Consider the following 72,089-nt stretch of genomic DNA (forward strand, 5'->3'; position numbering starts at 1 on the left):
TATTTTATCAAACTATTAAAACTTTCATCTATTTACCCATCATAAATGTTGAATATTTAATATTTCAGTTAACTTGAAAAAATTCCACCTATTTTTAATATTTACTCTTAGTTAATTTTTCTATTTTTAGATTTGTCGGTTTAATTTTAATTTTATGAATTTCTAATGAAAAATAGAAAAAATATTTTATATTAATTTATTTAATTAGATAAGAAATAATTTCAATCATTATTTTAATAAATCCTATTTAAATAAACAATTAATGTTTAATACAATTAAAATAAGCCGTGCATTCTAGTAGCATATAGATTAGATTGGCTGTATGAGAAATTGGGTATGATGACGATCCATGCGAGTGCTCATCAATCTAATCCAATCACACAAATGGGCTGTTTATTATTCCCTAGTTCCCTCTCAAAATTCCAAATGGGCTTTCCCCGACCGACCGACCATCGTTCATCTCACACCGTTTAGCCTCTCTCATTCTACAAGTCGCGGCACCTCCACCTCACCATTCGACCTCCCTCTTTCAGATTCACAAAGGTATTTCTTGATTTTTGTGGTTGTTGATTGCTATTTGCATTCTTTGTGATTGATTACCACTTAATTGTTGTGGGTAATCTTTTATAAAAAAGTTTTCAAAACTTTCATAGATTAAAATAAATAAAACTTCTCATTAATTTTTGTGATTAATGTGCTTGGGAAAAAAGAAAGAAGAAGAGAAGAATGGTTCATAGATTTTCAACTAGATTATTGAATGTTTGCATAGGTTCCCTATTTAAGGCCCATAAATTGGAGAAAGCTGAATCAGTTATTATCAATGGTATAAGATTGGGAGTGCTCCCTGATGTTGTAACTTACAATATATCGATTGATGCATACTGTTGTTTTGGAATTGATGCTGGTTATGCCATTCTCCATCAAATGAGAGAAGCTGATGTTACCCTAGATATTATTTCATATAATTCTTTGATAGCTAGTACCACTAGGAATCACCAAATAGATCGGTCTTTTGATTTATTTGATGAAATGATTCAAAGAGGCATAGCCCCTGATGTTTGGAGTTACAATATTTTGATGCACGACCTTTTCAAGTTAGGAAAACCAGATTTGGCTAATAGGATTTTTAAGGATATTATAATTGCTGATTATTCACCTTCTATTGCTACTTTTAACATTATGATGAATGGTCTTTGCAAGAATGGGTATACAAATAATGCTTTTATGTTGTTTAGGAACTTACAGCATCATGGATTTGTGCCAGAGTTATTGACTTACAATATTCTTGTTAGTGGACTATGCAAGATCGGTAGATTAAGGTCAGCAAGGAGGGTTCTTAAAGAAATAGTGGAATCGAGCCATGTTCCAAATGCCATAACATATACTACTCTATTGAAATGTTTCTTTAGGAAGAAGAAGTCTGAAGAGAGAATTGAGCTATTGTTGGAAATGAAGAGTAAAAGGTATACATTTGATGGTTTTGCTTATTGCACAGTTATTGGTGCTCTAATTAAGATAGGTAAGGTGAAACAGGTGACCGAATTCATGGTGGACATGACTGAAATTGGTATCGAGCTTGATATAGTATCTTATAACACACTAATTAATTTTTACTGTAAAACTGGTGAGTCGGAAAAAGCCTATAAGTTGTTGGATGAGATAGAAAAGAAAGGGTTGGAGTGTGATAAGTATACACACACTATAATGATTGATGGATTGTGCAGGGCAGGTAACATTAAAGGGGCAGCACAACATTTGAAGTATATGAATATGATGGGCTTTGATTCAAATTTGGTTGCATATAATTGTTTGGTTGATGGGTTGTGTAAGGTTGTTCAAATTGATGATGCAATCAAAGTCTATAAATCAATGGAGGTAAGAGATTCTTTTACCTACTCCTTTTTGGTGTACAGCCTTTGCAGGGACAAGAGGTATCATTTTGTAGCCAAGCTCTTGCTATCTTGTTTACGAAGTGGCATGAAAATACTTAAGTCTGCTCAACGAGCTGTCTTGCTTTGTCTTCGCTATTCTGGATTTCCTGGAGAAGCAAAAAGGCTCGAGTCTAAGATTCGCATTGCTCGAATATTGAATCATTGATAATTTAGTCGTTATTTTCGATTTTAGTGTTAAAAGTTGGAAGATTATATATTTCAGTTGATTTACCATCGAGGATCATTCATTAAGGTCAATGGTTCTCATGGGGTAGTAATCCTGAAGGCCATGATAGAGACCAGCAACTCTGAATCAAGCTGCATCTACTTGTAATGTAATATATAGTATTGCATGTAGATAACTTGAAATTGTAAGTCATTTTTGATAACTTTCTTCAAATGAAGAAACTATAATGGCTCATGAAAATTGTAACACCCCTATACCATGTTCGACTCAAGGAGCCTGATATAGGAATATTACATTTGGTGCCAAAGTAATTCTTGACTAATCACTAATATATTAGAACATAAAAACGGAAACTTGGAACATACTTAATATTTTTTTCCTAAGTACATGCCATTCTATTCAAAATTTTAAAACATACCCTGTTGTTGCTTGAAGATGTGATGAGATGAAGGCTCGTAATCTCAAATATAACTCTTTAAAATTTCTATAACTAATCTGCTAATGGAAACAAACCGTACGCTGAGTATACACCCAGTGGTATTACTATAATTCAAAATACTTAAAGTAAAAACAATAAATATGCACAATTAATCTTACCAGTATTTTACTTTCAATAAATCATTCATGCATTTAAAACTTTAAATTTTCTTAGTAATATGTATCTTAAATAGCTTTTCTTTATTTTAATTTATATATACTCTTACTATATCAATATTCATTTCATGCATTTCATCAATAATCATTTCATAAAATCATTATTTCATATATTTCATTTCTATATCTCAATTCAATAACTTATTCTATTTCATATCTAAAACCTTACAATTTTAGTCTTTCAATAATTATTTAAACCAACATTTTTTCAATAAAAATAATTATAATTAATTCATATGATTATATTCAATTAACTCATACACTATTTCATTATTTCCTATTCATTCTATTTTTACTTCTTATTTCGATATCTCAATTTCAATTCATATTTCAATTCATAATTTCACTTTCTCATACTTTCAATAGTTCAATCGATCAAATCCATTCGATTTTCTCATTTCATTTATTCAACTGATTTCAATATCGACAATTCGATATTTTAACAAATTCATGAACCTTAAGTTCATGCTTCAAATCTCATGTCTCAATTCAATTCACAATTCAGCTCATAATTTCTTTCTCATGTTTTTTTAATAGTATGATCGATCAAATTTATTCAATTTTCTCATTTCAATTATTCACCCTATTAACAAACCCGGACCTTGGCGGATATAGGGATTCCAACCAAACACACCAGTACAGCACATTGTGCCTAAAACGGTACTTAGTACCTGATCAATATATCAGGAGCAGTATACGACACATAAAGTGCTTGAAACGACACACAAGGTGCCTGATACGACACATAAAGTGCCTGATTGGCAAAGCAGCTAAATTCCGTACTCTTCCAATCCTATGGCATGCCAACTATATCCGACTTAGTCTGACTAGTTAATAGGGTATTCAAATCATTTTTCTATTTCAAATTCGCTTTCAATTCAATCACAATTCAATTCAAATTCACTTTCCACTTTCTAATCAATATACAATTCAATACCAATACATATTTTAGATATTCGCATCTAATCATACTTCGATTCAATTCAAACCACATTTCAATTAATACACAATTCACATATTCACACATATTCATAATTCAATTCACTTTTATTCAATTCATTTTCCAATCAAATTCAAATCACTAGTTACTTTTCAATCAATATACATTTCCAATACTAACATATTTTCTTCATTCAATTCAATTTGATTCAATTAAAATCGCTTTTAGTTTCCTATCAATATACTTTCAAATATTCACATAATTCATAATTCAATTACTTAATTCAAATCACTTTTAATTTCTAATTTGTTCACATTCAATTTCAATAGCCATAAACATTTTTGAATCAATTTCATTCAAATCAATATTATCATTTCAATTGCTTGCCTAATTTTACTTACCATGCATTTTAATTAAAATATAACAATTCATAATAAATAGATTTGAATTATAGTAATACAAACCGTGATTCTCGTGTCTACTCCTCGTCCACTTTTTCTTTTCCTTTCTTCGTGGATACCTCAGGTGCGATATTAGCTACGAAAAAATTAAGATAATTTTCATAATCATTAATACAATATTAATTTATATCTACTATTCAATTTTTACCTTAAATTCAATTTGGTCTTAATTAAATTCACTCACTTTCCTATCTTAATTCATACTTTATTTCTACTCAAATTTCAACCAAACTTAGACATAACTATCTAAACTTCATCATAAATACCTAGGTTCAAAATTCTTGCAACTTAGTCCCTACTATGCAAAACTTATAGCTTACTTTACAATTTAATCCTTTAATCAATTCTAACTAGAATTTCTATTAATTAAACCCCTAATTCATCAATTTGTTCAACATGAACTATATTCAAAAACTAAGAATTTCCAAATTTCAACTTGATTTCAATAAAAATTTGTTCTAAAGCTTCTAAAACATCAAAATTAAGTAAAAATGACTTAATTGACTTACCAATTAAAGCTTCAAGCTTGAAATCTCAATTTTCCCTTTATCTTTCTTTCCTTTTTCTTTCCTTCCTATTTTCGTTTGCTCTCTGTTTCTTTTTGTTTTGTTTCTTTCTTTTTCATTTCCTTTATCTTATTTACCTATTTATAATTATACATTATAATATATTTTTAACAAATGTCTATTACTTAAATAAATATTTGTATTACAAATGTATACATATATATTATTACATTTGTATACTATCATCACCATATACTTGTCTTTCTTTAATTTATAATAATAATAATAATAATAATAATAATAATAATACCAATGTCATAATATAAATAATAATATAATACATAAATATCTTTTACTTATTATTTAAGAAAATATATAAATAAATTACAAATATATTAATATGTATTTTACACATGTACATTATCATCACCATACATTTGGCATAAATTTATTTATTTACTTATTTATTTTAAATTATATTATAATATAATAAAAATCTATTTACTTAAATAAAAAGTAATTAAATAAACATATTACAAATGTATAAATATTATTATTACATATGTACCATTTTATCACCCTACATTTATCACTATTTGATTTATTTCATAATATAATATCTTATTTATAATTAATATAAATACAATATTATAATATAATAATATACATTATAATTAAATAATATTTAATTAAAAATCTAAGATTTTATAAGTGTTTAATGGAATAGGCTTAATTTCCTATTTAGTCCCTCTTATTTTCTTTTAATCTATATTTAAATTTTTACACCTTATTCAATTTAGTCCTTTTCCTAAGTTCTCTTAATTAAGCTAAATTCACTTAATCAAAACATAATTAAATACACCCTAGACTCATAATTACTTCTAATAAATATTTACGAATTTGGATTACTAAGACGGAGGCCCGATAATGTACTTTTTTCGATGCCAGTGAATTTTGGGTCATTACAAAAATAGTGAGAAAGTTAACACTTATTTATAGTGTAAGTGCGAAATATAAAAATGTCCTTTAGTGAATGTGGGATTTATGACATCTATACTGTATAGAAATAGTGTAAACATAATTGTTAGCGATGGACAAAGGTTTAGATCACTGATGTATTCAGTACACCTATATCCAGTTCAAAGGTAATTTTGGGAACTTGTTAGTTTAGTTAGCTAGCCTTAGTTTAAATTCATTCATTAAATTGTCAATATGTCGCATTCATAATCATGGACCTAATTGTTAACTTTAGGGTTGTGCTTTAAATTTTCCATGTTATATTCTTATGGTGATTGGATATTTGAAATACTTACCTAAACAAGTATATTTATTATTGCGACGGCATCATCATACTTTCGGTGATGCACTATCTTTAAAATGACATGTTTTTGAAAGTGCATTAGATGAGCATCAAAAGTTTTATCGGCAATTCTAACAAGTCAATTGAGTAACTTATTAATTAGTGCATTTAACCTCTCAATACACGTTTCTTACATCCTAAGTGATTCTCAAGTTTAATTGTGGATACCACTAACCTGTGAGCTCGACAAGAAATGTTGCGACTCCAAAAATACCACATATGCAGATAAAAGAAGATGAAACAACAAGATGTCAATAGACGTCAGTATAACGAGAAATTGAAACTTGTGTGTTGTCAAGGTTGACTCAATAAGATTTTATTGGCAATTTTCTTTGCTTTTGTTTTTCCTTTTCTATCTTGGGTTGTATTACATGACAAATCCTTGAATGGAAATCTAATTACAATATGTTAAAAGGCAGTTACGAAAGCATTGATATTGACCAGTTACAATTGCACTTGACATTATTTAGGTTTAGGTTTTCATAGCTTGTCATATTTGGAATTGATAATCTTTTCAAACAAGACATTTGGGTAATGTATATTTTAGAAGTATGTTAGTTTATATTTGAAGATTATATTTGAAGATTGATCGTTTGGAGCAACGAATCATTATGGATTAAATCGAATCAAGTAAATTAGATCCCTAAAATAAGAAAAAAAATTGTCAAATTTAAAGACTTATCAGAGATATCTTTAAAATATCCTAAACTTTATTAGGATATTCCTAATGCTGTCACTTTGGTGGGGACTGTGATTGTGGTTGGTTCTTATGTTAGAAAGTCCAAAAAGTTTTATATTTTAGATTTGCATAGATATTATGTACCAAGAATTTAACACTTAATTTGTCCATTAGGAAGTGTTTATTGAAGTGAGCGAGTCAGCTAGTTTTACAAAGCAGAGAGAGTTCTAAATTTTTTATGCAAATGTGAGGTTTCTACGTTAGTATGTGACAAGACTTAACAATTATTTGTACGAGATTAAATATAATAAATTATTTTTTGAACAAGATCCCACAAATATGAAAAAAATTAAATTACGTAGATATTTATTTTTGCACCTCGTAATTACATCTACTGTTCACTGTTCACTGTTCACTGTTCACTGTTCACTTTGTTGTTGCGTTGAGTGTCTGTTTGAATCATGCACATCTCATAAAGGGCAGCTTTATCTCTAGTCGTTGGTGAGATATTGGACCAAAACAATATAAACTCCCAGCTTTAGATATGAACAACCTTTTTCATATTATTTTTTATCTTACCAAATAAAATGGACTGAACAAGTTGAACACTCACATTGATTTGATTTTCTTTCAAAGCAAGATTTTGATTTTTTAACATCACATTTAGTTTATGCTTTTATTATCTGCTTTTCAACAAGGCAAATATGTTTACCATAATTTCCATTTATGATGCAGGATCAAATAGAGGATTTTATAAATAAAGAGAATTATATTTATTAAATTATTTAATATAAATTTATGATAATTAAAAAATAATATTTTTTAAAATATCAGAACCTATTTAAAGATATTGGAAATAAAGTTAAAAATTTTTGTAATTTAATTACTAAAACCAAAATTACGTTAATAGTAAGAATTAGACTTAATCATAAATCAAGTCAATATAAGATTTTAGGTCTAGATATAACTCAAAAATGAGTCTAAAATTTTATCTAAATTCTACCCAAATAAAAATGTTAAACTTAAGCCTCATCCGTCCTATTAAAATTTTTGCATATAACATTTTATATAAAAATAAATTTAAAAATATAATAAATTAAATATATTAAAAATATTAAAATAAATATATACTAAAATAATTATATAATATCTAAATAATAAAATAATAAAAATATAATAACAAAATAACAGTAAAAGAGTTAAGTAGAATCGGGCCGAACAAAAAATTTTACCAGAAGTTCAACTAATTTAAATTATATATATACATTTTTATCCAAAACACTGACAGGTAGTACTATAAATTTTGCATTTCTTTTCCCTCTTTCGAGCGCGAGGACGATTAAAAAACATAAAAATTTAACTCTATGACTATTGGCTATAAAAATGAAAAACGGAAAATCTGGTCAATAGAAACTTCCTTCAGCTCGGCTGATCTGTTTCCCGCCATATTTAGTGTCTGGGAAATTAGGGTTTCTCTAGTTCCATGAACTATTGATCTGATTCAATCATCTTCTACGGTTTCAATTGATTTTTCTTAAATACATTCCCATTGCCTGAAGTCACCATTCTAATTGCAGCTGACTGATTGATTCGCTGTTTCTTGTTCTTCTAATGGAGGAACCTCGCGTCAAACGCCCCAAAATTTCAAGGTCATAATCTCTCACCACTTTTCTTTTATGCTTTTAAGTGTTTTTTTAGTTGCTGTATTCTTCAGGGGGCCGAAAATTAGGGTTTTTTGTTTTGAAAAGATTTTTTTTTATAGTGATATTCAGTGCCACAATTGGTTACTGAAAAAAGATCGGAAAAATGTGGGGGAGCGGAGGTTCGGGTTGAGAGAAAAATGAGGACTTGAATTTCGAATTTTGGTTTGTTGGTGATAAGAGGAGATACAGTTAAATATTTTGGATTTTTGCCTTTTTTCTGTCTGTCTGTTTCCCCAAAAAATGTGCGTGGGGGAGAAGGGAAATGCGAGAAAAAAGGGAATTCGGAATTCTTTTATTAATGAATTACTAATTATCATATTTTGAACAAGCTATAGGGATAAATTGATTTTTTACTTTTTTTTTTATCAGGGATGAAGATGACTATTTGCCAGGAAATATTACTGAGATTGAGCTGCATAATTTCATGACCTTCAATCACTTGGTATGCAAACCTGGACCTCGGTTAAACCTTGTCATAGGGCCAAATGGTTCTGGTAAGAGCTCTCTTGTATGTGCTATTGCACTTTGCCTTGGCGGTGAACCTCAGGTTGGTATTCTTTGCTTTATTCTATAGCTTATATTTTGTAGGGTGTTTAAAACTGAGGGTGTTTGACTCTGTACAGCTGCTTGGGAGGGCCACAAGCATTGGTGCATATGTGAAGCGTGGGGAAGATGCGGGATATATTAAGATTTCCTTGAGGGGCTACACTAAGGAAGAGCAGATCACCATTGTCCGTAAAATTGATACACGCAACAAGTCAGAGTGGTGTTACAATGGTTAGATGTTAAAATTATTGATATGGCTCACTCTCTATAAGAACAATTTTGGTCAATCATGGAATATATATATACATTTTATTGTCACGGTTGCATTCGATTGAAAGGGGCTATAAAGTTAACTTTATGAGCTACTTGTGCTTGAATTTCTCAAGTTTCCAGTATATTTTGTGATTTATTGTAATAGAATTTTGCATAGCAAAGAAGCTTCTCTTCACTTTTACTGAATTGACCTGTAACTGACCTGAGTGTTTTTAGTTAAATTCAGTGGTTAGTATTTTTTATCTTGTGTATAAGGCATTCTGATTTTTTTTTTCCTCCAGGACTTCCTATCATCTTGTTTATATATATATATTTTTTTGCTGTATTTTTCTTTGTGTATGGTCCCAGTTTCATATAGATTACTTGCTTGGATATCTCTTTCTCTCTCTATATAGAAGTTACCTGTTGGTGTTATAGGCTTGATTAAGTATTTTTCTTACCATAAAGAAGGAAATTGAGAAAAAAATGTGTGATATGGTTTTACTTACCAATGATTTGCTGATTTCAGGCAAATCTGTGGCCAAAAAAGAGGTATTGGAAGTAATTAAAAAATTCAATATCCAAGTCAACAATTTGACGCAAGTGAGTTTTGGATCTTACAGTTTGGAAATTACATGTATTATCTTTCTTAACTCAATTTCATGACTGAATTTGCATATTTGGTGTTTCTGAGTGACATAGCATTTTACAGTGATTTTGTGCTTGTTGTCTACTGAGTTTGTTTTATATGGTACTTGCTTGTCCTATTAGTTCCATATCCAATTTGCCTGTTACATAAATTTCATTTGAGAGACAAGTATAGATATAAATGAAAATTTCTTTTGGAGGTGGTCACTGTAACCATCTTTGTAGCTTCACTCCACTGTTGTCAAGGTGTTTGCCTAGGTTCTAAGGTTTACATAAAGCAAACTGCCTCACAGCTCTTCAGTAAGGTGCTTTTGATCAGGTGGCTGCCTTTTGTGACAAAAGGCACGTAAAAGCGTGCCTTGCGTTTCTTTAGTTATTTATTTTATTTTCTTTAGCTGATTTTTTATACGTAAATAAAAGGAAAACGTAAACTATATATACAAGAATAAGACATTTGGTAAGATGATTCATCAACAATTATTGATTGAAAGAAAGGGAAACTATTGAGTCACAATGGATTATGACTTAGTTAATTTAGGCAAATCTTGATTTTCGGAAGGCATTATGCAATCTAATGAAACAGTCTCTTAAATAGTTGTTAACAAGATTATATGTCGTATTCCACAGAATTTCCTTTCAAGCTGTATTTCTTTTCATACTTTCTGTTTGTTGCTTTTAGCAGTTGAATATTGGCAAGATGCAATACTGAACAAAAAAATCTGGAAATGGGCTGGTGACAGTTATGATTTCTGTTTTAACCATAAGGACTTTTCCGTGTTTACATTTTAAAATAATATCTTGAAATATAGTAAGGTGTCATTCTCAACAGGGTTGATTCATTGCTTCAATAGTTTGATAAAAAGCTTTACAGATAGATAACAGTAGCAGAATTCAGAGGAAAGGACTGTCTTACAATCTGTCTTTTGCAACATTTGTCAATGAATTCTAGGGTTTTGATATCTATATAGGAGGAAGAGTATGGTCTATATTGCTTCTTTGCTTGAGGTTGTTTTTTAAGGGAAAAACAAGTAGTTGCTGAACATAGAGCCAAATCGAAGACCCATGAGATGTAATAGTATTATCTCATGCTGATTCTACCTGCTAGAGTCTAAAAGAGTTCCATTCTTTTTCCAAAAATCAACATTTCTTTAAGTGGTTTGAACCTTGGACTTAATATTCAAGCTAGAGGGGTTCAGCTTTGCACTTTATACATTTGTTTATTATCAGGCTTTAATGAATAGCACCCTCTATATAACATTTGAAGCCTTCAGTCTTAAACACAAATACATATGTCCTTTTTTGCCCTCCCTTGTTTTGCTTTACCATATCGTATTTGTGGTGGATATTAATGGATGCCCAATATCTTTATTCAAATTCTAGCAATATATACTATCAATCTATATTGGTACTTCTAACCTGTTACTTGGCTGGATACAAGTTTATATTTCATGATTGGAACTTGGAAGTAGTTAGTATGTGTCCTGCCTGCAAGTACCTGTGTTTTCTTCTTTCCTTTCTCCTTGTCTTTGGTTTCTGATATCACTTTATGTCCTTTTTGGGGGTTGGGTGGTTCTTTTCTGGGATAGTTCTTACCACAAGACAGGGTTTGTGAGTTTGCCAAATTAACTCCCATTCAGCTCCTAGAAGAGACTGAAAAAGCAGTTGGTGATCCTCAACTTCCAGTGCAGCATTTTGCCCTTGTAGAAAAAAGCCGTGAACTAAAAAAATATAAAAAAGTGAGTTCGAACTTTATTTTTTTTGGTGTTATTGATTTATAATCGAATGTGTTTGAACTTCACCCTATTTGTTTTAGGCTGTAGATAAAATGGGAGATAGTTTGAAACAGCTGATAGCTCTTAATGCTGAGCAAGAAAAAGATGTTGAGCGTGTTCGCCAAAGAGATGAACTTCTAGAAAAGGTTTGCCTTTTGTTTTTTATTATCTTTGTTGCTCCGTAACATACTGAAGCATTTTTGTGGTAAATTTTAGGTTGATTGTATGAAAAAGAAATTGCCTTGGCTGAAGTACGATATGAAGAAAATTGAATACTTGGAAGCCCAAAAGAGGGAAAAAGAAGCAAAAAAGAAGTTGAATGAAGCTGCAAAGATGCTAAATGAATTCAAAGCTCCCATAGAGTATGATGGCCTGGTTATTTTGATTGTATTGATAACTGAAGCACTCATTTCTCTTCCTATGCAAAATATATTGCTCGATAAGTGATACGTCTTATTGTGGATTGCTGTTCATTTCCATGTCTAGACATTATACATTTAACTAAAGCCACATTTCAGCCTTAAAATTATAGGTTTCTGTTTCAATTGTTTTCTTCCTCTTAGAAAGATTATTATTATAATTATCATGATGATTAGTGATTGCTAAATCAACTATATGATCATGTTTTTCTTTTGTTAATAGGACATTCTATATGACATTATAGCTAAGTCCTTTGAATCTTGATCTTGAAGATTTTCATTTGTATGCTTACATGCTTTTAGCCCTTCCTTTGAGGATCTTTTTTATTGCTATATTTCCTCTAATTATAGTGAGAATATTCAATAAAAAAATTAATGGTTGCAGAAAACAAAAGCAAGAGAAAACAAAGCTGGATGATCAATGTAAACGCATAAGCAATTTGATGAATGAAAATATTAAGAAACGGAATGATCGTCTGCAGAAAGAGAATGAGGCGGTGTGTTGAACTTGTCATAGCCTTTTGCTGTTCGGCTTTCTGTATATAGTTCAATGAGTGGTTGAATAATTTATATTGATATAATGAATAAATTCCACACTTTTAGGCAGTGCAAGCGCGGAGTAAATATAAGGAAATCGAAGATTTGAGGAGAGAAGAAGCTTGTCGCAAACAAAGTATTATAGAGGCTAAAATGAAACTTGCTGATGCTGAAAGGGATCTTCAGAACTTGCCTGCATATGAGCCTCCTAAGGAGGAAATTGTAAGTCATATTTATTGGCTTTTTTGTTATTACTTTTTTGCAATCTCTCAGGTAGCTTGGTACTGCATAAAGTGGTTGTAAACCATGATTTATACATAACAGACGTATAGTTATCTGTTTCTAAAAGATACTATTCTAAATTGTAGCTACTTCTCTCCCGATGTACCAATCTTCTATTCTAAGTGCAAAGTTCAAGCGATATAGTTGGTTTTTTTTTTTTTTGCTTAACTTTGTCTTTTTGCCCTTAATATTTGATTATTTGTGGCGATTGATAATATGGTGAACGTGTTCAAACTTGATTGTGAAATAAAGAATAAATTGGTATTTACTTTTGGTAAATGGGAAAAATTTCCATGAAGTTGGGAAGATGACCTAATTTTCTTTTCGGGACATTGGTAGTATTAATTTACACTTTCATAGAGCTGAAATTGTTATTCGAAGACAATTGGCCATATATATTGGCTCAGAAGAATTTATTAGAATAGCTCAGCTTAATATTTTTATTTTCTCAAAATATATTGCTGATGTTCATTTGCTGTATACTTTTGGAAATTTTTACATCCTGCCTCTGATGTTTTTCAAACTTCTTTTCATCAGGAGAGATTGAAAAGTCAAATTCTGGAGCTAACTTCTTCTGCTCATCAAATGATGCAGCAGAAGAAGGAGAAGGAAAAATCTCTAGGCCTAATGAAAACAACCCTAAGGAACTGTGTCGATGGGTAATGTTTAAATGGTTCAAGTTCTGTTCCTCTGCTATTTGAAAATATTTGACTCATTTGTTGAATTTTTTGATATTTTCCAAAATTTGCAGTTTGAAAGATATGGAGAATACAAAAACTAAACTTCTTCATGCTTTAAAGAAATCTGGTGCAGAAAAGATATTTGAAGCTTATCAGTGGTTGGAATTGCATCGAAAGGAATTGAACAAGGACGTTTATGGCCCCGTATTGCTTGAGGTACGTGTTTCATAATTCAAATTATTTACTAATAATATATCTGTATTTCCTTACTCTGTAAATGCAAAACTTAGGTGAACGTCTCAAATGAGGTCCATGCTAAGTTCTTGGAAGGCCACGTTGCTCATTACATCTGGAAGGTATGCTCTAACATTGTGCCTTTATTTTCTAAATTTCCTTTTATATATTTTCTTGTATTCAACACTAACAAGCAGAGGTTACAAAATTCCATTGCTCACTTTTTTCATTGTGAGCTAATTAATGTCCAAGCAGAGGCTAAGAATCCCTGTTGCATTTGCAGTTAAATGTGCTTACTTTGTCCTGTATGAGGTTTATTCATGTTGCACACAGTACTTGGCTTTTTACTGTTCGGGGTCCTAGGTTATACAAGGAAGTTGGCTAGAAAATGTTGGTAAAAGATCTGGTAGAAATGATGCTGATTAGTCAAGTAATTCTGCATTAAAACTTAGAGTAATTTAGAACAAACAAGATTGAGATGAACTGTAATCTTTATTCACATCTCCAAACATACTGTATTTTCATGTATGCAAGGGGCTGTAAGTTGATGCTTTCTTCCAAATCTTTCCCTAATTGCCAAAATGCAGTATGTAGCTTAGCTAAGTTTTGCCTTGTTGAGGTCCAGCTTGCTAAATTTAAGTCAGTTAAACCGAGCTTAAGAGTTTTGAACTTGGCTTGACTTAGTTAAGTGAGCTCTAAGCCAAACATGAGCCCCTATTGAACTATTTGTTGAAGCCAAAACAATGGCTTGAAACTCATAAGTTGAAGATTAAAATTTTAACTGTAGCTCATTAGTGCTAAGCCAAACATCATGGGTCAAAATTGCACTTTTCTTAGAATCTGGTTCTGCCTGTGTAGGAGCCCTTCAAAGTTTGGCTTATTTATGAATGCAACCTCCCCTTTGACTTCTTGTCAAGTTTCTTTCTTTGATGAGAAGAACATGGACATAGGAAACACTGGTCTACTGTTTTCAAATTTTGGCTTTAACTAAACTTAATATGAGCACTAGTCTCATTTTGGCCTGTAACAGTATCTTCCAAATTTTGTTTTAAAATAAATAAAACCTGATTGCTCAAGAAAGAAAATGTTCTTTGGTTTAGAAATGTTGTACCACAGATCCAATGTTCTAGATCCTATTATTGAACTTCCTCTATCTTGTTTTCTTTATTTTCATTATGGGTTATGCTGTTAGTATATCTTTTCTTTGGTCTCAGTACTTGTCTTATGTTTTTGTTTTCATTTTAATCCATAAATTACTACGTTACTTACCTACTCAAAAAATTCAACAGCTACTGTGAGATTTGCACTTACTATTTTATAGGAAATAATGATCTGCTATTTGTAATGTTTACTTTTCTTTGATTTCAGTCTTTTATTACTCAAGATTCTGGTGATAGGGATTTTCTTGTAAACAACCTGCAGCCGTTTGATGTTCCCATTCTAAATTATGTTAGAGAAGAATCTGGTCAGAAAGCATCCTCTGAAATTTCTAAGCAGGTATTTCTTACCCATGGCCCAATTCAGTTTTTTATCCAAGCAGACCCTAGCAGCTTAACATTTGTGTATGTCTTCTTGTAACTGAGCAGATGCATGATCTGGGCATATATTCCCGGCTCGATCAGGTGTTTGATGCTCCCGCTGCCGTAAAGGATGTTATGACCTCACAGTTTGGTCTGGAGCATTCAGTACGCCTTGAACTTCCTTGGTCAACATATATATATATATATTTCAACCGAATTTAAAGATGTAATTTTTTAATGTATTTAAACCTTTGATATCTTATCCTTTTTCTTGCTTTCACTTGCTTCTATCAGTATATTGGGTCAGACAAAACTGATAGGAAAGCTGATGATATTGCAAAAGAATTGGGAATTTTAGATTTCTGGACTCCACAAAACCACTATCACTGGTCTGTTTCTAGATATGGTGATAATGAAATGTCAGCAAGAGTAGAACCTGTTCATGATTCACGTCTTCTACTGTGTGGTATTTCCTTACCCTTTCTGGATTGGCCTCAAATCGTAAACTTGGAAATTTCTAAGTTACTTCTTTTAAAGGTTTGGATAGTGGGGAAATTGAAAATATGAGGTCCAGAAAGAATGAGCTTGAAAAGTTAATTGCTGATGCGGAGGAAGGCATAAAATCACTTCAGGTTCAGCAAAGGCTGGTTGAAGATGAAGCAGCCAAACTTCAAAAACAGCGGGTATGCTATAAGAATGGAGTTTACTTTATTTTCTATAAAAGCTTTTAACCAAATGTTCTATGCTAATACATGAATGTGTTTTTTTGTTTTGCTTTATTTTGTGATTTTATATGCATGGTCTGCAATTAATATAAATCTCAAATTAGCATTGTCTTGTGGAGCTTATCTTTCCACATATATCTAATTCATTCTTTCTGCAGGAGGAGATGGTTGAAACTGCAAGAAGGGAAATGAGAAAACGAAAAGATTTGGAAAGCTGTGTTGGTAAGTTCTGCAATTTCATTGGTTGCTGTCGAAAATTTTCTTATTCCTCCTTATCATTTGTTTACAATAATTGTTTATACAAATGCAATGTAGAACAAAGGAAAAGAAAATTAGTATCCTTGGAGAGAAGTGGTGATATAGAAACAGCTGTAGATAAGCTCATTGAGCAAGCTGCAAGATCAAATATAGAGCGGCTTAAACATGCAATTAAAGTTAAGGTAAAGATGCGTTTGAGTACATGTTTTCTGTTGTGTTAGTGGACAATAATTTGAAATTCTGTCTGAAACAAGTTACGCACTGGCATTCACTGTAATGTAGTATATGTGTATTTACTCTGTTCCTTTGTTCTTGTATTGTTAGTTCTTACTTTTTTGTTTTAATAGGATTTGCTGGTTGAAGCTGTTTCCTGCAAATGGAGTTATGCTGAAAAACATATGGCCTCCATTGAATATGATGCAAAGGTATTATTTGGTGAAATATGCAAGAGTAACTTTCTCCCCTATTGATCTGGTGAAATAACTGTGATAACAATTTCTTTACAATTAATTTTTCATCTGTCACAAAACTGTCATGTGTCAAATGTCCATCTATTCATCATCAGTCATCAGAACAAACTTCATAAAATTTGCCTTGTTATCGCCATTGGTTGAGCAAATGGCTTCTTTGTATTTACTTACATTTTTTTTTTATATATTTCTGTTTTCATTTTCATTTTCATTTTCATTTTTGAATTTTACTACCTCCTAGCCTCCTCTCTTGCCCTGGGTGGCTGGCTGCTGTTCAGCTTCTCGGCTTTCCTTATTTTTTCTTCTTTACCTCTCACCCTCATTTCACTCCACCCCCTCACTCTATTGTTTAACTTTCCCAGTTTATCTGTCTAATCACCAGATCTTGTTGATAGGACACCTGGATCAGATGGCTCAATTTGATGCTTCTGTCCTCCCTTGTTTCCTTTTTCCCTTTTTCTCATTAAAATTTCTATGTTGTTTTTTGTTCACTGTTTCTATATTAGTACTTCGCTGCACTATTGTTTCTCCCTTCCCATCTTCTCTCTCTTTCTCCCTGGCATTTTTTCAGTCAATAAAAGGGGGTGATTTACATTTTAGTTCACTTAATTTAGCATCAACTTTCTTGTAGATCACAAACCTTTAATTTTCTCCAATTACATCACTGAACTTCTATTATTAACAAATTAAGTCACTTATGCTAATTATGTTAGATAATTCTTATGGAAAACTTGGCTCAAAATGCATACATTGGGTCAATATGAATTCCCAAAGTTGATTCTATTTAGAAAATAAGTCAAGTATGCATGCTAAGACAGCTTTCATATTCAAATTATTTAATGGAATTAGCGTTAGTATCAAATTTTTTAATAATAGAAGCTGTCTGATATAAATTGATGAAATTGAAGTTTTGTGACTTGCATGAAAAATTGATGTTAAGTTCAGTAACATAGAATGTAAATTATCCTGATGGAAAGCTGTCTGGATTTCTGCCTATTTACATGTGGCATTTTTGGAGTTGATGTGGAAATTTGTCTGGTGTCTAATATCTGTTTCATCATCAGCACTATTACAAAATTTTGACCAAAAATTTTGAATTCTCTTCTTTCATTTTTCATGGATGGGGATGGAAATTTCTTTAGGGATCAGAGAATGCTGGCATAAGTTATTGACTACATAATTTTGTATTTCTAATTCGTCAATCCCTGGTTTTTGTTGGTCTTGCAATGTTATAGATTATAGACTCGGAAGTCAATCTCAAGGAGCAAGAGAAGTTTGCTTACCAGGCATCTGTGAATTTACAGAATTGTGAGTTATTTGTTTCCTTTTTCTTTCTTTAAATGTAATTTTAGGTTCATCTCTTGATGGAAAGCTGGCAAGGTGGATTGCATTATGGCTTGCCTTGTGCATTTAATATGCCGAACATTCTTACTCTCATCTTGCCAAAAGAAAGAACATTCTTATTCTCTAGAGTTCATAGTTTCTGGAAATAATTCCAGGTTCATTTGTTGCCACAAATTTAATATTCAGAATTGTTTTGCTTCATATTTTTGTAAAATATTTTACATAAATGCATTTCTTTGCTAGGTTAATGCTAATGTAAATGTTTAAGGGATGGATACTTTGGGTGGAGTATATAATTTTTTTCAATTGATTGGATTTCAGTCTGTACCTTGAAGTAGGCAATTCCTTTATGATTTACTTATTTACTAAACTAGGATATAAGCAACATCTTTCTCAGATATAAGCAAAATCTCTTTATGATTGAAATCTTTGTACTTTTTTGTTTATTTATATAGCCTAACGTGAATGTTGTTGACTGAAAAAAAAAAACAATGATTTACTTATTTACTAAACTAGGATATTCTGGAATGATGATTACCTGGAATTCTTTTGTGTGTGAAATATTGTTTTCCAAAAAACTTACTTTTTCCAGTTTTCTTCTTGATTAGGTCAACAAGATGTAAAGGATTATTCTCAACAACTGTTGGCTGCCAAGAGAAATGCTGAATCAATTGCCATCATTACTCCTGAACTTGAAAGGTTATTTCTTCAGGTTTGTTTCTGTTTTGGGTTGAAGCAGAACCATGAAAATTTATTATTCCTTCGAATTTGTTATGAGCACCTATTTTCCCGGTTTACAATTTTGGATGAGTAAAACTTCATTCATCTTCAGTGCTAAATTCTTCACAAATTCACTATTGTGATTCTAGACGAGTATGGATTGAATCCACAGAAAAGCAGTTCTGCTGGACAATTAGTCAATAAGTTTGATTCAATCCCAGAAGAGATTATATATATATTTGAAACTGATCACCGGAGAATACGGGCTAACATCATAAGCTTGGACTCAATCCCAGGAGAGAATATATATATATATATATATATATATTTGAAGCTGATGACTGGAGAGTACAGGTTAACTAATAGACTACAGTGCATGTGTAATTGGTCCTTATAATTTTTTATGAGTATCAAGGTTTGTTGCCACAAATTGGGGCTGAAATTTGCAGTCAGTGAATATTCTTTCTTCTTGTTGTTCGGTTATGAGATTAGATAACAAGTTTCATTTTTTTTCCTTGGGTAATTTTGATTTCACAGTTTTCTCACTTTGTTTTAAAATAGGAATATAGATCATCTAGATTCTTCCTTTTTGTTCAAATGTAATATTAATATATGTGAAATGTTTATTTCAAAAATCTCTTCTAGAACACTAGTTTGTTTCATCAATTCAACTTGAATTGGTTGAGCTTTTTTGTTCTCTGGATCTTTCCATTTATTAATTCTTCCTAGTTTACCTGAAGATGCCAACTACAATTGAGGAATTGGAGGCTGCTATACAAGACAACATTTCTCAAGCCAATTCTATTGTTTTCCTAAACCAGAACATACTACAGGAATATGAAGATCGTAGACGTCAGGTATTTTTGTGTCATCTTCATTTTTTCTTTGGTATGTTACTAAAATCTCATCTGTAGTGCATATTCACAGATAGAAACCATTTCTGCGAAACTAGAGTCAGATGGCAAGGAACTACAAAGGTGCTTAGCTGAGATACATGCTCTGAAGGTGAGAGAAGCCATCTTATGTTCTTGTTGTAACTATGAAAAGTTGTGGCATTATGAAAATTGATGATACTACTGCCTGCGGTTTGTGGTAATAATTACCATGTTTGTGCGATGCACGTGAAAAGTACATGCATTATTTGGAAAAGGGACTTTGCAGTTGTCTCTTTATAACATGTTTACCTCCTCTTTCCAACTTTTCCTTCTCCTGCTTATGGTTTTTAATTTTGGCATAATATCCCATTTGTCTCCTAAATTAAGGAAATTCTTCAAGGTACCGACCTTATGTGGTGCATGTGCTAAGACAGATGTTCAATGCAGTACCCAAACTTCCATTCTGTCTATCAATGTGTCCTAATGTGTATAGTGGCATGCCAATTGGTCAATTGATGTGCCATGTGGCCGAGTAAATTCCACCTCATATTGTGAAGTGATGATTAGAGTAGGTGCATGATGGCCTTTTTCTCGGGGGTGTTGGAAATTCTCTTCTTTCTTACATTGCAGTTTCTCTTTCTTCTTCATCTGAGTTTTCTCTTAGGTTAACATAATTTGCGACCCCTAAACTTGGCTACTAGGTCGATATTGGTACTTGTATCTTTTCTAGTCCACTTTGGTACCTTAACTTGGCAAATAGGTCAAGGTTTGATGATGTGGAACTCTGAGATTATACCATCTCATCACTTTGATATTGTGCCACATTATCAAACTTTTATGTTTCCCAAGTTCAGAGACCAAAATCGACCTAGTTGTCAAGTTTAGGTGCTAAAGTGGACAAAGAAAAGTACAAGTACCAAAGTGGATCTAGTTGCCAAGTTCAGGGGCCAGAGATTACATTAACACTTTTTCTTTTTGGAGGAGTTGCCTTTTTTTCTACTTTTATTTCCTTGAATTCTACTTTTAGCAAAGAGAGATTGATATGATCATTTGATAATTATTATTTTGTTTCAACTTTTTCCCCTAAAAGACTTGGTTTTTTAGTGATTAACATAATATTTTTCAAATGTCATTCATTATTGCCATATTATATTTTTTGCAAGTCATTTAACAGCTTGCTGTTGAAACTTCAATATGGTTGTACTGTTTCCTATTAACTTAAGCTCTTAGGTAACTTGTCATCTAAGCTTTTGGAGGCTTATATTTTTTCTGTTGACTACTCCTATTTGAATCACTCTGTTGACTATTCGTTCCTCTCTGGATTTTATAACAGTTTGGTGCCTGTGGCATTGTTTCTATTTATTACAGATATTGGTCTCAATTTTGTTTAATACCTCAATAAATCTTGTAACTGTTACATGCAGGGAAGTTGGCTTCCAAAATTGAGAAATCTTGTTAGCCAGATAAATGAAACTTTCAGTCGTAACTTCCAAGAGATGGCAGTTGCGGGAGAAGTTTCACTGGGTATCATATATTATTACCTTTTAGAGTTCACTACATGCTACCTGTGGTTTCCTGTTCTGATTTAATGTTTTCTTTCAGATGAGCATGACACCGATTTTGATCAATTTGGGATACTTGTAAAAGTGAAGTTCAGGTGGGTTTCTGAACTTGTTATTATGTCACCAATATGACAGAATCTTTAGTATGGGCTTTATGCATTTTGAAATAAAACATCACATTTGTCTGTTTTTCAGTTTCGGAGTGATGTGTGGGATATGTTTACTATGTGGGATCAATTGCAATTTGCAAGTCTTTTCAATGTAATAGCTTAATGTTCAATGGGAGATCTTTGCACTATTGAAAGACTGTATGCAGTCGATAAATATCATTATACTAATGGATGATACCATTTGTTATTCATGTTCCGGTTTTAAAATAGCTGAATCAGATATTGTCTTACAGGTTAATATTTGAACATTAAGGCACTGAGATTAGTGTTTTGAATGTTAAATTTTGGCCTTTTTGTTTTCCTGCTTGGAATCCATTCGCAAATAAACACTTCTCATCAAGGTCACTCATGCTTAAAAATCTTAGATGCTTTCCTGAGTGGTAGCAATGATACTAACTTGATAATTCCTGATCTAAATTTCTCATCGCCTATCAAATAAATGCAACTCTAGTGTGATTTATCATATTAAAGTCATATAAAGGACATTTTCTATCGACTATTATATTCATATGCTATTGATCACTTTTTTTTGGCAGTTGGACTGGAATAAATGAAAACAGAATAGCTATAGTATTATGCTTGCTCATTCATAAAATATTTAAACCATGCCCATTTATGGTGTATATCTTTATCAAACACCTGTCTTTAGACCAATACCGTTTATATCTTTCTTAATAATTTGTTAGCTGAGAGAAGCACTCTTTATGTTTATTTATTTGTCTAGGACTAGTGTAAGTTATATGCCCTGGGTGTCACTTCACTACATTTTGTTATATGATATACATTGATTCCAAGACTATGTTTGCCTTTAAAACTTGAAGAATTTCTTATGTGATTTATGTTTCTGCATGGTTAATACTATTAAATCTTGATTTGTTTTTTTGGTGTTGTCCATCAGGCAAGCAGGTCAACTTCAAGTTCTCAGTGCTCACCATCAATCTGGAGGGGTATTTCAATCAAATTCTGTAATTCATGAATCAATTTGGAATAGCATTTTTTTTGCTGCAATTTTGAATTTCCTCTTTGTAGGAACGTTCAGTTTCAACTATTCTTTATCTTGTTTCTCTTCAAGATCTCGCTAATTGTCCCTTTAGGGTGGTTGATGAGATTAACCAAGGTAAGCCTGAATCAACTTCTACACACCATGTTACAGATACGTGTTGCATAAAAATCCTCATTTATTATTCTTCTGTCTTCTTCCTTGTTCCAGGAATGGACCCCATTAATGAAAGAAAGATGTTTCAGCAATTAGTACAGGCTGCCAGCCAACCGAACACCCCACAGTAAGCATGAACATAAGCAGGAGATGCTGTTCTTTTTAAACTCTGTAGTTTATTGACCTTGATTTGGCTAATGGTTAAAACTTGCTGCTGTGTTATAAATTTAGTTGTCATTGAAAAGTTACTGCTATACATACTTTGCACCTTTTTTTTTCTGTAAACTAGGGTTTAGGGTTTATGCTGATCATCAGTATAGATAACAAAAATGAAGATAATCGGATTAGGCTGGGAAGTAAATGTTCAAAACAGATGATAATGCGAGTGTTAAGTTGCTTCTCCTTTTTAAAAAAAACAACCTGAAACTGGCCTTAATTGATAAGGATTTTGATGTTGTGGACCAAATCAACTAGTTTGGCTTAATGATTGATAGAGGTGAGGCTGATTAAAATAGGTTCATATATGTATATTTTAATTCAAGCTTCATGGTCCAAAATTTAGTAGTAGCTGTTGATATGCCAATTATCTTTCTCTTGTACATAGTGCTAGTTGCTGTTGATTCTACATTTATGAACAATGTGATGTTTTTTTTTTTTTACAGTTTGGTAAAAGCGTGTTTGTGTTGTAGATTGAAGTTTGTTTTAAACATTGTGGCAGGTGTTTCCTACTTACACCAAAGTTGCTACCAGATCTGGAATACAGCGAGGCATGTAGCATTCTGAATATAATGAACGGTCCCTGGATTGAGGAACCCTCTAAAGGTTAAAACACCCACGGTTGCCATTGTGTGGTTTCAATTAGTAGTAGGATACAAATTTTTGTTAAGAGAACTCATACATATGTCTACATGTTGTTGTAATTCAGTATGGAGAAATGGAGACTGCTGGAGCACCATTGCAGGGTTAGCAGAAACACGCTGATGATGAAACATCATCCCCGCTGAGGATGTATAGGACAGAGAGGAGAGAAGATGACAATCAATTGTTGAGGATATATAGTTAAAATGAAAATGAGGTTTTGTATTGTAATTGGCAGCTTTTTGGGAAAACATATCAGCTTCATTGTGTGGGTTTTTGGTCCGTGTAAAGATGGTTAGAATCATGAAGTAGGTGTATGATTTTTTATTATTTGTAATGCGCCAAACTTGATTCAGGTGTAAAGATGGTATTTTTGTTCTTTCTGAGAAATATCTTGTTATTTTTCCCGTTCTCAACTTGTTTAATTGTGTAAGGCTGTTAGTGAAAATTTTCTGGTTAAGGGCATTCTGGATGTTTAAACTGCTCCAAGTAAACAAAATGTGAATGCAAGCACATTTTCCTTTTAGAATGAACATTTCCAAATCTGATACCTCCAGTGCTACCTTTTGAATAGAGATTATCTTATTAAATGGCTGGGAATATTCTTGCCATAACAAAAAGAAAAAAATAGAAAGAATTTTTTTCTAAGTTATACTATTTAGTAAATTAATTGCTTCACTGTCCAAGATGGTAGGATGTGATTACTAATTGTTTTAAAGATGATAAGACCATGCTAATTAGAAAAAGGTGGGCTGTTTAAGTACTTGCTGCTTCCTGCATTAGAAATCAACAGTCCGTAGGACTTTGCAGTATGATGATTGATATATTTACGGTTCTTGTAGCTGCACGTGATCTGATAATGCTCTTAAATTGACCAATCATTGTCAGCAATTGATCAATAATTGTAATGGTTTTAATGAATTAAAGATCTAATTGCTTGATACATTTAGGGCAAAGCTACATCGGGCAAATGTGAATTTTATTTCTGAACCTATTGAAGATGGGACAAATGGAGCAGTGATAGTTCTTACAACTCCAGATGCTCAGCGCACGATGCTTGCTTATCAGGTTAGATGAAGCTACTGATGTCATTGCAAGTTGCCTAAAGTTGAAGCTATAGTGTTATTTCCTGCTTCTTGCAGTTCAATCGTTATTTATTCTCTGTTAAAGTTTGCACGCACGGTCCTCGCAACTTATATTTCAGACTTGCATGCATGCATAATCACTGCTTCCTTTTTATTGTTAAAGGAATATGATGCTGAATAAAAACCGAATTCCCCTTAATTATGGAGAAATTGAATAAAAACCGGAACCAGGATCTACTTTTTGTTTCATTATTTGTTTGCTTGTTGCTGTTCTATTGACATCATCTCAGGGACGATGAACTTGTTCAGCCACTTTAATCCATGCACTTTATAATAAATGGAAAATTCTTACCATGATTAAAAAAAATCCACGAAGGAAAACCTGTTTAAAAATGAACAACATAGTTACTTGTAGCTTTCTCTAATGTTCTAGTACCTGGAAAATAAGTAAAACATGAATGAAGCCTTAGCCCATAAAACATAATAATCTTACAAATAAAATTTTATGTTCGAGCAAACTCCTTTTCATGCTACAACGCTTTACACTAAATTATTTTGCACATTTGCGCATCTTGTGCAAATGTGCTTAAAAGTAACATCCTGCCTCGAACTCTCTGATGTCTTTAAGTTTCATTAGAGCATGTGTATGTTCCGGGAAGGGAATGGCATGATTAATATATGTCTTCATCTTGTTATTTCAGTACATCATCGACTATTAATTATGATTCTTGCTTGGCCAATGTAGTCTCCTAGACAAATATATTTGTGATTAAGGGCTATTTATTTGAACTTCCTGATACCATCAGAACCATTATAAAGGCTTGTGAAGAAGCTCGCAGGGGTGGCGCACTAGTAGCAGTCACAGCATCAGATGTCTCCTGCATCGAGTGACATTATGATGATTTCTGGTAAGTTTGTTACCAAATTTGGTCAACCCTATTATTGGCTTTTCGTGCTTGTCTTTGGAATGTGTTCATATTGTTGAAACCATTTTTATTTTGAAAAACAGGGATCGACTTTAAAACAAAGTATGGAGTTGCCACCAATCCTTTTTGTTTAGGCGTGATCGGGTTACCCTGTGGTCGATCATTTTAATAAAATATTTTGGTTTATTAAAACAACATTTTTGGTCTACGAAAAACTACAAGACGGATTCGGGAGTCGGTTACACGCGAGGAAAGATTATCACCCTCGCAACGCCCAAAATTGGTACCGTATTGATGGATTAACGTCCTAATGTTGAAAATTTGAAAAGATTTTAAAATATAATCTTCAAAAACGTTTGGATAACTTGAATTGGATATTGAGATTCTCTCGTTTAAAAGGAATAAAATATTACGTCCAGCACGATTGGATACAATATTTTGAACCCCTGACACAAGATCATCTCAGGATTTCCAAAACACATGCACTTAAAACTTTTAAAAAGGATATTTGGCTATTCGGCTCAAACGGTAAATCGAAACCCAGCACGATTGGGCACGATTTATCGAATTTCTAAATACGAAACATCGCCTCATTTTAATTTGAGAAAACATGGATGAAATTTCAAAAGGATATTCTGTATTTTAGTCGAATGGAAAATCGAAGCCTAACACGATTGGGCACGACCTCCCAAACAAGAAATATTTCCTTATGTTGAGAGGGTTCTTTGAAACGCGGGTGATTATAAAAGCGATCTAAAGTATATAAAATAATTTTTTTAAAAAAAATTATTTTCCATTCAAGATAAAATAATATATAAAACTCTTTAAAAATAATATATAAACAATTCAAAATATATAATGTGTAAAAAAGTTTGAAATACATAATATATGAAAATATTAAAGTAAATAATATGTAAAAATTTGAAATAAGCGTTGTATAAAAAGTTAAAATAGATAATAACAAAAATGTAAAATAAATAAATAAATAAATAGAATGTTAATAACAAGAGTAAAAACATATATAAGAAAAAAGTAATAATGAAAATAATATTAGTATATAAATAGAAATAAAAATATAATAAATAGAAATATAATAATAGTAAAAATATAAATAGATAATTAAAATTAGATAAATAATAATAGTATTAGAATAACAAAATAAATATAAATAGAAACATAAAATAATAGGAATAATATATTAAATTAGTTAATTTGATAATAAAATAGCGAAAATAAAAAAGGATTAAATCGAACCTTAAAGTAAAATTCTGGGGCAAATCAAAAACAAATAAAAGGAAATGGACCAATTTGAACATGCGAATAACAAGGAGGGACCAAAAGGGAAATAATCTCCACCCTAAAAAACACACAGCTTCAAGGACGACCAAAATGTAGTCAAAAAAATTTTAAGGCCAAAATTAAGAATAATGAAAGCTTAATTGCAAAATAATAAAAAAAAAAACAGAAGGGTTAAAAGCAATTAGACGAATTTAGAAAAAACAAAGAAATTGAAATAAAATGGACAAAATTCCTACGTAATTGAAAGAGAAAAAAAAATAATTCAATTCTAATGAAAATAGGAAAGGGGAGAATAATCCAATTCCAAATTGAAGTAGGAATACCAAAAGTAATCGATCAATAATTCGTCCTCTTTCAAAGAATAAAATACCCCTATTTATATATATGGGATTTACTAAAAATAGCCTAACTAATTTAATAATAAAATAAAATAAAAATAATATCTTTCTATTTTTAGCCTTTTACCATGTTAACAATTTGATAACCCCTTGACTTTCTCTATTTTTTTGATTTGACCACAATTTAATAATTGTCTTTCAATTTAGCCCTTTTTAGCTTGTTTTTGAACGATTGTATCCTTTCGCTTCGATTATTATTTTTTCGGGCCCAGCCAAAATTGACCTATTACACATATACTTTAGAAAAAAAAAATCCGAAGATGTTGTACATTTAAGCACATTGTGGTAAAACAGTTATTCGAAGCTTTTCATTTAGGATGCTAAACCCTTCAATCCCCCCTCCAAGGTTGAACGTAGTAGTGTATACAGTCATAACTCAGCTATATAATTCAAGGATGGCTAATATATTTGAACTTGTCTTTACCGGAAAGGGTTTTTGTCTAGATGAAAAAGATTCACTTGTTCTTCGCATCACTAGGTTCTAGGAGACGCTATTTACGGTGCTAGAAGAGTACTAAACATTCTTGGGAAATATAAAAAACTTTGAGCTCACTACAATTCATGTTCTGTGGGAATAAATATTTTCATTAAGTTCTCAAATATGAATTGTTTTGCCTTTTTATTTTCAGGGAAATTGTTGGCAATTACGTGGATTTTCTGTGAGAGCTTTATGGCATTTTTCCTCAAAAGAAAGCTCTGTTTCAGCAACAAGGTATCTCAGCCACTTTGTTCCCTTGGTCTCGTTACAGATGGACGTAGAGGATCTTACTTGGGTGTAAAAGGAGAAGCTGTATATATTCCTCCATGTGTACCGGTGGACACTGGTGCCGGTGATGCATTTGCATCTGGTATTTTGTATGGTATACTACGAAGTGTCTCGGAATTAAAAGTCATGTGTACATTAGCAGCTAGGATTGCAGCCACAGATGTTGGGCAACAGGGGACTCGACTTAGTGTTCAGGATGCCGTTGATATTGCCGAGTCATTTGCATTCAACCTCGGAAGTTCTAGTGTAAGGTCAGATGTAGGTTCAGGTCAAATTCCCAGCTTATGACGTATTTGCCTTGAAGCCCCATGTTAATTTCTCCATTCTTATATTTTCCATAGCTTGTAACCTTGGATCTTGTCCGGCTATGTTGTTTTAACGCTTCTTTTTTCTTGAAGTATCATATCTCTGACAGTCATGCCCATCGGCATGGTGATCTTCCAAAGATCCTTGGAGAATCTTGAGAAAAATTGAAGACAATTGCGTCGGTAGCTATTACGGGTTCCAAGTAACATAGATTGTCCCTGAAAACATTGCTGGCAGCAATTTGAATTGCCATTGATTCAAATTTGATCACTATTCCAATGTCATGCAGTATCAATATCATGAAATTACGTCTCGTATTCTCCTTCAGCTGTGTCTTTCATCTGGCCAGAGCAAGTACAAGGATTAATTCAACTGCTAGTAAATGATAGATATATGGTTGAAACAAGTTGTATATGGGAACACATCAAGGCCTTGGAATGGAACTTTTCTTCTAGGACTCCACTCCTGCACTTGGAAAGATCTATTTCTGATATTTTTGTTATTTAATTCAGTTTTCATGACAAGCTACGAAAGAGAGGAAAAACAAGACTCAATATCGATATATTTTTTTAATAGATATTAAGGAAAATAAAAAAGTCAATACACATTCTTTTCATTACAAACATAATACCTCATATGTGAACAACAATAGTTTATGATTGGTCTTTTCATTTCATGGTCTAGGTTACAATTATTTTTCTAGGTTTAAACTCTGCAATCACTTTTTGTTTAAATTAATTCTTGATATCTTCTTAAAAATTCTAAAATTCAGATATCAACATAAAAACAATTACTAAATTAAGAACTCACTTAAGATAAAAAACAAATAAAATATTAACAAAATCATGTTCTATAACATTATTAAACGCCAAAATTATATTTATAGTATTGCCAATCGTCCCATAACTTGTGAAGTATTTGAATCACTATTTTGTAACCTCTTCTCCCACTAAAACATTATTTAACACACTTAATTGAAATTAAATTATAACAAATAGATATTTACCCCTAAATAACTTCCATTTAAAAAGTTTAAATTTAAATTCTAGTATTATCAACTCTGCTTCATCTTAATATAAAAATTATATACAAATATGAATACAGTATCAAAAGGCTGCACATCAACCTACTCATCTTCAAACTTTGATCTAATCTTTTTTCCCCTTATTTATCTTCACTATTTCCCTTTTTTTCTTGTGTGTGTGATTGGGATTCCAACACCGGCCTCAAAACACAAAGGCTCAGACGTCGACATTACTTCCTATATCTTTTCTGTTTTCTGTAAAATGTATATATACAATAAGTTTCACTATACTATAAAAAAGAGTTTTGACTATGATTTATACTACTATCCTATAATGAGCCTCCCATTGGAGCTCGATGAGGTACTCCCTTCCTCCTCCTGGCCGTAGGTGGCGGCGTCGATGGCGTGAAGCTTTGCTGTATGCTCTGTATACCCTCAATGCTAACACTTATGTTTAGCGACTCACCTTCGGAGTACTCCATTTCTGTGGATAATTTTCCTTTCTTAATCAACTTCTTTGATGTCCCAACCACCTAAATTAACGCGAATTTAAACTTTGAAAATAAGATAATATTATTTATAGGAAAAATAATCATCTCGGTCCTAAATACGAAAATGAACATAAAAATTAATTAAAAAACTCAAGACAAAAAGGGGTTGATATAAAATTTTAAACATCAAAATTAAACAAACATTTAGTTTGGAAGAGCTTAAATTAAATAATTAAAATTTGAAGACTACAAAATGGTCATGTACAAATTTATCTATTCTATTTTTATTTATGATTTGACCTATATTTACCAGAAACTTGGACCCTATGCTTCATCAATTTCTAGTAAAATTAACATGGAACAAGTTATTAAATGGAATGGATAACGAATCTACTTCAAATATCATGTTAGAAAGACATTTGAGAGTTTTGATAGCCTCAGATATTTGTAATATCTGATGAAATAGACAAAGCAAGCTCCATTTTCATCACCACTCTCAAATAGAAGAATCAGATAATGTGGACTTTTAGCAATAGCCATAAAAATGTTAAGGCAGGAAGAAGATGAATGGAAATATATACGGTAAAAAAGATCCATAAAAATCCTATTCGTATACATATATTATCAAATGCATTGCAACCACATGATGGGACACAAGTTGTCCTGTTATATGTTCATTGATTTTGTTTTTGAAAAGAAAAAGAATAAAGGGTACCTTGCAACCAAGAGAGCAGAAGGTGAAGGAATCAAGGAGGCTGCGGTGGCAGACATGGCAGGTATTCGTAACACCTTTGCCCAACCTAGGCTGTGGTCTTTCATTCAAGAACACTATCCGGGCATTGTTTATTATGTATGTTTGAATCCCTGTTATGTCTATCAGTTTCTGAATCTCTGAAACCCTTATCACATCATGGTATGATGATCTCCTTATCTGCAACATTCTCCACATTCATTCACTCTTACCTTTACAAATTAATACAAGTTTTAATGATTTATACCTGAATGGTTCTATGGTCCTTGTGATAAGCAAGGCAAAGTGAACAAAGCGCTCCATTCATGCATTCCAAGCAATACATGTTGCATTCACTCTTATGAGCATCTGCGTGCAGCTTGCATTGACCAAAAAAGCTTGTTTGAAGCAGAGGTCTCAGCCATGGCGGCCACTTCATATCCTCATCCTCATCATCTTCATCATCTGGTCCTCCTCCTCCCTGAATTATACATAAGCCAAATTTATTTCATCATCAGCTTCTGTATACAATCAAATACTATTCAATAATAGATAATCAATATCCAACAAGGCTGGCGGCCTAACCATGATTCTTCTGCTTTTTGGTCTGATTTCTCTAACGCTACTTGTTTCTTCTTGGTCGATATTTATCATCTAGAGCTAAACAGAAATTTTCTAGGAAAACTTTTTTTTTTTTTCAAGAAAAAAGAGAAGTGGGTCAGTTTGAAGTGGTGAGTGGTGGATGGGGTAATGGAAGACGCTTATCTTAAGCTTAAAAGTCTTCCAATCGAATCTCTATCCGAACCTAAACCAATAAACCCAAAAAATAATATTTATTTAAGATGCGTTTGTTTGAAGGAAGTTCACTAGATTCTTCAATTTTATTTACTTGGACAGAAAAGATTGAGAGTTGGCAAGTTGGAAGCCATGACGTGTGCTGGTTTCCAACGTTAGACGTTTGGAAGTGAGAGATTTGGACATGTAAGAGAAAAAGTAATGAATCATCCAAAATACAAGGAGACTGAAAAGGCCATGTGTTGGACGTATTTTTAATACTAGTGCATGGTGATAGAGTCTAATTGTTAGGGGTTTTTATGATGATTACATTTAAAAAACAAATAATTTCAATTTAGAAGCATCTTGAATATTGCCAGTTCTAGGAAATACCTTTGCGGTGAGGACAAATGTATCTCAATCGTGTAGAAGCCGTCATACTTGGTTTGTTGATTTTAATAGAATTAAGTCTCGTAAACCCAGTTTGCCTATTCCGAGACTTTATGGTCGGCTGAAACAATTCATGATAGTCCATCATCGCACATAAAATCAGACAACATAAGAAACAATAGATACACAAAGCAAGTATTATTTTTAATTGGGTTAGTGGTTAAATTAGTCAGATTGTTGATTTTTGTTTGATTTAAATAAATAAATTATTGAAAATAAAAATTATTAAAAAAATTATTGTTAAAGTTTATGTGACTTAAATTTTTATTCAAAAAATAAATACAATGGTAAAATAAAAATATTTGTGGGGGCGAGAGGCCAAAGCTTGCCACAGATACCAATTAAGTATAAAATTAGATTGGGATTGTGACCGAGGGTGTGAGGGTCGAAGGCCCTCGCGGCATGAATTATGCCACACAAGTAGAATACATATAAAATTACACTTCTTCTATTTGACATTAAATAAAATAGCGTTTTTCAACCTTTAAATAGATATAGTTAAAACTCCTCTTGTATCATTTAGTTTTCAACCTTAGTGAATTTCTCCTCCTCTGCCTGTGATTTTTTCCCGAAAGGGTTTTTACGTAAAATCTGTATTTTTTTTTCTTTTCTTATTGCTTTGCGATTGTTCTATTGTTATTATCGATGTCTATTATAACAATTATAAAAATCAATTTAACTTTTTTTTTTGGCTCAACTGGTTTGTATCGGTTTGTAAGTTAATTAATTTTTATACTTCTTCTTGAATTGATACTTTAATTGATTTTCAATCTAATCAATTCAACTAAACAATCCAATCTGATTTTGACAATATTGCTTAAAATTTGAGAATCACATTGTGAAAGAAAATTCATTTTGCTTTATTGTAGGTTGTACTCATGTTTAATTTCAGTGTAAAACCGTTATTCAGACCATTCTTTGAACCCGTAGAGTAGTTAATGAACTTGTAAGCAACAATGACATTATATGTAATCATCTTACCCAAAACAAAGCACCACCACTCTGATGTGACTGATGCAATAGGTAAGACACTTTTAAGCCTACTAACAGAACTTTAAAGATGATTTTATAATGAACTAAAGACTAATGGACCTAAAGTTGATCAATTTTTTTTTTTGGATAGTAGGGAATTCAATTTGAAGGTATTACTCATCTCATGAACAATGCAATCATTCACTACTTTAATGATATCTTACGATGTTTGACCATTCTAAGACTTGAAGAGATTTTTAAAATAGTTAAGCATAATGTTATAGACCCATACCTTTTCTTCTACCCAATTATCAAGTTCATCCTCCAAAATCATGATCCAATTCTAATTATGTCTTTTACTGGCTTGAGCATAGAAAAGAATTAGTGTTTCTATCCCCATCTAGGAACCACAACTCCCTCGATCTCTATTTTTAGTGCATCTCATCCTTGTCAAGAAGGCAATTAAGCGTAATCTAGGATTCTCGTAGCAATTAGATATTAGCCTCAATCAATTCATGACTATCCGTCAAAGATGCCACCTGGCTAGTAAAATCTTTAATACATCCCTTCACATCCTCGGATTTCCTCATTTGTCGAACCTTTAGACCTCATCCAACTTTATGTATCCACTGCCGGTCATTCTTCATAGTACACATATTTGTCTCATTAGTTTCATTGTTCTTCTCTCTAAGCTAACATGCCTTAAATTTAAAAGGATTTTTTGGCTCCCCGTTTCTCGAGCCCCTAACCCTTGAAGTTCCAAAAAGAAATTGAACAATGAATAGAAGCTACTTATGGGAGCACCTCGGTTTTCAAATACATAGACATCTTCGCTTAATCCCTATTAGAAACAAACCGATCCAACCTTTCTTTAAAAATAGTTTAAGCATCCTTATTATTTAACTATGTAAATGAACCCTCATTAGCACTTAGATAAATAAAACTCCTATCTTATCTGAAGCCTTCTTAAATTCGACGATACCATCCTAGAATCCTATCCCATGCTTCTCAATATCTAACAAAATCTCATTAAAATCTCCACACATGTACCAAGAAAACATGGTTATACTTTATAAGGAGTGAAGAAGTGCACATAATTCATGTTTGCACTCGTTATCAGTATTTTTATATGTTAGAATTGAGTAACCCGAATCCTTATTAAAATAAAATATAGTGGTAAAATAAAATAAAAGTAAAATCCATATAGAACTATACTTCTTTTATTTTATTTTAGAATAAGGTTTTTCAACCTTTTTACACTTCATCTATTAGATATTGGTTAGAATAAGGTGTTTCAACCTTACTACACTTGTAACACCCCTAACCTGTATCTGTTGCTGGAATATGGTTATGGAGCATTACCGTAAAAACATAACTTTAAATCAAACATTTCATATATAAACATAATCATAGCATAAATCATTCATATACATGCATATCATCCCTTATTCAAGCCCTCGAGGCCTTAGAAACACTTTGAAACCATTCAGGACTAAATCGAAAACATTTGGCACATTGAGGAAAAAATTAGAAATTTTAAACTATAGGGGTCACACGGCCGTCTGGCCAAGCTGTGTGACTCACACTGTTGTGACACATGCTTGTGTCTCAGGTCGTGTAATAATCGAAATGGCCTCATACGCCCATGTGCCAGGCAGTGTGCTAGGCCGTCTAACTGTCTGACTTGTAACCTTTAAATACTACAGGGGACACACAACCGTGTCGCATGGCCGTGTGTCATACATGGTTGAGACAACGCCCATATCTTAGGCCGCGTGGACAAGAAATTGGCCAAAATCAAGCCATTTCCTTCTCCCACTTCAAGCATGAACCTACAAGCCAATTGCACTCTTAACTAAGGCATCAAAACATACCAAAACATATATAAAATGTCTAATTTACTATAACATTCTAACACTCTTAACCCGTATCCGCTGCCAGAACAGGGTTTTGGAGCATTACTACCATTTACAAATCACTAAAAAAATTTAAATACTTACCGATTCAATGCATCATATAAATAAATATATTACCATTCAATCAACAGTTTGACACTTGTATAAGCATCAAACAGCAACATTGTTAGTATACTTGCACATATCTCATATAAATTCAACATTGATATATCTATTTTCTCGACATATCGCACTTGAGTTTAATAATAGTCTCAACTTACATAATTTCCTTGTATCAACATATCAAAGATAATCATATATGTACATGTCATGAAACATATCATGCTCTTACTGTTTCTTCATAAGCATATATCATTCATTTCATTATATCAATATTTCATGCTCCATTATTTCCATATATTTTATGTATATTTATTCCGGTAATAGCTTATATCAAACTTAACATAAATTATATTCCATGTACTTATACTTATTTCGTTTATCTGTCTTCATAATTATTTCATATAACCATTCGTCATCTGATACATATTACCTGAATATCAATTGTTCAACAGATGTTAGAGCGTCTCCCATCCACGGTCTTATTTATCTTTGACATGATGCCACAGTGTCTTTCAACTATGGTCTTACTCATTTTCTGTCATGTTGTCATGGTATCTTTCAACCATGGTCTTGTTCATTTCATATCACGTTGCCATGGTATCTTTCAACCATGGTCTTACACATTTCATATCAGGTTGTCATGGTATCTTTCAACCATAGTCTTACACATTTCATATCAGGCTGCCATGGTATCTTTCAACCATGGTCTTACACATTTCATATCAGAGAGCACACTCCCACGAACCTCATCCTTACAGTGGGATTACCAGTCGAGCTAAATCTCAGTAATATAAACTCATAGAGTATTGTCGGGATTACCGGTCCGGGCTAAATCCCTGCAACGACAATTACTCTAATGAGCTTGGATCTGAATTACGATCTGGCTAAATTCAGACCCTAATTGGATTACCGTCCGGGCTAAATCCATTTTACATGTATTCTTCGGGAGGGCTATATCAGAATAGGATCACCCGTCCGGTCTAGATCCTTTTTACCGTCAATTCCTTTTCAGAGATCCTTCGAATTTTTCTTTCATTCAACTGGGATTTATTTTCAATTTATATCGAGTATTATCAATATTGCATCAAATATCATGAATTGAACATTCAGATCATATTTTCATCACATAACCGCATATTTCAAGTATTTAAAATACAATTCAAGTTACACAAACTTACCTCATTGCTTGTTTGTGTTTATAATTTCATTAATCCGATATCTTTTCTTTTCCACGATCAAGTCTCATATTTGAGTCGTCCAGATCTTTATAAATAAATTTGATCATCATTTTCATTCATTTCATCTTCTAATGCATTTAATTAATGCTCTAGGCAAAATTACCATTTTGCCCCTAAACTTTTAATTAATGACGATTTCATCCTTAGGTTCAGGAAAATAGAATTCTTGCAATTTAATCCTTATTTACAACTATTATTCTCATATATATTGATAACAGTCCATGAATTCTATAAAATATCAGAATTTTCCATAATTTCAACACTTTTCAATTTAATCCCTAAAACATGTTTTCCCCCGATCTTGAACTAAATTAATAATTTCATTCAATTTTGTAATTTAAATATTAAAATAATCCATTTCATGCAATTTGGTCATTTCTGACATCTTTACAAAATTACCCATAAAGTTTTACTTTTATTCAATTTAGTCCCTAAGCCTAAAATATGCAAATTAGCCATGCTTAATGAATATTCATATATGTTTTCCTCCTCCTCCTCTCCATTCCACATCCTTGATGTATGTAGCACACTTGTAAGTAACATTATCTATAATCTTTATTATTTACTTTTATGAATATTCAAGCTGTCCATCTGTGTCATAGTCACTAAATTATTTATATCTGGAGCTATAGGACTCCAAATTAAGATCCGCTAATTTTCCCTAAAACTAGACTCATATATATTCTTACCATAAAATTTTCAGAATTTTTGGTTTAATCAATAAGTACAGTTTATTCTTTAAAGTTACCCCTATTCTGCTGTCTGACAGTTGTGACCCTTCTTCACTAAAAATTAATTATCTCCTTGTACAGAATTCGAATGATGTTCATATTTGTTTATATTGAAAATAGACTCATTAAGGATTCTAAAAATATAAATTTAAGCCCCTAATTATTTTTATCCAAATTTTTTATGATTTTACAAATTCAGAACAGGGGAACCCGAAATCAATCTGACCTTGTCTCACAAAATTCATCATATCTCATGATTTAGAATTCCATTGCTTACATAATTTCTTCTATAAGAAAATAGACTTAATAATATTTAATTTCATATTTTATTCATCCTATAATTATATTTCTACAATTTTTGATGATTTTTCAAAGTTAGACTACTGCTGCTGTCCAAAACTGTTTTAGTACAAGATATTAATTACCATGTTATAACATCCTTAGTTTCTTTTTCTACACCATTTCTCATCACTTTCTCTTATTTTTCTTCACTAACATATCAAGAACATAGGACCTTATGTAAGAAAACTCTACTATAACATTATTTCCATGCTTTATCAATAATAACAAACTTTAAAACATATTGAAATCTTGATGTACTTACCTTTTCTTATTGACTTCAATCTTTAACTTGATTTTCTCTCTCCTCCAGCTTCGATTTCTTGAATCCAACTTGATATTCTTGCTCCCCATCATCTCCTTGCCATCTTTCTCTCTTGATGGCTATGGAAATTCTTTCAATTTTAGGTGAAAATAATGAATTTTTGGTGGAAGGACTAAATTGTAAAGAAAGCAAACTTCTTTTCTTCTTCTTATCTTACGTTAGTTTGCATGGGAAAGGAAATGTGTTGATAATTCTTCATGTTTCCTTCCTTTTATACTAAATAAATAATAATATAATAATAAACATCTCATAAAATATTAATAAAATAATATTTATCTAATTAATTAATTTTAAATATCATCAACATAATCATTACATTCTAGAATCTCTCTCTTACTAATTGACCATTTTGCCCTTCATGATCTTTTAGAATTCCATCCTTGAGTCATCACTTAATTTGGTAAAATTGCTATTTAGTCCCTCATAATTTTTTTACCTATTCAATTTGGTCCTAATTCATCAATTTTTCTTGGTTTCTAGATCATTCCACCCTTAAAATATTTTCACCATTAGTCCTTCAACTTTTTTATATTTACACTTCAACCCCTTAAATTTTGAGTATTTACTCTTGTGCAACAAGACTTTTCTCATCTTTGCAATTTAGTCCTTTCTTGAATTAATATATCATAATATACTTCTCAATATTGACATCACTCAAAAATTCCCTTTTTGTCACTTTATTTCCTTATTTTATTATATCACGGATAATATTTTACTGTAAAAATTTTCGGGGTATTACAAACATTAATCCAATCAACCAATATGCCAATAAGACACCTCAATCACAATCAAACTAACATACCTAAACTTACGCATGATTGGCCATATTTCATATAAACACATTTAGCTCATATCTATCTCAAAATGTAACTTAACTTGGCCACATTGCAAACATACCATCACTTACCAAATTGGCTATTCAAACATGCATTAACACATTGCCAAAATAACACATACTAGTATGGCATCTACAAATACCAAAATGACACAAGCCAACCAACTAACATCAAATGGTTCCAAAACAAGATATACATGCCAATATCATCAACTAGCATTCGGTTAGCTACCCACACAAGTCCATCCATACATGCCATTATAACCTTGACCAACACATCAAAACTACCGATATAAGCGTTATATAGTGTGATAGATCTCCGACGAGCTTCCAAACCGATCGAGCTTTTGATAATCTGTAAAGTGAAAGAAAGATAACCATGTAAGCACTGAATGCTTAGTAAACTCGTATAAACTTTGAACATAATATTCCATTTCAAATATGAATCTTATAAGACAAATATAAAGCTATACCAATGCCACAAGATTTATCAAACTATATAACCATCAACATCGCTTATATTTTTCCTTCCTAACATAATAGGATTATAAGACATATTATACAATCATTAACCTTTACATAAGACAATGAATCACTCAATTTACTCACTTTCCATTCTATTTACTTAGCATAAGCTTAAATAACATTATCAATTGACAAATTCGTGTATTTGTTCATGTCATTGGTAAATTCATCCATAGCACAAGTGAATTTCTCACACATATATACATCATTTAACTCATCAATCTTTTTATATCATCATACTACATCTCAATTATGAACTTACCGTTTCATTACCCTTTCTTACAGGTTTCATTTGCACATTTCATCATAAACCATATCATTACTCAAAAATCATCATTTATTTCATTTACATACCTTTTTATTTTTAACCAATACCTTGCCTGTTGAACCAAATAGAACAAAATCGGATAATTGAAACAATATTTACCGTACCAATTACCTATATAACACACTGAAACAAAGCCTGCTAGGCACAGAGTCTAATATAAATCATCGACACAAAGCTTGCTAGGCACAGAGCCAGATATAAATTATCGGCAAAAAGCCTGCTAGGCACAGAGCTTGATATAAATCACCAGTATGAAGCTTGCTAGGCACAGCCTGATATAAATCACCGGAAAAAAGCCTGCTAGACACAGAGCTTGATATAAATCATCGGTATGAAGCATACTAGACTCAAGATCCAATATATTATCTCAAATACAACTCAATTTCATTATTAATTTTCAACAACCAACGTTCCATAATTATAATCACCACGATTATTAAAACAAATATCAAGAATCTAATATAACATATTACATGTAACGTGAACTTACCTGGATAAATTGCAGCAATGACTAAGTATAGGGGCTATTTGGTAATTTTTTCTTCTTCTCGATTTTCCACTCGTTCTTGATCTAAATTAATAATTTCATTCAATTCATTAATTTAGATAATAAAACCAAGTTATTTTATGCAATTTAGTCATTTTTATATTTTACAAAATTATCCTCAACTTTTCATTTTTATTCAATTTAGGCCCTATGTCCTAATCATGCAAATAAACCAATTTTTATTGAAAATTCATACCAGTCGAATGTTAATAGCATCTATTACAGCCCACATTTGTAACAATTTCACACCAAGTCCTTGTATTTTTACTATTTCAATAATTTAATTCCTAATTGTTAAATTCATCAAAATCACTTAACAAAATACTTATAAATAACAACTAATACCTCAAATTCATCATTTAACATTTAAAATCACAAAGATTCATCAATTGAAACATTCAAAATCTTTAATAGTTTCAAAAAAAAAGGTACGGGCTAGCTGGACCTAGTTGCAATGATATAAAAAACACACAAAAAAAAAATACAAGAAACAGAATCAAAATGGGCTTACATGCAAGAATTAACAATGGCTGAACCTCCCAAGTTGAGTTCCTATGGTGTTTCAGCCTGGTGAATTGAAAAGATGAAGAAATGTCTTTTTCTTCTTTTAATTTTGTTTTAATTTCTTAAAATTTACCATTTTGCTATTAAAACATATAATATTTTATAATTTTAATACATAGTGCCGTCCAATGTCAATACTAAGGACTATTTACTACATTGGTCCTTTCTAATTTAATAATCAAGTTATTAAATCACTAATATGCTATATTTACTATATTTTGCACCTTTTACAATTTAGTCATTTTTCTTTAATTAACTATCTAAATATTAAAATTTCTTAACTAAACTGTAATACAACCTTAATATTTCATAAATATTTATAAAAATATTTATGGCTCGGTTTATAGAAACGAGGTCCTGGTACCTCATTTTCTAAAACCACTTGAACCTAGGGTCTTACCACTTGAACCTAATTATTCTTTCCTTTAACCAAAAATCAATATTATTCTTAAATATTAAATAATAATATTTACGTACTCACACGTCAGATTTTTGACCCCGAAATCACTGTTTCAATACATAAGAAAAATGGGTTGTTACAACACTCCTATTAGAATATGGTTTTACAAGCCTATAAATAGACATAGTCTGCTATTCTTGTAATCATTCAAATTCAACTTAGTGAATTATCTTCTCCTTTGCCTGTGGTTTTTTCCCGATCAAGTTTCCACGCAAAATCTGTGTTTTTTATTTTTCTTTCTCTTTCCTTTGCGATATATTGTCATTATCAACGTTCTATTTTTTAACATCAGATTCAACACAATTTTTGTATCAATATAGCTAGTAGAAAATGACAATAAATCAAGTTGAATGCCCTCATTCAAAAGCATAAAAAGGCTTTATCTTCTATCCTCATAATTAAAAGCAATATTTCTCATAATACTACATTGTTTACGTAATCTATCACATGTAGAAACTATCAATTTCATTTTACTCAAAAGCACAACAATAAGATCTGTTCATAGCTTTCCAAACCCATGGTAGTTCCATGATAGTAACATTATAGAAATTGGCAATATTGTTCAGTAACCACTACATTTGGATCAATAATCTTAAGTACACTTCTTCTCTTTTGCAGTGCTTATCATCATCCACCTTCATGGCCTCACCATCACCCTAGAATCAAATAATGCCTCTTTCCCAACTTTGATGTCAACTCCAATAGCCTATTCACATTACACCTTACCTTATTCACCTTCCTAGTAGTCTTTATGATATGGCTACGTGAAACCCTCTACCCTTGTTCTCCCTACTACAACACTATCCCCTACAACAATTGTTGCTAAATTCTTTATCTCACTACACATCTAGAAACAAACTAGGTTGTTACCTTATCCAAACTCGACTTTTCCGTCTACTCTTTAATGGCATGTTTAGTTGGAAGAATAAATCTCTCATTATCTCCTTTTGTTAACTTTATATCCGACTCCTTCTCATTAACAACAGGAATTGCTCTTACCTTAAGATTTCTAATAAAATAAGCCTAAGGTTGCTTTAAATAAAACATTTGATTCCTTCTCTCTACCACGCCATTCTGTTGTGGAGTGCTCGACGTAGTTAATTGGGAAAGAATCCAATTCTCTATGAGGTACCCTAAGTACTCATCTAATAAATCTTCCCCACCTCGATTAGATCGAAGTGCCTTTATAGGTAAACCTAGTTATTTCTCGACTTCCGCACGAAACTCTTTGAACTTATCAAAGGTTTCACTACCGCGGCGCATTAGGTGTGCACATCCATATTTAGAATAATCATCAATAAATGTTACATAATACTCGTAATCACCTTTTGCACTGATGCTCATGGGGCCACATATGTTAGTATGCACAAGTTCTAAGGGTTTCATAGCCTTCGTTCCTTTTACATTAAAAGATCACTTAGTCATCTTACCCTTCAAGCAAGATGATGGAAGAGTCGGAATCTAAAGAGTCGGAATCTAAGTCCGATTGATTTTGAACATTTTTATATATTTGGATTTTTTACTTTATTTTTATTTTTGAGATGATTTTTAATTTTTTTCTTTAATTTTAATTAGTTAGGATTTCATATATTCTATATATATTTATGTGTTTTTAATTTTTCTTTGTAGGAACCCCACAATTTTTTACGGCACTACCATTCGAGCCAACAACGAAATGAGGAGTAATCCCACCGGTTGAGTTACACGTATCACGACAATAGCGTAACCTATTTTCTTTAGACTTTTAGTTGCACATTAGGGACAATATGCTGAATAAAGTGTAGGGGTGGCTTAAGAATTTTTTTAAAAATTTTCAATTATTTTAATTTCTTTGTGTGTAGTAGTTTTGAATTTTTTAAATTGCATGTTTTCTATGTGCTTGAGCTTGTTGTAATACAAGTGATTGGTTAAGAGCATATACCTAGATTATTTGTTTAAATTATAAATTTAGCCTGAAATTAAATAATTTAGGCTATTTATATTTAGATTGATTAGTTTGGCTTATTAAACCGTAAATAGGTAAAAGAGATTAAATATACCAAGTGATAAAGGTAGATATGAATAGATAATTATATTTATAAAAGTATAGGGTGTTCGAATTTAAAAGAAAATACTCGGTAAAATCCATGGTTATTGAAACAGTGCTGTATGACTAGTATAACCCTTATAAAAAGTGTTCGAAAAAAAATCTCAATTGTATTGGCGCAAATAAAAAATTCATAAGGGATTATTGAGAAATATTACTACATTAGAGTTCAAAGCATGGATAAAAATAAACCAAGTAGAAAAAAAATATTGGAACTGACTATACCCTGCAAAAATAAATACTATACTTGTATATACATTTTGGTGGAGATCTGTATTTAATTTTCTTTAACTTATTTACTTTGCAATTTATTGAACTAATTTGTTTAGGTGTAAATAACTTTGAATTGTTCAAAGTTCTAGCCAAAATTATATATTTAGGCAAATCTTCCTAGTGTCGATGCTCCGATCCAATCTCGTGTATCAAGCTAGCTCAAGTACATTTTCTTTTCTTTGTATGTTTATTTCTTATTTTTAGTTTTAGTTTATTTTCGGGTTTTATTTTGTTTTGTTTTGTTTGCTTGAGGACAAGCAAAGACTTAAGTGTGAGGGTATTTGATCTGCATCAAATGTAGTAGTTAATTCCGGTTAATTTCGCACTTAAAGAGTTTGTTTTCTATGCAATTTAGGATTTTATATTTTGTTTTCGGTATTTAGGCCATAGGATTAATATAAAATAAGTGTATTTTTACACATTTTGTGAGTGACGCGACACAGGTCGACTTCCTGCCCAAGTAATTCGGGGTAGTTTTTGTCCATACAATCAACTTTATACGAAAACTTAGGACGTGTCGAATACCTAATTTGGACTGTCAACACTTTTATAAATAATACATTAGGGGTTTGATGTAACTAAGTTGTCCGAGACGCCTTCAAAAACCCTAGTAGTTTAAGAGTACGATTAGATTATTTTTCTTTCGGCTTTTCAATAACTTATTTGTTTTTCCACTTGAAATCAATTTTGATTTAAGAATTTATTTATTTAATTAAAGTATTTCAATTTATTTTTTCTTGCATTTGATTTATTTCTTTATTTCTTTATTTCAATCAATTGATTTGCTACTCCGTTTCTCATTCGATATTCAATCCATGATTATTCAAATCTCTTTTCTCTTTTGAATCAATCGTGTTATTTATATGCTTCGTTCAATTGAGATTGAGATTATGAATGACATGAGTGGCTAAATCCTTTAGGGGAGATTAACGAGTAGATGGTGATGTGATTAACGGATGATTTAGGATTTCTCGAGAGGGATTAGTTGGTATGAATTATGTGTGCTTAAACCATTAAGATTGATAACCCTAGGAAGTCATCATAGGCTAGACAAGGTCAGGAGATAAGTCAAACTGAGTATATCCTGGTTGAGAAAGAAGGTCGGGAAATAAGCAAGATCAACCAATCAATTAGTTAATTAGAGGTCGGGAGGTAATAATTGGTTAATCGGTAGCTAATCCACTTTAAAACCCTGATACGAAGTTAGTTACAAGCTCTAAAGCGAGTTAATCTTCTTGATTGGTTTATTGATTTTTAAGTCATTTGTTTATTTTCATTATTTATTTTTATTCTCTTAATCTATTTTATGGTTCATTGTAATATAAGGATTAATTACTACTACTTAAAACTTAATATTGTAAAAAAAATTCATTGTTTATTCCATCCTCCCTTGGGTATGATTCTCGGAATACTTCTAAAGTATTTCATCGTACTAAACTATATTACAATTTGACTCGTGCACTTGCGGACACCGCCGTTCTAATCTCTTATATTTTTTGTGTTATATTTTTACCATTTATAGGCAGTTAGTTTCAAAGATTATTTAGACAATTCTTTGTCTAAACACACATAAAGGCACATTAAGTGCCTAGCACATATACACATTTCACCAAAAATCATCATAGGCCTTAAATTCACATTTATGGTTCTGACTATGTTTCCAAATAATCATTTATGACCATTTCTTTAATTTACCAACATTTTTGTAACAAAAATCTAAGAAGAGTTTTTATAGCCTCGCATTTCCAAATTCCAAATTTCATAATTACACGTGTTTTCACAATTTTAGTACACATTTAACAACATGTTGACTCTATGAATACTTACAAGGTTAGCAATTAACTCACGAAATTCTTACCATAAAGTCACATTTACTAATCTTTCCATATGAATACCATATTTCACCAATTTTCATGTATTCCAAGTCACTTTAGAAGTTATCCATGGCAACCAAATTCTTATACCTTATTATTAGGCTTATTAAAATTTAATATTTCACAACAATTAATATAGGAGAAGCAAGATTATCCAAGGTACTTGCCTTTGGATGCTCTAAAATACAAAATCATTCATTCATAACATTGATTCCACCTTTCAATTTGCTTGAAAATCCATTTCTTGTAACATACCTAAAATTATTATGTTATAAAAGTAGCATTAAGTGAGAATTGTACAAAATGGATTCCTCGAAAAAGTAACACACCTAAAAATTAAAGACAAATTGATAAAGAGAAGGTTGATGGATGCCAAAAAAAGTTGAATTAAGAAGTATGTCGTGATATATTAATTTAAAGTAGGGACTAAATTGTAAAGATGTGAAAAATTTTGTGACTCAAGTGTAAATATTCAAAATTTGATGGGTTAAAATGTAAATAGAAGAATTTTGAATGGCCAAAATGAAAACAACCCAATTTCTTGTAACAAGAAATTGGTAAACAAGGATAAAATTGAATAAGTGGAGAAATATGATGGACTAAATAGTAATCTTACCAAAAGTGGTTAATGATCCGATGATGGAATTATAGAGTATCATGAAGAGCAAATTGTCATTTCTTATTTTGGATAAGTATTAAGTGTAATAATTAAGGATGAATGGTGTAGGAATATTATTGGTTGAAATATTTTATTATTTTATTTTAAGATATTTTATGTTAATTAATCATTAAGTAAAAGATGGAAAGAAAATTTTTTTTCCATCTTTCTCCAAACTCACGTTCAACCATGGAAGAAAGAAAGAAAGTTTAGTTTTCTTTGCAATTTGGTTCTTTTCTTGAAATTAAGAGAGAAACCCTTAAAATTTCATTAAAATTTCTAATAAAATCAAGACTTCAACAATCTAGTAAACTTAGATTTCAAAAAGGGATATTGTATGTTCATGCTGGAAGAGAGAGAAAATCAAGCTAAAGCTTATCAAGGTTTTATTATGTTTTCAAGTTTAATCTTGTTAAATAAGTATGGAAATAGATTTCTCATGAAAATTTTTATGTTCTTGACATGATACTAAAGAGAGAGAGAGAGAGATGAAGTGATTCAAGAGGCAAAGAAAAGAGAAAAACAAGTGATTAAATATTTGAATATAGCCGTTATAACTGGGTATATTATAGTAAATTTTTGGGATTTTATATTGGTATCTTATATATACTGATATTTTCAGAGGCATATGGAACTGTTCATGTTTGGATGCTATAATCAATATACGAAAAGGTTGGATAAATATGCTAATAGACAGAAATTATCGCAAGTCTGATTGATTCACAAGTGGTACTACTCTATCTTTCTTTGGTTTTTCAAGCCAATATATGTGATAGAACACTTGATAATAAGATTCATATGATATTATTTTCTATTTTTGTTGGTAGAAGCTCTGAAAGGTAAATGTGAAATATTGTATTGAAAATAAATTATGAAATGAAAAGATAGAGAATGGATATAAATGATAAACGGGTAAATATGTACAGAAAGAAACTATAGAACTATAGAAATAATGAAATTCATGATCAAAGAAAACAAGGAAATTTCGAGGACGAAATTTAGTTTAAGGGGGAGAGAAATGTAATACCCCGAAAATTTTTACAGTAAAATATTATCCCTGATATATTAAAATAAGGAAATAAAGTGACAAAAAGGGAATTTTTGAGTGATGTCAATATTGAGAAGTATATTATGATATATTAATTCAAGAAAGGACTAAATTGCAAAGATGAGAAAAGTCTTGTTGCACAAGAGTAAATACTCAAAATTTAAGGGTTGAAGTGTAAATATAAAAAGTTGAAGGACTAATGGTGCAAATATTTTAAGGGTGGAATGATCTAGAAACCAAAAAATTGATGAATTAGGACCAAATTGAATAGGTAAAAAATTATGAGGACTAAATCACAATTTTACCAAATTAAGTGATGACTCAATGATGGAATTCTAAAAGATCATGAAGGGAAAAATGGTCAATTAGTAAGAGAGAGAATTCTAGAATGTAATGATTATGTTGATGATATTTTAAATTAATTAATTAGATAAATATTATTTTATTAATATTTTATGAGATGTTTATTATTATTATATTATTATTTATTTAGTATAAAAGGAAGGAAAGATGAAGAATTATCAACACATTTCCTTTTGAAAAGAAGTTTACTTTCTTTACAATTTAGTCCTTCCACCAAAAATTCATTATTTTCACCTAAAAATTAAAAGAATTTCCATAGCCATCAAGAGAGAAAGATAGCAAGGAGATGATGGGGAGCAAGAATATCAAGTTGGATTCAAGAAATCGAAGCTGGAGGAGAGAGAAAAATCAAGTTAAAGATTGAAGTCAATAAGAAAAGGTAAGTACATCAAGATTTCAATATGTTTTTAAGTTTGTTATTATTGATAAAGCATGGAAATAATGTTATAGTAGAGTTTTCTTACATAAGGTCCTATGTTCTTGATATGTTAGTGAAGAAAAAATAAGAGAAAGTGATGAGAAATGGTGTAGAAAAAGAAAATAAGGATGTTATAACATGGTAATTAATATCTTGTACTAAAACAGTTTTGGACAGCAGCAGTAGTCTAACTTTGAAAAATCATCAAAAATTGTAGAAATTTAATTATAGGATGAATAAAATATGGAATTAAATACTATTAAGTCTGGTTTCTTATAGAAGAAATTATGTAAGCAATGGAATCCTAAATCATGAGCTATGATGAATTTTGTGAGACAAGGTCAGAATGATTTCGGGTTCCCCTCTTCTGAATTTATAAAATCATAAAAAAAATTGGATAAAAATAATTAGGGGCTTAAATTTATATTTTTAGAATTCTGAATGAGTATATTTTCAATAGAAACAAATATGAACATCATTCGAATTCTGTACAAGGAGATAATTAATTTTAGTGAAGAAGGGTCTGGCTGTCGACAACAGAATAGGGTAACTTTAAAGAATAAACTGTACTTATTGACTAAAAAAATTCTAAAAATTTTATGGTAAGAAGATATATGAGTCTAGTTTCAGGAAAATTAGCGGATCTTAATTTGGAGTCCTATAGCTCTAGATATAAATAATTTAGTGACTATGACGAGATGGACAGACTTGAATATTCATAAAATTAAATAATAAAGATGATAGATAATGTTACTTACAAGTGTGCTACATACATCAAGGATGTGGAATGGAGAGGAGGAGGAGGAAAACATATATGAATATTCATTAAGCATGGCTAATTTGCATATTTTAGGCTTAGGGACTAAATTGAATAAAAGTAAAACTTTATGGGTAATTTTGTAAAAATGTCGGAAATGACCAAATTGCATGAAATGGATTATTTTACTATTTAAATTAGAAAATTGAATGAAATTATTAATTTAGTTCAAGATCGGGGGAAAACATGTTTTAGGGATTAAATTGAAAAGTGTTGAAATTATGGAAAATTCTGATATTTTATAGAATTCATGGACTGTTATCAATATATATGAGAATAATAGCTGGAAATAAGGATTAAATTGCAAGAATTTTATTTTCCTGACCCTAAGGACAAAATCGTCATTAATTAAAAGTTTAGGGGCAAAATGGTAATTTTGCCTAGATCATTAATTAAATGCATTAGAAGATGAAATGAATGAAAATGATGATCAAATTTATTTATAAAGATTCGGACGACTCAAATATGAGACTTGATCGTGGAAAAGAAAAGATATGGGATTAATGAAATTATAAACACAAACTAGCAATGAGGTAAGTTTGTGTAACTTGAATTGTATTTTAAATACTTGAAATATGTGGTTATGTGATGAAAATATGATTTGAATGTTCAATTCATGATATTTGATGAAATATTGATAGTACTCGATATAAATTGAAAATAAATCCCAGTTGAATGAAAGGAAAATTCGATGGATCTCTGAAAAGGAATTGACGGTAAAAAGGATCTAGCCCGGACGGGTGATCCTATTCTGATATAGCCCTCCCGAAGAATACGTGTAAAATGGATTTAGTCCGGACGGGTAATCCGAATTAGGGTCTGAATTTAGCCTGGACTGGTAATTTAGATCCAAGCTCATTAGAGTAATTGTCGTTGCAAGGGATTTAGCTTTGAATCGGTAATCCCGGCAATACTCTATGAGTTTATATTACTGAGGATTTAGCTTTGGTGGTAATCCCATGTAAGGATGAGGTTCATGGGAGTGTGCTCTCGATATGAAATGTGTAAGACCATGGTTGAAAGATACCATGGCGACTGATATGAAATGTGTAAGACCATGGTTGAAAGATACCATGGCAACTCGATATGAAATGTGTAAGACCATGGTTGAAAGATACCATGGCAACGTGATATGAAATGAACAAGACCATGGTTGAATGATACCATGGCAACATGACAGAAAATGAGTAAGACCATAGTTGAAAGACACTATGGCATCATGTCAAAGATAAATAAGACCATGGATGGGAGACGCTCTAACATCTGTTGAACAATTGATATTCAGGTAATATGTATCAGATGACGAATGGTTATATGAAATAATTATGAAGATAGATAAACTAAATAAGTATAAGTACATGGAATATAATTTATGTTAAGTTTGATATAAGCTATTACCGGAATAAATATACATAAAATATATGGAAATGATGGAGCATGAAATATTGATATAATGAAATGAATGATATATGCTTATGAAGAAACGGTAAGAGCATGATATGTTTCATGACATGTACATATATGATTATCTTTGATATGTTGATACAAGGAAATTATGTAAGTTGAGACTATTATTAAACTCAAGTGCGATATGTCGAGAAAATAGATATATCAATGTTGAATTTATATGAGATATGTGCAAGTATACTAACAATGTTGTTGTTTGATGCTTATACAAGTGTCAAACTGTTGATTGAATGGTAATATATTTATTTATATGATGCATTGAATCGGTAAGTATTTAAATTTTTTTTTAGTGATCTGTAAATGGTAGTAATGCTCTGAAACCCTGTTCTGGCAACGGACACGGGTTAGGGGTGTTACAATGGGGGCTAGCTTTCATCCTTTTATTCTCTTTAAATTTACACAAGTGGGCCTAAAAGCCAATTTCAACAAATTCCAAGCCCATGGTTTAAAAAGATTGTGGCCCACTAACGTGATCCAAGTTCTAAATATTTAAAGTTATTCTAGACACTAAATGTCTCATACAAACAATATTTTTACCATAATTTTTTTTGGATTTGACCAAAATACCTTTTTGAGGCAAAATAATCATTTTTCCCATTTATGCATTTAAACACTTATCTCTTCACAACAAATAGTTACTAATCAATTCAAATTCCATAATTATTATTCGATACTTAATACACATCCTTGGGTACTGAAGATTATATTTTTACTATTCTCTTGACAAAAATGAGAATGTTACAATTTAGTCCCTATAATTTTGAATTTCTTCTAATTTAATCCAAAAGTGATTTTATCACACTAATATATAATACAATACGTTTCCATGCCAAATAATCAATAATATTTTACTTTCCAATTTTGGTCAAATTGCACTTTAATCCTTAAACTTTTTGAAATTTATAATTACGTCCTTTCATCACATATTCATTTTAAAATTTTTAAATTAATTCACATATCCAAAATCACTTATTTTCATAATAATTCCTTTAACTAACTCATTTCCCAATTTTCTTGAAAATTCACTATATCCATTATCAGAATACTGCCATGTGTCTAATTGAAAATTTTGGGATGTTAGAATACTGACTTCACTCTTTCCATATAACTCGAAGATGCATTCAATTTCTGACTCATTTCAAACAATTTTTATATCAACATTCTTAGTAAAAATGACAAAAGATCAAGCTAAGTACCCTTATTCCAAAGCAGAATGAGACCTCTTCTTTTATCCTTACAATTAAGTGTTATACATTCTACCATATCAAACTACTTATGTTCTTTATCACATTAAAAAATCATCAATTTTGTTTTACATGAAAACACAACATCGGAATCTTTCTTATCAATTAGTTCTTTAAGGCTTGAAATGTTTGTAGGCTATTCAATAGCCACTCGCCATTGGATCAACAACCTTAAGTATACTTTTCTGTCCTTTTTAATGCTTACCACCATTATCCACCTTCATGCCTTCGCCATCACTACTTGGAGTCCAATAACACCTCTTTCCAAACTTTGATGTTGACTCCAGCTACCTTTTCACATTATGCCTTACTTTAATTACCTACCGAGTAGTCTTTGATATGAATAAGCACAACCTCCTAACCTTATTCCCCCCTTACATCACCACCCCCTACAACAATTGTTGCCTAATTCTTCATATCACTACATGTATGCAAACAAACTAGGTGGTTACCCCTCCAAACTCGACTCCTCTGTGGTAGCATGTTTAGTTGGAATAGTTGACCTCTACCTTGCTCTTTATTATCAACACCAAGAATTTCCTTTCACTCCATAAGAAATAGTCTTACTCCAGGCTTTCTGATAAGGGAAGCCCAAAGCCATCGCTCATACTATTGCACCTCATTCTTTTCTTTCTATATTGTCGATCCTTGCTAGCGTTCAAACCTTATGCCTCATAATACCACTTTTGTAGTAAAAAGGCTAATATACTAAAAAAAAGTCATCAAACTACTATACCTTGTTTAAACAAGCCCTGATTCTATTTTTGTAACTAATAAGCCCTTAACCTATATTTTTTACTCATGAAAGCCATTGATTTTAATATTAAAGTAAAAATATTTTGAATTTCAAAACTAATTTACATTTTATTATGATGTGAATTTGATAAAATGGTTTATAAATAAAAATAAAATAATATTTTTAATTAAAATAAAATAAAATTTTAAAATTTCTTGAAAATGCTTATATACATATCACACTTAATTATTCTTTTGAAATTTTTGAATATTTTTAAGTTTTATATTGATGTTAAATGTACATATAATTTCTATTACATCAATAAAAATTAAAATAACAACCTAAAATTCAAAATAATTTTACTTCAATATTAAAACTAGATGATCCTTGCCACACTCCTTAAGATGAAAACTTGACCTAATGGAAAGAAGCCACACCTATAGAACAAAACCCCAAGAAAGCCAAGACACTCCGTTTCTTTACATGTTCCCGCACCCTTTACTCCAAAAACCCCTTAAAATAATCGTAAGAACTGCAAGGACCCTAACCTTGTCCGCAACACTACCCCTACAAAAGGAAGTCGAGGCCTGCAAAACCAATTGAAGACACCATTAGAGGATAAATAGTTAACTTTTATATCTTAAGTTGTTCACGGTTAAAAGTTGTGCGCAAGTGAGTTACAAAACTAAACCAGAATGAAAATTCTTATTCCATTCGAGTTTTTAAAAAAATAAAATTAACATCATCTTAATAATAGATAAAGTAAACTTGCATATTTAATATTAGCGTTGTCCACGAGCTGAGCTGTCCGAAAAATGAGAGAGTTTGAGCAAAAACATAAACCCAAAAAATGAGCTTGGTCAAAAAATAAAGCCCGTTTTTAGAAAACCAGTCAAGTCTCGGGTAAGGTTTTTTGCCCGACCTGGCCTGAATTTTCAATAAAAAAAAGCTCTGCTGTTTTTGTTGTTTTTCCATCTTTTGCTGATGTGTTCCCACTTTTTGCTATTGTTTTGCTACTATTTTACGAATATGTTGCTACTATTTTGTTGTTAATGTTTGGATATTATATAACATTTGTTTTACTATTAATTTTGCTACTATTTTAGAGGCATTTTTCTTGTCAAGTTGCACTTATCCTAGTGTTATTTAAGTATAAAGTTTTTTAAAATTTTATTTTCAATTTTTGAGAAACATTTATTTTAATATTTTTAGTATATTTGGTAAATTATATTTTTAAAATTTTTATATAAAAATAAAATTAAAAAATTAATGAGTCAAGCTCGGGTTTTAACATTTTTTCCGGGTCGGGCTAGGCCTAAGCCTAATAATCGAGCCTAAAATTTTATTGAGGCCCAACCCGAACCTACCCATGGACAACTCTACTTAATATTATGTTTGGTATTATTTTTAAATAATGAACTAAATTAAATCCTTTAAAAGAGGTACTTATATTTTTAACCATAGAATAACGAATCTCTTTCAACAAATCTTTTTATCATTTTAAAAGATATATATATTTAACTAAGAGAATACAAACAGATGGGTCCATAGCTCAGTGGTAGAGCATTTGACTGCAGATCAAGAGGTCACCGGTTCGAACCCGGTTGGGCCCTCTTTATTTCCTATTTATATGTGTTAATATCTTTTATCGTGTAGTCTGCACAGCCTAGATGTACGAATTAAATGTACTGTGCTCTTCCCATTGAAGCATATCATTCGTGTTTATTACATTAATTTAATGTTTATTAAGCGTGCCATATTCTCCCAAAATTGCTTAGGCTACTTCCAACCCAACATTGAAATCCTGAGTAGTAGATTCACAAATGTAACAGAATGCCTGCTGCAGTACAATTTTATATGCCACATCCCATCCCAGGCAAATTCTGGATCCAAGCTTAATTACATAATTTCTTTCTCTCGTTTACGCTAATCTCATTCATTCGATCCCGGAAAGAGAAAAAAAACACTAAAAACATAACAAAACTGCATTAATCCCGTATAAAATTCTCAAACACTTGGAATTCAGAATTCATAGCAGAACAGGTAAATCCATCAATCACTGTAAACTTGGAACTTCATGACTAATCACATTGAAATATGTCTTACATAGTAGCTTCTACTTCAGGGTCTGTCTCAACCGGCACACTTGGTGAATTGTTTCCACCTCTCAAACGCGAGGATACATTGTCAATCGCAGAATTGAGTTGGCGGATTTTTGCATTCAGGGTCTGCCTCGTTTTCTGCTTTCATAAGCGGAGCTCAATTAATATAAGGATAGCAACAAATATATTATGGACCATGTCACAAAACGAGGTAGAACCCAATTACCTCTAAACCTCCATCATAGTAAATTGGTCGCTTTGCCTTCCGGAATCCATATTCATCTTCATTTAACAGGGATCTTCTAATCTAAATCATAAGAACAAATTAAGAATTCAGATCCAACCTGAATATCCAAAACGTCAAATGTATAGCAAAACAGCCACTCATTGCACGAAACAACAGCAATTAACATTTCATCATTTCCTGAAATATGCTGGGGGATGACGTTTACTATGACAAGACAAGAAGAAAGAAAGCATGAAACCAATCAGTATAACAGGATACATCGTTTTAGCATTGTTACTGGCATAGCTTTTGAGTGCTAGACAGGCAAAAAATTTTGGTTTTTGCGATTAAAGTAACGGTTTGACAACCCAAACCAAAAAAGGAAAAATATAAGGCCTTTTGTTGTTTAAAACCAAAAAAGGTAATTGATTGGATACGTTAGAACATCTGCAGGAAATCAAGTGAAGAAGAATGCAAACACTAATCACCTGTGGTGCAAAAATATATCCCAGAGTTCCAAATAAAGCACCTCCTAAAAGAAAACCAGCAGCAAAATCGTTTCCTCCACCCTTGGTGCCATCACTGCATACCATCAGAGTGAATAGCAAAATGATGAGAATAGAGTAGTAGAAATATGCAGCGACATCACTATTGAGATAAAATCAACATAAGTAACTGCAAAATGCTACCTGGAGTAATCTAACATGGTACATCGTGGAACGCAGTAAAAAGTATATTTGCTTTAAAAAATCAGCTCAGGAACATTTAACACAAATGGAATGCAATATACCATGGAGCTCTATGCTTTAAACCTTTTGAGTTTGTGCATTGAGAGGAGCAGTTCAGTGTCAAATTTACAACCTTTTTAACAGTCAAATAGAAGTTTATTAATTGGGAAATCATCCAATAAACAACTTAATAACCATTGCGTATTCTTATAAAAAAAACCATAGGATATAGTAAATAGATCAATGGAGGTTTTAGATTCCACAAGCAATGAGAAAGCATACACAAGCCCCTACAGCGTAGTAAAAAATAACAATGAAAGGAAAATAAAGGAAATGGGATATGTAGTAGTTTTTAAACCCCACTTATAGAGTTAAAAAAACTCCCCCACTGCAAGTGTATCAATGGCCACCCCGAATATAGTTAGGCAGAAATACTTCTATTGACGTCATTCTTCCAAATGTGTTCAGCAATGAGACAACACTAACTATATAAACAGGTAGTGATGACCTCAAGACTTTAGGTATTGGTATGAAGACTTCAGTTTTGATGTTTGGCAATTAATTTTGAGCTTCAAATATAATAATCTTGAAAGTGCATAACTTCTTTGGTGGTCTGTCCGGCACCAAGGTGATTTAGTTAGACGGACTAATAATCTAGTAAACATAAAACCAAATGCTTGGTAGAGGTATGGCTGGAGTAACAACAACTAATAATCAACCGTTCAGCTTACCATAGTGCAGCATACTCTTATATGAAACATGAAAATTCATCCAAGCTTACATAACATGGATTGTTCCAGATTGACATACCGGTACTCTGCACAAACAGAAAACCGATGGTTGGATGCCATTGGTTTCCTCTGAACTGCCAAACTTGGTGTTTTGCCAAAGGTGCTGGACTTAGCGAAACAAATTTCACTTGCCTGAAGATGAGAACCACCTATAAACCAGAGAGAAACAATGATAAACTGAGCATAAAGAAAGAACTTGGTAATCAATCATTTCGTTGCTGTATGTCAGCATTAACAACAAGCTATCCCAAGTTCCAAGAAGAATTTATTTAGTGAAAACCAATGCAACATGAAAAAGAAAAAATACTTCTAGACTCTTTCCCATTTTACATGTCTTAATTTCATTTATGGAAGTTAGAATATGACTGTTACTTTTCATAATTTACTGCATTTGAATCCTTAAATCTTCCCTCTTTTCCTCTTTTTCTCTTTGGGGTTTTTACACCAAACCTACGTTACTCTGAACGCAGGTGTGAATTTCGGTACGGATATGCATTCAACATGGACATGTTCATTTCATACTAAGTTCCATGTATTTTGAGAGCCCTTGGAGACCCATATTCCATACCCATGTTTTGGATATATGCTATAAGTGTTAAACACGGGTAATGCAAGAAAAATGGGAAGTCCAAGCAACAGCACCAAACACCATACAAGTTTGATATCAATGAAAATATTCAGTAATTTCTAAAATAAAAATGGAAGAAGAGATTTATATTCCTAAAATTTACGTCCACAGTCAACGAAACATACAGGATAAGACAGAAGAAATCAAGAAATAAACTTGACGCATATCTATTTCTAGTAATTTTCCTTCCTTAAAAGAATTTTAATCATCTAACAAAGAAAGTGCTTATAATCTATTAGTTGAACTTTGGGCATAAAAATCTCCAGTCTTATCCAACAGCATCATCTCAATTAACTTAGATCACTGACTTCCTTTCTGGTTGAAAAACATCACTTTTACACACGAAAGCAAATATTCACATTTTTAATAATTATCTTCATAAATGTAATGATGTATGATTTACTTTCATATACTTTTTTAATCAACTATCATTCACTTAAAACTGAAAATCGAGGATATAATTCTTTTTTTTTTTTCCCTTCAGAAACAAAAATTCTAGAACATTAGTCATTTACGCTATCTAAATTAAAAAAATCATGCTCCAAAAATCAGATAAAACATGTGCAGTTACAACGCATATTAAAATATTCAAATAAAGACGGAGCAGCAATCAAAAATTGAAATGATTAAGTAAAAAAATAGAAAAGTTGATTAAAACAAAAAACCTGAGATGGAAACGGGAGCGATGCAGGAAGCCATGAGAGATCTAGTGAAAGAACGAAACCAAAGAGAAATTAGTTGGACCTTTTTGGTTGGTTTTCAAGGAAAAATAGAGAAGCGAAAATGAAATTATTATATATATATAGATGCAATTAGATTTTATTTTTTCTGTTTACGGATATGCCCCTTCTTCATTTAAGATTTATATTTTATCGAACCATTTTTTATATGTGATTTCCTTCAGGTGTTTTCGTTACGGTGTGGATGATAGCATCTTAATTCTTTGGGTTTGGACCGATTGTGCACTTTGAGCTCTGAGGTAAAATCTGCATACAATTGAGAGCCCTCATCAAGATTATATTAGATGATTAGATTATTGAGATTACATTTTTATATGAAGTTTTGTAATTTTTATAAATATATTAACGTATTTTTTATTTCTTATTGTTTTAAGTTTTTAATTAATGTTTTGATTATATTTTTAAATTATTTTTATTTTAATTAATATATTTTTTGTTTTTAATCATTTTTATAAGCATATTATTATTTTTCTTTCAATTAATGATATTTACAATAATTATTTAATTTTATAAATAAGAGAGTTAAAATAAAATATATATTAATTAAAATAAAATAATTAAAAATATTATCAAAACATTAATTAAAAAAAAGCTTGAAACAATATGGAATAAAAATACATTAATATGCTTATAAAACAATGAAACCTCATACTCAAAGATGTATTCGCAATTATCTAATCATCTAACTAAATGAGTTAATATTAATTAAAAAATTTAAAAAAAACTTAAAGCAACATGAAATAAAAATACAAATGTGAGTGGTAGATGAATTGAATTTGAGATTCAATGATGTAATTACAACTATCCAACATTTAACTAAAGAACTAATATGTTAAAAACATTAATTAAAAATTTAAAAGCTTAAAGCAACGTAAAATAAAAAATATAAATATAAGTAGAAGAGAAATTTAACTCGAGACTCAAGAATGTAATTGCAACTATCTAACCATCTAACTAAAAGAACTAATATGTTAAAAATTTAATTAAAAATTTAAAAAGCTTAAAGTAACATAAAATAAAAAAATAAATATGAGTAGGAGAGGAATCAAACTCAAGACTCATAAATAAAAACACTAACATTTAATCATCTGATCAAAATTGAAAGTGCATCCAACTTGAAATATTTTTTGGCCATATTTACCAAACACGTCCAACTTTTTTTTAGAATTTTGAAAAACCGACCTAATCCAATAATTATAGTTGAAAATCAGCATTTTTAGATAATTCTGAATAAAATTTATGATTTAGTTTCATTTTTTTCAATTTTGTTATTTAAAATTTTTAATGATTGTTTTGATAGTATTTTTCATAAAAAAATTGTTTACGCAATGAGGGAAATGAATGTCTTTTTAGTAAGATGTCTTTTTCTTTTTTTTTAAAGAAAAGAATGGTTTTATTAGTAATAAACCAGTAAGAACCATTTGGCTACCCAATGAGGGAAACCAACGGACAAACAAAAAGATGAGAAATAGACCCTTATACACACAGCAAAGGGGAAAACGAAAAGAAAAACCAGTCAGCTAAACCTTCAATATTCCATGCCTGAATCAAAATAAATAAATGATAGAATTGGGTTTAGCAAAACAGCAGTGATGGTAGCAAAATCTAAGAGGTAATCACTAACTAGAAGCCATGCCATCAGCCTGGATCAGCCCACCGTCGACCTGCATCCACTAAATGACGGAACTCCTCACGTATGTCTTTTACCTAGTAACAATCTGTGTGACACTGGATTCCTTTCTTAGCTAGCGAATGCGCCACTTTAACTATGTTCTCTGAAAGTTTCTGAAAAAAAATGCAGCTTTAAAAAGAAGAGGATAAAAATCTAACATCGTGTAAGTAAGCACTAATATTAGATATATCATCAATATTTGCGTTGAGCCTTTTAACGACTGTTCTGGAGTCGCCTTCCAGGATTACACATCAGAACCCCATATCTCTGGCAAAATGCAAGGCTTGGAGACAAGCTAAAGCTTCAACTGCAAAAGAATCAGAAATGGCTCTGTTGAATCGAGTACAGGCTCCTAGAACGAATCCTTCCATATCTCGAACAACTACTCCTGTAGCAGAAACATGGGAAGCCGCCTTGAAAGGAAATAAGGCTGAGTTGGAGGCATCCACCCACCCAACGATGGGATTCGCCTAAGGTCACTCCCAATCCTCAGTTCATTCGACTCCCTGATATATGCTTAAACAAAAATAGTAACATCTTGCACCGTTTGAACTTTGTTTTCATGCACAAGCAAATTTCTTGAATACCATAACGCCCAAAGCGTAATAGCATACTCGACATTATCTTCACCAAATTTCTGAATGAACCAAACATCCAATTAGGAAAATCATTACTGTTATCTGAACTTGACCAGGAGAAACCAAGAGACGACTAAACAGCCGAGGCAAACCCACATTCCTTCCCAACATGGCTACTGTCTTCAACCCCGGTGGAACAACGGGAACAAAGAAGTAAGAATGAGTTTACAAACAATGGTCGGATGTTGAATCTTATACCAATAAACTTGAAACATGCTTGGCCCTAAAATATACACCTAAATAAGCCATTTCTATCATTGCAAATTTGGAATAGAGGGATTGGTGACATAGGGGTCTTTGGTGCTAACATATAACAATTTGAACCAAGAGCGGATGATAATAGGAGCCAGTAGTGTTTGAAAATTTTTAATTAGTGCCTTAAATTCTTAAAATTTTAAAATTTCTTATTAAACCTTTACAATTTTAAAACTTTTAATTAAATCTCCAATTAATTTTGGAATTTTCATTAAACCTATAAACATTTTTGAAATTTTAATTAACCCTCTAAATTTATTGCTAACATCCATGACTGATTTTACCACTTTAACTATGGTTATGTCAAAATACGCCTTAATATAAATAAACTTTTCACTTTAAATAGAACCTTATATACAAATAAAAGATGAGAGTTCGAACACATATTATTTTTATAAAAGTATAATAAAATATTAAAATAAATATTAAAAACATATTATTTTTATAAATTTATTTATAGAATAAAATAATACATAGTTAATATATCAAATACTGATCTTCAAAAAAATTCTTCTAATATTATCATAGAAAAAGAGAGAAAGAATACTCTTAAAGATTTGGGGAAAACGTTTTGAAAATTTGGAAAAAAATGGTTTTTAAAATTGTTTACTTTAAATTAAAGTATTAGATAAGTAGACTTTCTAAAACTTTTAGTTTCATATTTAAATTTAAAATAATTAATTAAAGTTTTCCCATGTGTCCACCTAAGCAATTTTTGCTATGTTGTTATAACTTATTAAATTATGCACAGTCATTTTAATTTTTGAAAATTAGAAATTTGGTCTTTATATTTTTATTTCATGGAATTTAGTTTTTCTACTTTCTAGATTTTAAAGTTAAGGTCTGACCGTTAACATTATTAATTTTTATTAAATTTAAGTTAATTATAAAATTGTTTTTAAATTACATAGTAATCAAGTGAGTATTTTGTTGTTGGCTAAACTACAAAATGGTTAAATATTTAGGTTAAATTCAAGCTAATTAAATATGACTTTAACTAAAATGACAAAATTAATATTTAGGTTAAATATTTTGTTGTTGGCTAAACTACAAAAATGGCCGCTAAACTTTGGTAAATTTTCTTTTTCTTTTTTTCATTGAACTATGAAAAGTTACATTTTGACCACTAACATTATCAATTGATGAGTCAACTGACCACCAACTTAATTGAGTAATCTATACTATATATGAAATGCTTGATTAATTGGTATAACGAGTCAATCGAGTACCAATTTATTTGTGCAATGACGAAAATATCATTATTTTATAAAGTAAATTATATTATTCAAATGGTATTTTTTTATCATTTTATTTATTTTATATAGAAAATAAAAATATATATACACATAATAAAATTTGAACCCAAACTTTCATAGCTTTCAACATTTGTATTTTATCTTTCAACTAAAGCCTTATTTATTATTCATATAATATTTTAAAAATATATTTGTATATATTTTACTAATTAAAAGTTTAATTTTGGATAATTATTTTGTATCAGGCACAGATATAAGTTAATATGAGTTAATGTGTAGAAGAAAAGTAAAGATCGATATTAATGCCTTTGAATTGATATAACTAAATTTAAAAAAAAAAATTTGTTTTCCTCGAATAAATCAAGGTTAGGCTTTAAACCATCATGCAAGTGAAGAATTAACTTTTCTTTAATATATCATTTGAACTTAAAATAAAATAATCAATAAAATTATCATTTTAATTTATGAATTTATTTATTTATAAATAAAGTTAACATATGTGTTGAATTGAAAAAAAACTAATTTATTATGTAATTGAACATGTATTTACTTGTTTAATTCATTTATTTTATTTATTTAATGTAAATAATAATTATTTAAAGATAAAAATAATTATTTTATTTATTTAATAACATAATTTATTTCATGTCTAAATTAATATGAATAAAAACCTATTTCAAACTTTTAAAGCTTTTATAAATTAGATTATTTTTCTAATTAATATCAATCTTTTAATATAATAAAATATTTTTATGTCAATTTAGTAATATAATGGATACAAAAATATTTTTCAAACTTTTATATGTACTATAGATAATTAAAATTTAATATAAAAATAGAAAGAGTAAACCAAAGATATATAAAACAAATATTAACAAAAAATAATAGACTAAAATTCCATATAAAGTTATAACAATAATGCAAGTTTGGTTAGAGTATTATTTTCTACCCATTTTTAGTACATAAGTTAGCAATAAATTAATTCAAATAGTAATATTTAACTCTTCTCATGACTTATTTTTAACTAAGAGACTGAAAAGTTTTCACTTATTTTAAAGAGATTTTATTTTTCACGAGAATTATTTTTTTCGGTGGGATTAAACAACCAAATAACAATGATTACAAAGATAACAAAATTAACACTAGAGGAATTAAGCCAACCATATCCTCAATCAGCAAAGTTTTAATTGACACTGGGGGGATCCTTAAAGATATGCAAATTATTACGGTGAAAGTTTGCAATCTTAGCCATGTGATTAGCAATTCTGTTGTGGTCTCTTGGAGCATGTCAAACTCGCACTTTCCAATTGCGACATGACAACTGATGGATTAATCTCAATTCTAACATATTGTTGTTAGCGGCATTTCCAACTAAAATCAATTCAAATATAACATTATCACATTCCAATTCTATTTGCATAATACCAACTTTCCATGCTATCGGGGGACCTTCTAATAGAGCTTGTGCTTCCATTTTGAATATCCTATCCTTACCAAACTCATCGCAAAACCTTGTAGCCAGTTTGCTTTGTGGTGTCTGAATACTTTCCCAATCGATGCACTACCAGTAGAAATTGAGATAGCACCATCTATATTTAACTTTACCCATCCGGTGACAACTAATTTTCGAGGGTAACTCTTGGGTGTTGTTGAAGTTCTTTAGTTTTAGGATTTGTTAAACTCATAGTCCAAGCAATCCCTATAGAAATAATATCCTCGATACAACTATGACTCCTCTTAAAGATATAGTTATTCCAACTTTTTCATATCAACCAACATAGAGTAGAAAATAATTACTTTTTCTTATAAAAATACTTGATTCCAAATTATATTAGATTTTTTTTCTAAAAAGTTAAAATTATAGTATTTGTTCAACAAAAATTAGGCAAAGAAATAAAAAGAAAATCATATTAAAATTATTCATGATTGAGAGTGAATAAACAATAGAGAAATTATTCTATCCACTATTAATTAAAGCTTTAAGAAATACTAGCAATGTTCCTTTTAAAAGAAAGAAAAAAACACTATCAATGTAAATCACACATACATTTATATTCAAGAAATAATACTTTTTAAAAAATAAAAAAAAATAATTGGACAAGCTGAAACGCTTCATTATTCACAGAAGTAATACAACAACAGCAGAGTCGAAAGAAGAATCACAAGAACTACTGCCATCAAATGGAAGGCACCTAGCTATGGTGGAGTAAAAATTAATTCGAATGGAGCTAAAGCAAAGAGAGGAAACTGGTCAACTGCAGGTGGCGTTTTACATGACTCGCATGGTAATTGATTAGCAGGATTTCGACGATTTATTGGGAGAGGTTCTGTTCTAATGGCTGAGTTATGGGCAATACACCAAGGTGATAATTGAATCTGACAATAAAAGTGCAATGGATATGCTAACAGATGATTCACTAAAGTCATCATCAACAATATTAGTTCAAAGAATAAAGGAGGAATATAGATGTAATTGAACTGTCAAATTTCAACATGTCTTCCATAAAGTGAATAAAGTGGCTGATTGCATAACTAAGTCTTGTACTAGGAACATATATGATCTAGAAATTATTGATTTTCCAATGCTTGATGTTAGGCAACTTCATTTAGAAGATAAAATGGGGGACTTTTATGTAAGAAATATTACATCTTAAGGTGGTTGAATGCATTGGTTGCTTATAAAGAGAGTCAAATTTACATCATTAAATGAGCCATAAATTTATATAAATTTCAAATCAATTGGGGTGAAATGTTATTGTATTTATATAATTACTTATTTGTTTTAAAAAAAGTGAGTTTATAAATAATATGTCCCTAACGCGTAAAAAGAAAAGAAGAAAAAAAGAAGGAAAATTCCGTTTAAATTAATGGAGGGCTCACCGTAAGAAGATGAAGAGTGATGTATTGTAGCAATTCTTGGGAATAGCAGTAAGATGATATTAAGAAAGTTGAGAAGGGGTATTAAAGGGAAAAAGAGTTGAAAATGTTGCCCATATAACGACGAATTGTGTCGTTAAATCCTAAGTAGAGGCTTCGACGGATCCGCTCTCTTTGCTTACTGCCAATGCCAATCATTGATAATATATACAGTTTTTTTTTTAAATATTATAAAATTCAAAAATCAACAATATATTTATACAAATGGTTATATTTCCACTGTTTTAAATTTAATTTTTAACAATAATTCATATTTAATATCTTAGTTTTAAAATTTTCATATATTTGAAATAATTTTCCACGTTGATAAAATGTAGTTCTGAATGGAAGAAGAAAAGTAGTATAAAAAAATATGTGGTGTTTTGTATATACTAGTTGAAGAATGCCCTTAAAACACTAATAAGCAGTTTCATACTAATTACAGTTTTATTCTTTGAAATATATCACCACAATTAATATCATTGCACAAGCCTTGAGACTCTATGAACCAAAAAAACATTGGTTTGCAAATTTCTTGTGAAGTAACTTTAGATTTTCTTTTCTTCATCATCGGTTGTAATATTGATTCATTTTTTCATCGTGTGTGCTTTCTGAAAAGATAAACGATTGGCCATTAAAACGTGTTCCATTTCCATAAGTAAGAATTAAGTTGTAATAGGATGAAAAGTAAAAAAGTAAAAAGAAAATGAAAAGAAACGGACACAGAGATTGGTTATATAGTTCAAAAGACTTTCCTATATCTACAAAGTCTTACCTAGAGGATAATCCACTATCAATTTATAATACAAGATATGATTTAAGTTCAACTCTCTCACCAAATTACAACATCACTCCTATATATAAACTCGAATACTCTCCTCAGTAAAACTTTCCCCTTGAAAACATAACTACAAACTGAACATGAACAATTTATTTACAAAGTAATTACACTAAAAACAAGTTACTTACCATGAACAATTAAGCGCTCTCTCTCAATCATACCAAATCAACTAAGTAAACCTTCTTCAAATAGGCATTATAGGCTTGCAATTCTCCAATCAGTGTAAATGTATCTTCTCTTGAAATGCACTTCAATAAGTCGTCCATAAGGAATCAAATATATTGAGATCTTTAAAGAAAAGACTTCTATAGAAATTAGATGCCTTCCTTTAAAGAAACATGATCACATGTAGAGTTAGTTGCTTAGTTGAGTTAACTACTCATTCATAGTACTACCTATAATAATTGATTTTTATCAGAAAATTTTTATATAATTATTTGTAAACAAAATGAGTTAGAAATTAAGGTAGTGTTTGAAAAATCACCTAGTAATTAGATTTAAGTGTAATTGTTTATAATTACACAAGGGTGACATGTTTGAATAACCATTGTAATTAACGGGTTCCACTAAATTAGATGTAATTGAAGCACCCCAATTACACTTTTCAATTCTTAGGGAAGGGTGAGAATTAGAGTAATTATTTTGGTAATTATCTTCAAATCCAATTATTCTATGACTTTTGAAATACTTATATTTATTCATGATTTAACTTTAAAACATTATTATTTTTTATACAAATTTAAGTTATGAAAAGAAAAGAACACATCCGAGTGCTCGAGATGGTTACGATTAAAGTTATATTATAAGTCTTAAAAATTATGTTATAAAAAAATAATTTATGTGTATTTTATAAAGTTTTAACAAAAAATTATATAATTAAAATCTTAAAAAATTCTATGTTATGGTCAAATAGTATATAGAAAATAATTTATGTGTTATAAAAGTGTTGTAGTATATTTATTTATAAAAGTTTTAGTCAAAATACATGGATATAACTTATTTACGTGTCCATGCTATATATTATAAAAATAAGATATTTATATAAAACGTGTTATAATATTTTGACCATAACTGATTTATAAAAATAAGTCTTTAAATTTATGGTAAAAATATATTATTTACAAGAAATGTTATGAAAGTTGTTGGACATTTTATAAAACTTTTTATAAAGTTTATGAATTTTAACTTTTATATTATTTTATCCTAATTTACTTATTATAAAAGGTTATAACCTAATGTAAGTTTCTATAATCAAAGCTACATATTGTTTGCATCATGAACACAAATATTATGTTGTAGATGTTAGTTTTTCAGATACAAAATATTTTCTTACACCATATCATGGGGTACAATACTATTTGAGAGAATAGAGCTAGATACAAACATTAGAGACGACTCGCAAACTCTTCAATTTGAGACATTCAAAGTTTCGAAATATGGTTGAGAGGAATTTTGTTGTTCTATAACCATTATTTTTCATATTAATAACATCACTTCATAATTGCGTAAAAAACAAAGTTGGATCATACAAGCATGTTATATACTTTATAACTTTATTAACTTTATTTGTAGGTGAAATTGGGATGATTTATATTTTGAAGAGTGCATAAAATAAAGAGATCTTAATAATTTTAATGATAAAGATTCAGGTTCACATGATGAAGAACTCGATCAAGAACTAACAGATGATGATAAGAAGTATACGTTAAATGTTAAAAGAGGGAATAACCTAACAAATATAGAATGCAATAGTAATGAGATAAAATTGCTTATGATGTTTATTTTTCTTGTTATTTTTTTAGTTATCGTATTATTGACTATTTTCTTTGACTAATTTATTATATATGATGATTTGATTTTAATTTTTATTACCCGTCTAGAAATTTATTTTATCATAATAATTTTTTACAGTAATTAATATTTATACTATATATAAATTATATAAATGTGTAAGTAAAATTTACACTACCAAATATGACACCAAAATTATAATATAATTACATTCAATCAATCAAATCTGTCTAATAAATTAGAGTTCTTTATAATTACAATTTATTACAATCTAATAATTACATATATTCAAATTATTTTTACTGTTGAAATAGATAATGTGTACTCATAGCTAAAACAAATTGTCCTCAACAACTTTGCCTGCCATTAATTCCTCTGCCCACAACTTACGTGGCCTTAATTACAGACTACAAAAAGTACAGAAGAAATTTAATACATGGATTTGATCGTGTGTGTACCAACTCATTTAAAATTCATATTTTATTTTTGTAGATAATATTTACTAAATTCAACAATATTTCAATAAATTTAAATTTCAAATCACACCATATAATCTTCAATTTCGATCCGTTTATATCTTTTTTCACTTTGGCATTTATTTTTAGTTAAATTTAACCTTTAGTCCTTTAAAAAATCAAATTATTTTTTTTAATGAAAATATTAATTAAAATTTTAAAATTTTAAACATGACAACTTATATAAAAATTAATACATAGTTTACGCTCTTTTTTAAAAAAACTGAATTTATTATTATTTTAATATTTTTATAATTTTTAAATTATTTATTGACATGATATGTAAGAAAAATAATGTAAACTGTCACCTTCGTTATCAAATTAACATTGTTAAAAAATTAATATTAAATCTCTTTTTAAAAAAGTTAATAACCAATTTTAATTAAAAATAAATATCAAATCATATATACAAGTTTTTGTTTAAATAGACACAATGTTATTCTTCGTCAATAATTCTAAGCCGATGCTCATACCATTCACGTGACAGCATTATCTTCTATACTTATGAGGTCATTTATTCTACGACATATGTATGGTATCTCGGTTGTTGAATGTTCTTTTTGGGTAAATTGCATTAAAGGTCACTCAATTATTAAGTTTTCTTTTTTGATCATTTAACTATAACAAATTATAAAATACAGTAAATTTCTTTTTGGATCACCTAACTATGAAAAGTTATAAGATGGTCACTCAATTATTCAATGTTATCTTTTTTAATCACCCAACTATCTTGAATTTTTTAGTGTTTTCATGTTTACGTTAGCCAGCTGGTGACTAAAAAAGACAATTAAATAGTTGAGTGATATTTTTTAATTTTTCATATTTGAGTGACCATAAAAGAAATATACTAATAGTTAGATGACTATTTTGTAACTTTTCATAATTAGGTGACAAAAAAAAAACCCATAGTTAGATGTCCTCTATTACAGTTTACCTTTTTCATAATGATATTTATCATAAATTTAACTAATTTATTTAGAGAAGTCTCATGCTTTTTGTAGACTTTAAGATATAGCTTGTTTATTTGTTAATAATCAAATTTTATCAAAATATAGAGAGTATCGTCAACAAAGGCATTCTAGTGCATTATAGATTCTTATTCAAGATTTGTATCATTTGATAATGGCATATGAATCGTTAGAAACATGTGAAATGTATGATTAACCCAATACTGAAAGTTTCATAAGGGACTGGCACAGGCTACCATGAGACAAAAGATTTTCTTTCTAAAGAAATTCGATATGTCCAAGGTCTAATATTGAAATAATTTCAAAGATTTTCCCTAACTTTGTTCGTGTCAACAAATAATTCAAAATACCTCTGCTCTTTTAAAACAGGTCCGAGTCAAATAGCAATGATTTGAAGTACTTTCTTTTACAATATTTCGAAAACTCAAGGACTCAATTGTATGGATTTATAAAATATACATATAGGATTATCTAGTCTTAAATTTTAGCCTTAGTTAATTCTAGTAACGGGAAATGAAAACCACAAACACAATAAAAACCACTTCAAATTTATAAACACAGAAGTACTTTTAACGGAAAATAACAAATTTCTTCAATTTTTTTTATATTTTTCTTACGATTAAAAAATTTAAAATCCAAGCAGAAAAATTGATGCTCTTTCATTCATTCCATTAAAACTGCAATGTCTGATTTTTTTTCCAGTTACTTGCTAGGGTTTGTTTTATTTTATACCAAAACCCTAAACCTTACAGTGTACTAATACTACACACATTCATGCTGAAGCAAAATCATCAAAGAGTACAATATTAGTCAGTAGCTAGAACACTTCCAGGCCTTCTCTCCGATTGGGGTTCCAAGAAATCCCAAATATCTATTCATTCAACCATCTGCAGCGTAATTCAAAAGCGGGTTTCGGAGGATCAACTATGGAGTTTGAAACTCACCGTGTGGAGAATGAGAACTAGTTGTGGAGAAGTCAGATGATGCCATTGGAATGGATATCGATAGCTGTGTTGTAGAAAATGAGGTCTGGTTGGATCTGTCGTCTTCAAGAGCTGACCAGGTGTCCCTGGTTTTAGGCCACTCGTCAAAGAACGGCCGAAGAGATTGACCCTCGTGCTTCACGGTTTCTCCTGAGTTGAAATCGCTGAAAAATGAAAGCTGAGGGTAATCATTCAGTAAGATGGGGTTGCCATCGGATTTTGACTGAGGAAATGAAGAGACTCTAGATTGCATTAGAGGCCATGTGTCCCGGTTGCTTCCCAAAGCCTCAGAGATGAAACTATGCCCACCCGCATCGGGTTTTATTCCTTGAGACCTACGTGTTATAATGAGCAGAGTAAAACACATCAAAAGCATGATCAACCAGCACCAGACCAAAACATCAAGTCATACATCCGATCAATAATCCGGTTAAATTACATCATAATCATTCATCAGATGTAAAACGTACAAATATAGTTCAGAGACAGTCCAATACTTACCCGAAAAGGAGCAGGCAGGTATGGTTAAAACAAATAACAGAGTTTGAGCAATTTGAATCGAATACCAAAATCAAACACGATACAAATTCGGTATTATCTGAATGCAATACAAGCATGAACTTATTAAGATCGGGAAGGGCATATGCACTGGGGGAGCTGACCTATATAAATGAATCTGCATAGACCTCATGAGAACAACATGGATATATGTAACACTGAAACCTCGGACAACCAATCATACTACGTCCAGATGCTATAACATTGACAAAAACCAAGTAAACACGAAAATTATTCAATTCCTCGGAACATTTTGCAGTCAATTCAATAAAGACTGTTGAAAACCATATGGCCGCAAAGCTAATAGTGTTAAAGCGTTAAGGCTAATTCAGAAAAGCACATGTGTTTATTAAATACAGTTTATAAGAAAGTGGACTAATAAGAAGAAAAGTGTATTGGAGCAAAGGATAACCTAGACTTTGACGACATGATGAAACAAGAGACACAATAGCATAAATATACAAATGTCCCAATATATACAGTATCAATTATTAATCCATCAAAACTTATAAAAATATAAAATACCACAAACATGATAGTGACATAACAAAATTACACCAACATAACATGAATAATCAAATTGTCTGGCCTAGAATAACCTACCAACAATGAAGACCGCGTACAGAATTTGCGGGCAAAAGTAAATTCGAGCAACAGATGAATTTCAAAGTCATATTACAAACATAGACAGTAAAACACATTCACTTTCCATGTTGTAAGACCTCGAACTCGGGATACCCTACCATTTCTTTCCCCAAAAATAGCAGGTAATACAATACTTCTAGAACAAGGTTCCAACAACAACAGTAAAGTGAATTCGACCTTTTGTATCTTTCCCATCTGACAGAAAACAGAGAGGGCCAATATGCAACTAGTTCAGAATGCTTGTAAGAATTTTTTTGGACGAATTATACAAAGGAAACATACTCAAAAAAAGACGGTAAAAAACACACTCAGCAATGACAATGGAATCCTACAGTGTATTCATAAACATAAGGGCCCGGAACCCTGGGAATTGCAGAGTTCTTTTTTTAAAATGTTTCAAGGAACTAATCCATTACCCACATCGTAGGAATATATCAACAGGAAACCTACTAAATTCTAACAGTAATGGGACCAACAAGAACCAAACCTAGCTGCAAAACTAATGTATAGCTTTCGGAAATTCATTGCAAGAACAAATAGTTCTTGAGAACCACGAATCATGCACCACGTTCCGGGCCTGGAAACAGGTGGGTGCACGTCCTCAAGTACTCAGAAGCTATGAAGTGAATACAGTTTTCAGCTTTCTGCAAAAAAGTACCCTATCCCACTAGGTAAAAACAGGAACAGTGGATAATTTCGCACGCAGTAGCATGATATTGACAATTCTCATGGTAGTCAGACAGCAAAAGCAAACTTCCCGGAGAAAACAAAAGCAAAAAGACTAGTAAAGAATAACTGTCAGCTTAGAACAAATTTCAGCTGCGACACTACTGAACTCATCATCCATCCTTGAGGACACCAGCGGCCCGGAACACTGAGCTTAACAGAAACTTTCAAGTTTCTGCAATACCTCCATTACCCGAATGAGAAGAAATCCGCAATTTTACTCCTACCACACACTCTAACAGATACGGGTCCGATAAATAATAGACCTAGAATCCGTACAACATCTCAACAATATAGCAATCTTTTCCAAGCTAAGAATAAAACTATGTGAAGCGTGTTTACCTATAATCTTTCCTCGGGATTCCATAGGGGATTGACTCCACATGATAATTAGACTGGCCGGTTGCCAAAGCAGTGACTTGCGTACCACCAAAGGCATGTAATGGAAGGCTCTGGAAGCTTGCCGTCCCAGTCCCACCACCACCGGTAGTACTACCAGAAACAGTCAATGATGTCACAGTAGATAATGACTGTGCCATAGTTTGTGATTCCACAGGCTTTCTTGAACGGTTACGGCCACGGTGCATATGGCGCTCGCAATACTTTGAGTCCGGATACGCATCTTTGGAACACCGCCATTTCTTGCCATCGGTCCTCCTACATCGTCCTGGCTCCGGATCCACCTTCTTCCCATAAAAGGAACAATACCCCACTGCAATATTACACTCAATTCAGATTCAAAACAAAGTTTTTCATTAACAAATGGAACAAAACATGAATGAACGTAGGTTCCAAGTTTAACAACATACAAAACCAACAATATAATAGATTCTAACAATGATGTTACAAAGAACAATTTCTATATAACAAATATCAGAATCTAATCGTAAAAACAAAAATATCAGAAAATGAATAAAAAATGTGAAAAGTGATGCAACATTTGTTGATTAAGACATCAAAAAACTAAACATGTCTGGAATTTAGCTGTAAGAATTTTTTTTTTTTCTTTTGGGGGAGTGAATCTGTATGAGAAAACAAGGGAAAGGGACCAATCTTTCTCCTTAAAATGTGATTTTAATGTTATTAAAAGTCAATTTAGATTGTCCATTGGAACTATGAAATAATCAAATATTCCACTCATAATATCAAAAAGTTTATCTTAAAACTCATTTAAAATGGGCAGATCGTTGCTTGAAACTGAGCCATCTTTTTTTATTTTGTTTATATTTTACTTTTAAAAACTATAAATAAATAAAAAAGAAAGAAACTTTAAAGCATTTCAAAATTCAAAACCCCCCAAAAAAATTCAGTTTTTTTAAACAAGAAAACACCCAATCAATAAACAAGATTCCTCAAATCAAAACAAAAAAAAAACCCAGAAAAGAAGGGAGAAGAAAAAAAAAATCAAAACATCAAATCTTTAGAAATTTATAAAAAAATAAAATAAAGGAGAGGGTTTTAAAGAAGATGCTAAGAAGAAGAAGAAGAAGAAGAAGGAGAAAAGAAAAGAAAATATTATGCTTACTGGTAGGGTGGTGAAAGAACC

The 72,089-nt window shown here is 30.9% G+C and overlaps 5 protein-coding genes, 1 long non-coding RNA gene, 1 other non-coding gene and 1 pseudogene across 8 annotated transcripts in view; 5 read left to right on the forward strand and 3 right to left on the reverse strand.

Annotated features, from left to right (window-relative positions):
* Positions 1-726: 726 nt before the first annotated feature.
* Positions 727-2,097, forward strand: LOC108463721 (putative pentatricopeptide repeat-containing protein At4g17915). The gene has a single exon (XM_017763624.2). It carries the CDS (start codon positions 727-729, stop codon positions 2,095-2,097), a length of 1,371 nt encoding a protein of 456 aa, XP_017619113.1.
* Positions 2,098-8,000: 5,903 nt separating this feature from the next.
* Positions 8,001-23,839, forward strand: LOC108464186 (structural maintenance of chromosomes protein 5). 2 transcript variants are annotated; one of them, XM_017764334.2, is made up of 30 exons: positions 8,001-8,367; positions 8,791-8,968; positions 9,045-9,198; positions 9,749-9,822; positions 11,454-11,603; positions 11,681-11,785; positions 11,856-12,001; positions 12,444-12,555; positions 12,662-12,817; positions 13,415-13,536; positions 13,629-13,773; positions 13,848-13,913; positions 15,160-15,288; positions 15,378-15,476; positions 15,606-15,777; positions 15,849-15,994; positions 16,195-16,258; positions 16,352-16,476; positions 16,642-16,719; positions 18,000-18,072; positions 18,717-18,820; positions 19,569-19,685; positions 19,756-19,833; positions 21,128-21,227; positions 21,306-21,360; positions 22,334-22,382; positions 22,465-22,552; positions 22,646-22,718; positions 23,310-23,413; positions 23,517-23,839. In XM_017764334.2, the coding sequence occupies exons 1-30, from the start codon at positions 8,330-8,332 to the stop codon at positions 23,570-23,572; spliced, it is 3,156 nt and encodes a 1,051-aa protein (XP_017619823.1). In that variant the 5' UTR covers positions 8,001-8,329; the 3' UTR covers positions 23,573-23,839. The 2 variants fall into 2 exon arrangements, with proteins under 2 accessions (XP_017619823.1, XP_017619824.1); XM_017764335.2 differs by lacking the exon at positions 23,517-23,839 and having other exon boundaries at positions 22,475-22,552.
* Positions 23,840-24,332: 493 nt separating this feature from the next.
* Positions 24,333-25,894, forward strand: LOC108462777 (uncharacterized). The gene is made up of 3 exons (XR_008277132.1): positions 24,333-24,517; positions 25,341-25,442; positions 25,544-25,894. It is a non-coding gene; the product is annotated as an uncharacterized LOC108462777 (long non-coding RNA).
* Positions 25,895-27,552: 1,658 nt separating this feature from the next.
* LOC128279270 (uncharacterized) lies at positions 27,553-28,211 on the forward strand (annotated as a pseudogene).
* Positions 28,212-29,260: 1,049 nt separating this feature from the next.
* Positions 29,261-31,314, reverse strand: LOC108461932 (protein RGF1 INDUCIBLE TRANSCRIPTION FACTOR 1-like). The gene is made up of 4 exons (XM_017761918.2): positions 31,060-31,314; positions 30,743-30,955; positions 30,460-30,675; positions 29,261-29,786 (listed from the first exon to the last, which is right to left on the reverse strand). The coding sequence occupies exons 1-4, from the start codon at positions 31,126-31,128 to the stop codon at positions 29,583-29,585; spliced, it is 702 nt and encodes a 233-aa protein (XP_017617407.1). The 5' UTR covers positions 31,129-31,314; the 3' UTR covers positions 29,261-29,582.
* Positions 31,315-53,105: 21,791 nt separating this feature from the next.
* Positions 53,106-53,177, forward strand: TRNAC-GCA (transfer RNA cysteine (anticodon GCA)). Its single transcript has one exon. It is a non-coding gene; the product is annotated as a tRNA-Cys (tRNA).
* A 170-nt stretch (positions 53,178-53,347) lies between these two features.
* On the reverse strand, positions 53,348-56,891 carry LOC108461537 (uncharacterized). The gene is made up of 5 exons (XM_017761405.2): positions 56,705-56,891; positions 55,431-55,560; positions 54,381-54,474; positions 53,893-53,973; positions 53,348-53,804 (listed from the first exon to the last, which is right to left on the reverse strand). The coding sequence occupies exons 1-5, from the start codon at positions 56,736-56,738 to the stop codon at positions 53,667-53,669; spliced, it is 477 nt and encodes a 158-aa protein (XP_017616894.1). The 5' UTR covers positions 56,739-56,891; the 3' UTR covers positions 53,348-53,666.
* An 11,430-nt stretch (positions 56,892-68,321) lies between these two features.
* Positions 68,322-72,089, reverse strand: part of LOC108464420 (growth-regulating factor 4-like) — a 4,253-nt gene continuing 485 nt past the window's right edge. The window contains exons 1-3 of the mRNA XM_017764713.2: positions 72,069-72,089; positions 70,886-71,255; positions 68,322-68,949 (exon numbers count right to left, since the gene is read on the reverse strand). The exon at positions 72,069-72,089 is cut by the window's right edge and continues 485 nt beyond it. Of these exons, the coding sequence (XP_017620202.1) occupies positions 68,556-68,949; positions 70,886-71,255; positions 72,069-72,089 (785 nt within the window). The 3' untranslated portion in view covers positions 68,322-68,555. The remainder of the gene's footprint in view (positions 68,950-70,885; positions 71,256-72,068) is intronic.

The sequence above is a fragment of the Gossypium arboreum genome, chromosome 13 (genome assembly GCF_025698485.1).
Source record: "Gossypium arboreum isolate Shixiya-1 chromosome 13, ASM2569848v2, whole genome shotgun sequence".
NCBI lineage: Eukaryota > Viridiplantae > Streptophyta > Magnoliopsida > Malvales > Malvaceae > Gossypium > Gossypium arboreum.

What these genes read in the sequence shown, in the direction of transcription:
- LOC108463721 (XM_017763624.2), top strand. Translation starts at nt 727, where the DNA reads ATGGTTCATAGATTTTCAACTAGATTATTGAATGTTTGCATAGGTTCC.
- LOC108464186 (XM_017764334.2), top strand. Translation starts at nt 8,330, where the DNA reads ATGGAGGAACCTCGCGTCAAACGCCCCAAAATTTCAAG. An exon ending in AGATTTGGAAAGCTGTGTTG is followed by an intron (nt 16,259 to 16,351) that starts GTAAGTTCTGCA and finishes AATGCAATGTAG; the next exon opens with AACAAAGGAAAAGAAAATTA. An exon ending in ATGAAGATCGTAGACGTCAG is followed by an intron (nt 19,686 to 19,755) that starts GTATTTTTGTGT and finishes GCATATTCACAG; the next exon opens with ATAGAAACCATTTCTGCGAA.
- LOC108461932 (XM_017761918.2), bottom strand. Translation starts at nt 31,128, where the DNA reads ATGATAAATATCGACCAAGAAGAAACAAGTAGCGTTAGAGAAATCAGA. An exon ending in AGGACCATAGAACCATTCAG is followed by an intron (nt 30,676 to 30,742) that starts GTATAAATCATT and finishes AGAATGTTGCAG; the next exon opens with ATAAGGAGATCATCATACCA. An exon ending in TCTGCTCTCTTGGTTGCAAG is followed by an intron (nt 29,787 to 30,459) that starts GTACCCTTTATT and finishes GCGTTAATTTAG; the next exon opens with GTGGTTGGGACATCAAAGAA.
- LOC108461537 (XM_017761405.2), bottom strand. Translation starts at nt 56,738, where the DNA reads ATGGCTTCCTGCATCGCTCCCGTTTCCATCTCAG. An exon ending in CGCTCCCGTTTCCATCTCAG is followed by an intron (nt 55,561 to 56,704) that starts GTTTTTTGTTTT and finishes TCTGGTTTATAG; the next exon opens with GTGGTTCTCATCTTCAGGCA. An exon ending in TCTGTTTGTGCAGAGTACCG is followed by an intron (nt 54,475 to 55,430) that starts GTATGTCAATCT and finishes GATGGTATGCAG; the next exon opens with TGATGGCACCAAGGGTGGAG.